Source organism: Danio rerio, chromosome 6, assembly GCF_049306965.1.
Source record: "Danio rerio strain Tuebingen ecotype United States chromosome 6, GRCz12tu, whole genome shotgun sequence".
NCBI classification, from domain to species: domain Eukaryota; kingdom Metazoa; phylum Chordata; class Actinopteri; order Cypriniformes; family Danionidae; genus Danio; species Danio rerio.
The window spans coordinates 44,931,149-45,000,760 of record NC_133181.1 but is presented as its reverse complement, the minus strand read 5'-3'; the positions used below and the strand labels follow the sequence as shown (position 1 = coordinate 45,000,760).

The 69,612-nt window shown below is 35.3% G+C and overlaps 2 protein-coding genes across 4 annotated transcripts in view; both read left to right on the top strand.

Annotated features, from left to right (window-relative positions):
* Nucleotides 1–32,600: 32,600 nt before the first annotated feature.
* ip6k2a (inositol hexakisphosphate kinase 2a) lies at nucleotides 32,601–41,708 on the top strand. 3 transcript variants are annotated; one of them, XM_073952585.1, is made up of 5 exons: nucleotides 32,601–35,075; nucleotides 35,209–35,422; nucleotides 38,045–38,217; nucleotides 40,104–40,279; nucleotides 40,367–41,708. In XM_073952585.1, exons 2-5 carry the CDS (start codon nucleotides 35,355–35,357, stop codon nucleotides 40,982–40,984), a joined length of 1,035 nt encoding a protein of 344 aa, XP_073808686.1. In that variant the 5' UTR covers nucleotides 32,601–35,075; nucleotides 35,209–35,354; the 3' UTR covers nucleotides 40,985–41,708. The 3 variants fall into 3 exon arrangements, 2 of the variants coding, with proteins under 2 accessions (XP_073808686.1, NP_958878.1); NM_201470.1 differs by having other exon boundaries at nucleotides 32,623–33,202; nucleotides 40,367–41,539; XR_012407182.1 differs by lacking the exons at nucleotides 40,104–40,279; nucleotides 40,367–41,708 and adding an exon at nucleotides 39,800–39,965 and having other exon boundaries at nucleotides 32,601–33,202; nucleotides 38,045–39,507.
* Nucleotides 41,709–62,456: 20,748 nt separating this feature from the next.
* sec61a1b (SEC61 translocon subunit alpha 1b) overlaps nucleotides 62,457–69,612 on the top strand; it is a 10,669-nt gene continuing 3,513 nt past the window's right edge. Inside the window, 8 exon segments of the mRNA NM_201577.1 lie at nucleotides 62,457–62,531; nucleotides 63,268–63,335; nucleotides 63,426–63,491; nucleotides 63,679–63,757; nucleotides 65,038–65,169; nucleotides 65,595–65,704; nucleotides 67,464–67,617; nucleotides 67,704–67,864. Coding sequence (NP_963871.1) covers nucleotides 62,525–62,531; nucleotides 63,268–63,335; nucleotides 63,426–63,491; nucleotides 63,679–63,757; nucleotides 65,038–65,169; nucleotides 65,595–65,704; nucleotides 67,464–67,617; nucleotides 67,704–67,864 — 777 coding nt within the window. The 5' untranslated portion in view covers nucleotides 62,457–62,524.

The window sequence follows — 69,612 nt, the reverse complement described above, 5'->3', positions numbered from 1 at the left end:
ATACAAGGTGTAAACAGGAACTTAGGATGAACTAGTCATTATAAATGGATAATGTACTGTACATTATATATATGGAAAATGTTACAAAGCATCATAACATGGCCTCTTTAAATAACAAAATGAATGCAATAAAAAAATCTAAACTAATTCTAAAGTTAATCAAATATAATTTAGATTTAATAATATTAAACATGAAATTTAAGCATGCAAAACATTATTAATTAATAAACATTTCTGGTTTCAGCACTGAAATACAATATATTACACATCCTCTTTAACTGACTGTAACCTTGAATTAGCAGCAGTCGACTTGTATTCAATGGTAAATCCATAACCATATAAGCATATAAGATATCACTGTTGTTGACTCTTATAACTCTGCACACACATCCAGAGACTTGTTTTCTTTTTAGATACACACTGTGCCTACGAGGGGATGAAAAGAGAGACTGAACGGCTGCTGAATGAAAAGGGAAGGGGACTTCGGGGGGATCCCACTTCAGTTGAGGTTTACTGTTTCCATGTGCCTTTCTATTTCTGCTTCCCTCTTATACGTCTCCCTCCTTTATTCACTCATGCTTAGACATGACCTCCTCTAACCTATCCCATTCTATATATGGAAGATAAACATAGCTGATATGTCTGAGTAACAATGCATGAAATCACATCTTCACCACAGCTTTCCTTCTGCAATGTTTGCAATGGCTGATATAATCCCTGTCTCTCTGCGCAATTGTAATGAGATGTCCTTCGAAAAGTTGACTATTTGAATTTACATTGACCTCAACTGTTATAAATAAAATGAATTTACAACAGTCACACATGCAGCCTGTTTTATTATAGGAGCTATAAATGCTATTAGAGAGTGAGTGTGTATATATACAGATATATATACAGCTGTCAGAATTATTAGCCCCCCTGAATTGTTAGACCCGTTGTATGTTTTTCCCCTAATTTTTGAATAAGCCTTTTCCAGAAGAAAAAAATATTATAAGAAATACTGTGTAATATTGCTTGCTGTTTAATAAATAATTTGAGAAAAATAAAAAAAAATACAAATCACAGGGGGGCAACTCATTTTGACTTTAACTGTTTATATACAGTGGGTATGGAAAGTATTCATTCCCCTTTAAAGTTTTCACTCTTTGTTACTGTATATTGCAGTCATTTGCTTGTGTTGTATTGTAGTATTGTAGTTGTATTACATTAATATAGTTGTACAGCATCTACTGTATAGATATTATTATAACAGATTAATTTAAGGTCTTTACTATTGACCTTATTCTAAAATGCGGAAGTGCGCCTGTTTTTGCGATTGAACTTCCAATTCAGTCGCCTATGGGAGAAATGACTAGGAATAATAAACGGCAGAAAACGGTCAAACTACTTGCTCTACAAACAAATGTTTGCACGACTATATAGACCAAAATGAATGAATAGAAGTAAATGAGACCGGAAGCCTTGAGCCAAAAAGATTCAAATGGCTGCGTCCGCTCGTCGGCGTAGAATAAGGTGAATAGTATGCTTTAAAAACATACTTTAAGTTACATATAAATATACTTTTATTATATTATTTTCATGTGAGTGTGCACAACGTCACTATTTTCTTTTTTTCTAATCTGTAGAGATGACAACAATATATCTATATATATATATATATATATATATATATATATATATATATATATATGTATATATATATATATATATATATATATGTATATATATATATATATATATATATATATATATATATATATATATATATATAAATATATATATATATATATATATATATATATATAAATATAAATATATATATATATATATATATATATATATATATATATATATATATATATATATATATATATATATATATATATATATATATATACATACACACACACACACACACACCGGCCACTTTAATCAGTACAACTGCTCGTTAACACAAGTTTCTATTCAGCCAATCACATGGCAGCAACTCAATGCATTAAGGCATGTAGACATGGTCAAGATGATCTGCTGCAGTTCAAACTGAGCATCAGAATGAGGAAGAAAGGTGATTAGAGTGACTTTGAACGTGGCATGGTTGTTGGAGCCAGACAGGCTGGTCTGAGTATTTCAGAAACTGCTGATCTACTGGGATTTTCACACACAACCATCTCTAGGGTTTACAGAGAATGGTCTGAAAAAGACAAAATAGCCAGTGAGTGGCAGTTCTGTGGGTGCAAATGCCTTGTTAATGCCAGAGGTCAGAGGAGAACGGCCAGACTGGTTCGAGCTGATAGAAAGGCAACAGTAACTCAAATAACTCGTTACAACCGAGGTTTGCAGAAGAGCATCTCAGAACCATGAGGCGGATGGGCTACAGCAGCAGAAGACCACACTGGGTGCCACTCCTGTCAGCTTAGAACAGGAATCTGAGGCTACAATTCGTACAGGCTCACCAAAATTGCGTTGGATGCATCCTGCCTTGTCTCAATGTTTCAGGCTGGTGTGGGGGATATTTTTTTGCCACACTTTGGGCCAATCTGTACCAATTGAGCATTGTGTCATCGCCACAGCCTGCCTGAGTATTGTTGCTGACCATGTCCATCGCTTTATGACCACAGTGTACCCATCTTGATGGCTACTTCCAGCAGGATAATGCGCCATGTCTTAAAGCACAAATCATCTCAGACTGGTTTCTTAAACGTGAAAATGAGTTCACTGTACTCAAATTGCCTTCACAGTCACCAGATCTCAACGCAATAGAGCACCTTTGGGATGCTGTGGAACGGGGGATTTGCATCATGGATGTGCAGCCGACAAATCTGCAGCAACTGCGTGATGCTATCATGTCAATATGGACCAAAATCTCTGAGGAACATTTCCAGCACCTTGTTAAATCTATGACATGAAGGATTAAGGCAGTTCTGAGGGCAAAAGTGGGTTCAACCTGGTACTAGTAAGGTGTACCTAAAAAAGTGGCCGGTGAGTGCATATCATTAGGATGCCAAAACACTGCTGCCATGCAAATGAATGGTCAAAATGCATAAACAAAGTGGCATTTTTAAACTAATTTTAAAATTCAACAAAAAAAAAAAGTTTCTTTGCAATGACATTTAACGATTTCAATAGCTGCTTGTTGCTTTTTGGTTTTATTAAGCAAGAAAATGCATTAGTACAAAATTACTTTTATGCCTCTAACATTTTGTATTCAAAAAATGAATTTGAACTTTTTCACATATAAAATTTATTAAACGCATTATCTGGAGCCCCTGTGTATATATGAGCCGCTAATGCCTGGAGTTTAGAGGCCGTCAGGGATAACGGAGAAGAACAGACAGGTGTGTTTTGAGGGCAGCGAGGGGTAGATGGCATTTGTGTTGGATGTTTGAAGTGTGGACGTGGAGGCTGGAAGTCTGTGTGGGCTGTTGGATAAACCACGGGGTTTATTCCCTTTGTGTGAGCATGACCGAAGCCCTGCTCAATTGCTCGGTATCTTTACGTGCCCTTTCATGGGGGTTCACCATGTTTATATTTAAACAGAGCACAGCTTGGCACACTAAAGGCCTGGCACTGAGCGTGGGCAGTCTTGTCTTCTGTGTGTTGCGTTATCTCTGGCTCTCTCCCATTGGCCGGCAGACTCAATAAACCAGTCCCTTGTCTGTTTTGAAATCGGAGAGCAATGCAATGTTTTCTGGTTTTGTCATCGGAACTGAAATGAAGAAATGCGGAGGGTTGATTACTCACGGCATGGGCAGCTCTTGTCTAGCACACGCTGTTCCAGCTTGCAGTCGCATGAGAATAGAAGCTTTTGCATCTCTAGATACAAAAAGGAGAGAACAGTTATTGATAACATCAGATGTCATTTTAGTATTGTGCTTTTTGCAGTTGCTAAATGTTCATGTTAAATATGTTAGATCAAAACTCAATAATATAATTTACTGACAATATTAATAAGACAAAAATAATATTGACAAAAATACGTTTTTCTGCAGATTACCGGTTCAATGCAATGCAAAGCAATGTTGTATATTATCACTGAATCAAATGTATGCACATTAACTCCATGATCTGTAAAGTCACATACAACAGAAGTTTAGAAGGCAGGAAAACAGCAAAGGAAAGAAATAAAGTGTTTAGGTATGCATTTCCAAAATTTTGATTCATTTTTTTCCTAATAAAAAAAATCTGCAAAAGTAGGTAGTGCTGTTGCCTCACAGCAAGAAGGTCGCTGGTTCGAACCTCGGCTCAGTTGGTGTTTCTGTGTGGAGTTTGTATGTTCTCCCTGCCTTCCCTGTATGTTCCCCCACTGTCCAAAGACATGCAGTATAGGTGAATTGGGTAGGCTAAATTGTCTGTAGTGTATGAGTGCATGTGTGTGAATGTTTCACAGAGATGGCTTGCGGCTGGAAGTTTAAAAACTTGCTGGATAAGTTGGTGGTTCATTCCGCTGTGGCGACCCCGGATTAATAAAGGGACTAAGCCGACAAGAAAATGAATGAATATAAGGAATTATTTATTTTACAAAAACAACTTTAGAGCTTAAAAACCAATGTTTTTGTATTTAAAATGTATATATGCACTTTAACATCTACTTGCCATTTTTGCTGTATATTATATTCGTTTCAATATGCCACAGATTGTTTTGAACATGTAACATGCCTTTTTGGCATTTAGGTTTAGAGGGCAGCACAATGGTGCAGTGGGTATTGCTGTCGACTCAGCAAGAATGTCGCTGGTTCTAGCCTCGGCTGGGTCAGTTGGCGTTTATGTGTGGAGTTCGCATTGTCCCACCATGTTTGCGTGTTTCCTCCAGGTGCTCCAGTTTCCCACAACGTCATGCACTATAGGTGAAATGGGTAAGCTAAATTGTCCGTAGTGTGTGTGTGTATGTCCTGGTCCACCAGGTTGGGGAATGAGCTTTGGGATTACAATCCACCCTATGAAAACTAGATGTTACGAAACACCAATATGCTGTGGCTAAATATAAAACTTCAATATAAATGGCCCTGGGTGTAAGTAAGTAAGTATTTAGATTTAGAACAAACAAAAAATATGTACTTGTATGATACATAGAAGTGGTGAGCGTGTTCTGCAAAACAAATTTTAAGGCAATAATAATATAATATTAGAAGATAAATTTAGTTATGTGCATGATTAATACATCTACCAATGCATCTCCCATTCGGCACTCAGGAAACCTCTGTATGTGTCTGTTGGAACATTTACTAGACAATAAACTAAAAATGTAAAAACATTCTATGAAAATTATAAATATTAATGCAATTATTATGCATTCCATTTGTTCCAATGTCACATTGTAAAGAAACACTACATGTCTGTTTTGGTTTTCAAGTACTCAAGGTTAGACTGAACACATAATGCAAGAATATATTAAGAAGATACCACAATAATTTCCAAAACTTAGCACTTTGAAACCTTTTATCAGAATTAAGAATTTTCAGCCCCTTAAAGGCAAAGTTCAAACAAAAATTTAAATTACCTCATCATTTATTATCTCTTATGTGGTTTTAATGGAGTTAACTTGTTAACAAAGATTCGGCAGTGGAACAATGGCTCGCCAATCACCTACTCCCTAAAATCTTATTTAAGGCAAATCAGTCCTCTTGCACAGTTCTTCTCATTCTCTGGAACCCCCTTCCTCTATTTCCTTGCTTTCCATTAACAATCCTATAACCCACTCTTCCCTCCTAGGTTTAATCGGGGGGTGGGGGGTAGAGTCCAATCACTCTACCAAAATATTGCTGAGACGTTACCCCCACTCTGAGTCCCTGGGTATCATCGTAGGACGCCCGATCAACCTACCAACCTGTAACTGTTTATCGTCTTACTTCCCTTCCTTTTCATCCCTCTGTTCCCTTATCATCCCTTTCATCCCTACAATAAGGTCTAGCTCAAAGTGTGGAGTAGTCCATGCTGGTGAAAACCTTAATGATTTTCATTCATCTGTTTTCATTCCTCTCACAAAATAAGATATTTTAAAGAATGCTAGTTGCTGCCACCCATCGCCTTCCATAATAGGGGAAAAAGACTATGGAACCAGCATTTCTCAAAGTATCTTCTGCGTTTTTTCAGTAAAAGGCGAGCAAATGTTGACAGAAATTTCTTTTTGGGGTAAATGATCCCTTCAAAATACTATTCACTGTCATTTTAAATAGTAGAACAAGCAGCAGAAGGTCCTTTTTTGAGTGTTGAACAGAAGTGAACCTGTACTGTAAACAGTCAAAATGCATAAAAAAAACTCTCATATAAAGATCTCCATCGTATCAGAGTCTACGTACAGAATGTGCTACAAGACACAGCCAAATCAGCCCATAGGGGATCAGCGAATCTCACCATGAGTCTCTAAGGATCACCTGTTCTGACCATCTTAACACACACACACACACACAAACACACACACACACACATACAACTGGTAAGTCAATTGAGATCTGCTCTGTTCCATCCTTTCCGCGACTCCCTGCAGAATGCAGTCTGTCTGTTATGTCACGCTGACCTCTCTGCTCCACTTTATCTCTCTCCTACAGTTTCTTTCCTCAGATATACTCTCTGTGATACCACCTTTCTCCAGCTCAGCTTTGTTACCGTCGTCCTCCGTAGCCTTGCCTGTCTCCATATATTGCCACACATACCTACTCATCATGCCTGCATGTCAGTTTTTATTATTGTGCATGTTTTGCCCTAGTTTTGTCTTATCGTTATTTATTGGGGCGATCAGAACTGTTGCATAACTCTGCAGGACAGAAGGACAGGTCATGTATTATTAGCCGCAGAATCATAAAGTAGGTTTTAATGGGGTACTGTTGCCAGATTGAGAGTAGTTTGATATGTGGAGTGAGGTACACTTTGTTGAGAGTCTTATAAGTGACAGACTTATTGTGTGAGGAGATTTGAATGAAAGATGTAAAGATTGCAGGGTGTGGTTTACCATGTTCTTAGTAGTAGGTTGCACATCATAATTCGTGGTAATTCTTAAAAATCTGTTGTCATAGATGATGAGTTGAATCATCTGGCATTATGTGTGCAATGACCTAACTAAAGGAGGTTCCTCTTTTTGCCAGATTGGCAATAAAGATGAGCTAAGCAAGAATCACTATTATAATTGCGCTGACTTAAAATTAGGGTTTGTTCTAAACCACTATGTATTACAGTTTACTGTGTAAAATGAATCACTTGTGCAAAAATAGAGCAGCTTTGTGGGTGGAAATGTGCAACTGCTTTTCTAAATAAAAACCATTTGAAAAATGTGGATGATGAACTTGTTATTGAGGGTGGGAATCTTCTCTATGGAACATGTCATATGAGGCTTTAGCCACCAGTTATTTGTATAAAGATGTTTAAATGGACATCAGTAATCAAATTATTTGCCTTAATCTGAATAAGACAATAATATGATTAAGGTGTTTTTTGAATGTTTGCTAATTGAATGTTCTTTTTTATGATCCCGTTTTTAATTTTACAGCTCATCATTCGATTAATGTCATTGCGTCACCACACTATCCACATTCCCTCCGGAGTTTCATGTAATTTTGGGTGTTTCATTTTTAATTTATTGACTTGACTGCAGTTTGAAACTTTCACTTTCATTTAGGAACATTTCATGCATGTCCCCGTGACAAATGAGATATTGGATGCGAGTATGAACTGCTGGAAGAGTGCTGTTTTAATAAAATTTGATACCGCATGCCATATGGGGAAAAAGCCCTCTGCATTTTTAATTGCAGGTGTCTGTGGTTCTTCTCTGACTCGGTAGGTGGAGAGAATTGTGTCAAACAGCCGTGTGTGTATAGACTAACCTGTCGCAAAATGCTGCAAAAATCCTACATGATGGTAATAGTTTGATTGCGGTGTTTACATATCTGTACTGCACTTCAATAATGCGATTAAAATCAGCATGCTTCACATGTTTTAATCCAATTTCTGTTTAGTTTGATTATGACTTTAGTCGGATTAAGGTTATCAAAAATCACTGTTTTCATAGTAGACTCCTAATCAGAGGATTGTCTTAATTGTATTAAACTCAAATTATCGGTGTCCATGTAAACATACTCCATGATACTTTACAATTACATTACAATTACTGTTTAGGCAATAAAATGTAACATTTAAAGGAGCCCAATCTCATGTATTTAAAGTGACAGTCAACAAAACAGCACAATTTGGATCAAAGCCAAAAATCCAGATTCAGTGAGTTATATATATAAAAAAAGATAAATCAGATGAAATTTTAGATGAAACTTCTACTAAATTAATACATTTAAATGTAAATTGAATTACTTAAATGTATGTATTTTGTACAAAAAAAGTTAAATATGAGCTATATATTGATATTATTTTGTCTCAATCTGTTGTTTCTTAAGCATGTGCACTCCTTTTGATGACTGTAACCTTCTTAAGTTGAAAAGAACAATTATTCTGAACATAACATTAAAAAAACATGGTCACACTTTATTCTAATGGTCCGTTTGTTGAATTTAAGTTACATTGCAACTAATTCTTATTAGATTATAAGTAGACTGTTAGGTTGAGGTTAGGGTAGGGGTTAGGGTTCGTGTAAGTTGACATATATACACAGATATTAAGCAGACAGTCTACTTACTCTGCTTCTCTGTATTTATACTAAATATTATCATGAACTAGTTTCTGTCTTTTTCAAATATTTTCCAAATGATGTTTAGAAGAGCTAAGAAAATTTTCACAGTGTGTCTGATAATATATATTTTTTTCTTATTTGTTTAATTTTGGCTAGAATAAAAGCGGTTTTAAGTTTTTAAAAAACATTTTAAGGTCAAAATTATTAGCCCCTTTGAGCAAAATTTTGTTCGAATGTCTACAAAACAAACCATCAATATATAATAACTTGCCTAACTATTATCCTAACCTATAATTAACCTAGTTACGCCTTTAAATGTCACTTTAAGCTGTATAGAAGTGTCTTGAAAAATATCTAGTAAAATATTATTCACTGTCATTATGGCAAAGATAAAAATAATCAGTTTTTAGTAATGAATTTTTAAAATTATTATGTTTAGAAATGTGTTGAAAAAAATTTGCTCTCCTTCAAAAACCCCTAAAACACACTGAAATCCACAAAGCATTCATTCATTCATTCATTCATTCATTCATTCATTCATTCATTCGTTAATTCATTTTCCTTCAGCTTAGTCCCTTTATTCCTCAGGAGTCACCACAGCGTAATGAACCGCCAACTTATCCAGTATATGTTTTACACAGCAGATGCTCTTCCAGCTGTAGCCCATACTGGGCAACATCCATGCACACTCATAAACTACAGCCAATTTAGTTTATTTAACTTTACTGTATTTATGTTTTTGGACTGCAAGGTTCTTAAAATATCAAGAAAGAACCAGTAAGAGTTAAAAGAGTAAATGCTAAAAACTTATACAAAATGTACTGAACAAAGTAATTGTCAATAATCAATCTTTCAGCGTTGTGTCTAATGGAAAATTAAATGCATTTCCATCATAATAAAGGATACAACAGAGACACAGAAATGGATAATGGGTTTGGATTTAGTATTAAAATTGCGGTCTGCCCTGCCTAACCAAGCCCATTATAATTTCCCGTATTTCACTTGCTAATTTCTTTGTCGACATGCATATGTAAATGACAGGAAAATGTGGGCCACTGTGTGATCAAAATCACATGCAATGCTTGCAGTGGCTTTATTGCTTTGAAGCACACATAATACTTCAAAGGTGTTGGATGGAGCCTGAATAGATTTTTGTGTTCTATGCCATGTGCAAATGTCAGTGTGTTTGTCTGCCTTTGTTTATGCACATCTCCTCGTGAACCTATTCACGGCTGGCAGAATCAGCATTCAGTATTTTTCCACTGTATCCGCCGCAGCTCACAGACACAGCATTTGGTCTCAGGTGTGCTGTGCCTGCTGGGAGCCGGCCAATCAGAACATCAACACCATTCCTCAAAACAGTTAACAGCCAATCAGAACATCAGCACCCTTCCACAAAACAATCAACAGCCAATCAGAACATGCGTACTCTCGAACAGCTACTTGGCTGCAGTACAAGAAGGCCTCATATCACCTTCTCGATATCCATCACATCAGTGATACCTCTCTAACGCATCTACACTTCAACCAGGAGAGGAGAGAGTGAATAGAATTATCAAGAGTGCCTCTGTGATGCTATTTTTATGTTCACTGTGTGCCCTAAAATAAGCACTGAAGATCAAAAAGCACATCTTTTTCTTATAATATAAATTTCACATCAAGTTATCAAGTCTCAAATGAGTCTTTGAAGTTTTGTTGTTTTAAACCTCACCTTTCAACAAGACTGCTCTACTTTTATTGGTCAGATGGCCTTATCTATTGTGATTGGTCTACCAATCATAATGCAAACTATGTTTTTGCATTTTAAAAGCACTATAGAATTCAGGATGAATTAAACTGGATTGAATCGATAATCCAACACAGGCTCATTAGGAAAATGTGCCCTGTGTACATATTTGAGAACTGTACATATGGCTGGATTTTATGTTTAAAACAAATGCTATGGTACCGCTGATTACTTACCTTCATATGGATGGACTTATCAGTTTGCTAGGTAGCTCATCGTGAAAGGCACCAGACTTGGAGATGAAGAGGACCAGGGTTCGAGTTTGGCAAAGGACAGTTCCAGAAACCTTCTAAACAAAACCCAAAAAACCAACGTGAGCTTGGGTTCGAAGCACAAGGCTGTAATGGCTTTTCTATTTTAATTTGCTTTTGAAAATAATATCGGTTGGGTTTAGGGACGCTTTGTGTGGCTCAGTGGATATCGAGCTTATATATTACAGTTTCTCTAATGGAAAGGACGTTGTACAGTAGCTGTCTTTTAGCATCCATAAAGGCTAATTTATAATTTTGCCTGACACAACCGTTGTGGACCTTCATTGACTGCGTGTGCACCTCACGAAATGGAAGAGGCTTTTATACTTGACGCATTCACTGTTGAGATATATATATATATATATATATATATATATATATATATATATATATATATATATTTTTTTTTTTTTTTTTTTTTTTTTTTGGCAATAATAAAAGCAAAAAAAGTAAACTTACTAAAACAATACTGACTTTTTATAGATTTAGCCTACTCCACAATTGACACATTACTGTCTGGCTTATATGCTAAAAAGCCAATAATGGTCCAACATTCCTGACAATTATCACCGAAAAAGTGATAGAAAAACAGGGCATCAGTATATTGTTCAGTATTTGAACAATAGGTTCAAATATAATTTTTTTCAGTTATCAAAGAATTAATTAAATTCAAAATTGCAATATATACATCAGTGTAAAACTTATGTATGGTGGAAAAACATATTCTGTAATTGTGTATTAAAACCACCTTTTGCCATGACCTCTCTTTTTGATTTTAACAAACTTATCCCTCAAGTTTTTCTAAACTTTTACAAAAACTTTCCTCCTTTCCCACTGTTTTTGCAATTTCTAGTGAATAATTATTGTCCATCTGGTTATCTCTATAATCACCCATAGACGGATCATAAAGATGTCTGTACAGGCATACATGTTTCAGACAAAATCTTTTTAAAGTGATTCATATTCAACTCAAATGAAACGCTGCACTGCACGAACTGTTCGCTCAAGTTTTAAAAAAATTAGTGTGCTCCACCAGCCAAAAGCATTTTGTGCGCAACCAAAGTGGAGCTCCACAAACACTGCAATGATGTCACATTCGCTGCGTGCACTCAAGCGGAGTAGCAAAAGCGTCGAGCATAAACCAGGCTTACACGGGACAGAGAGTTTCTGACAGGATAAAACAGCTGCATTTCTTAAGGTGCGATAATTAGTGTTTAGTAATAATATTTACCAAAATTATATTGTTTGTTTTTGTTTTGGTTTATTTATAACTCATTTGATTTATGTAAGATTTTGGAAGCATTGAAAGTTTAATATACGTTAAATGTACAATAAATTTTTTTTAAAAATGATTCATTGGATTCTTTTTTTATGTTAAGTGTTTGTAAACAAATTATTTGGGATTAATTTAAATGATATAAATTGAACGTTACTAAATAAAATTTTGTTTATTTAAATTTTTAGACATCATTTGTTTCATTGTATATACTGTATATCTTCATTATATCATGGGTTTGATGGTTTGATGTTGTCCTATTTTGCCTAAATACTGTTCCTTTTTACTGAATCATGTAATATAATAATTGTGATTTATTATTAGATATGATTGTGTAAAATTAACATAATCACCCTTATTTAATATAAAAATAATATTTAATTGCAATATGGCTAACTTATTTTTCTGAGCATTGCCTTAACTGCATTTATACCCTTAGAAGGATGAGATTTCTTCTTTTTTGCCATCTTTAAAACATTAACATTCATATAAATTCATATAAAAATGTTTTATTGCCTTTATTTTCAGTTTTACAGTTTGCACCTCCCATGAAAATAACATGCAAAAAAAAAAAAAGTCAAACTTCAGGCTCAGCAGCTTTTCTTGCAACATTTTAATTTTAGATAAGTGCGGTTAGTTGATACCGGTGTTTTTACAACGTCATTTGACCTGAATGTTTGCTGGGGCCAATACATTTTTGTGTGTATTTTTTCCAAGAAAGAAGGCCCTTGCTGACAGGTTATACTAAGGGTAGTGTGTTTGTTAAGGTAGGGTTTCAAAGTGGCTTCCCCAACAAATTTCACTACTCAAATAACAGCAGAAACAAGGGATTGGGTGCAGAGGTGGATGGAGAGAGAACATGCGAGATTTGTAGAAGGTACGACACACCAAAGCACAAAGTGTTTTTTCTCAATTTTCTTGTACTAGACATTAGAAATCCCATGACACACAAATACACTCACACACCAAGCCCATGAGGATGTTGAAGCAAAACACAGAGATGCCACCTCAGGGTGTTTTCACAGTAAATTAACTGTACATGCTATTACTTTATGGCACACTGGGTACATTGCATCATGTCACGCCCAAAACACAGCAACAGCACAAACAAAGTACACAGATGTGTGTGAGCTTTTTCCTAGAAACAGGTGTATGTGTGTGTGTGTTGAGTCATATTAACATATATTAAATGTATTATGACAATGCAGATTTTTTGTTTGTTTTTTTTCAAGCATGAATAATAAGCGCAGGCTTTTTAATATGATCAGATTACCATGTAAAAATTTAAAAGCTGATCTCAGGTTACAGGCTGTCTTCTGTTAAACTCATGCAAAGATATCTCTTTCTAACCGCAAGTGAGACTATACTTTAATTTACTCTGGACTCACTCTGGTTTCACACTTTCACCTTTTCCCCTCCTTGTGCAGGGCGTCACGTCTGCAATGGCGGTCATGACTTATAGCAGTAGGCAAATTGTGCCTGCTAATAAACCTATTAAATATAAATGATCACATTTGGCTCGGCTATGGTTTTTTCCATACTGCATTGCCCTTGGCTTTGTAATTGTAGGGATTTGTAACATGGTATTTTCTACAAAGCTGATAATGAAACAGTATGTATTGTGTAAAGCACTATACAAATGTAACTGATGTGATGTTTACACGTGTGAAAGAGTCATTTTGGTGGAGTTGTAAAAAAAGGCATATGATGTAACCAAAAACAATGAACAAATAAGGATGGATTAAAAACAAAAGAAGGGACTTTGTGATGTTTGCTAATTTTTTCAAACAGGGAACACTCTTAGACAATGGGCTATATGCACGGCTAGGGTTTTTTAGCCAATTATGAACCCCAGGTGAAAGCTTTATTTGACTATTTTCAATTTTATACGGTTCCTTTTATAGCATCTATGTTATAATGTAATTCAAACATAATCAGTTAAATAGATGTGAACATCCATTTGTTTGGTAATCTTAAAAAGAGACGAAAGTTTAACACAGGCACCGTCATTACCAGCAGGCTAGCGCAGAAACTCCATTGAAAAGACTGGTGTAAAACTAATTCCATACTTTAAAGACATTATCCCAGCCAGGCAGTGATTGCTGTTTTTTATAGAATTCAAATCTTAAACAGCAATTTTGTATCGAATTCACCAAAAGCCCCTGGGTCTGGCTGACTGAAGTTTGTGTGCATATACTATCACGTGATTGGAAATGGGGCCCGATCACACAGTTTTAGACTCAATAGAAATCGGACGTTACCTCTCAATCAGGACTCGAATGTATATATATACAGTCAGAATCATTAGCCCCCCTGAATTATTCGATCCCTTGTTTATTTTTTTCTGTTTAACAGTGAGAAGATTTTTGGACACATTTCTAAACATAATAGTTTTAATAATTCATTTCTAATAACTGATTTATTTTATCTTTACCATGATGACAGTAAATAATATTTAACTAGATATTTGTCAAGACTCTAGTATTCAGCTTAAGGGGACATTTAAAGGCTTAAATACGTTAATTAAGTTAACTAGGCAGATTAGGATAGGCAAGTTATTGTATAATGATGGTTTGTTCTGCAGACAATTGTAAAAAAAATATAGCTTAAAGGGGCTAATAATTAAAAAAAAATAATAAATTATATATATATATATATATATATATATATATATATATATATATATATATATATATATATATATATATATATATATATTCTCATTATTTTTCAACACATCTATACTAATGGGGTGGCACAGAGTTAGACCTTTTTCTTGACTTCACACAGTAAAAGCAACGCATGCTGTATGACATCACTTTGTTGCAGAGATGCTTTTGGTTAAACAACTGCAAAGTAGAACACGGAAGCAGCTTAAAGTGCAAGTATGTCATCTGGAGGTATTATAAAGTTGATGACGACAACATTGGCAAAACAAACTGTGAGATATGTAAACCTGGGATTGCCTGCTATGTATTTTAAGTGGAGGTGCTGTTTTTTATTTTTTTATTTTTTTATATTAGATGTTTTTTTTATATATTAAATGTTGCAATAAAGTCCAAAAGTGAAGAATTGATGTTATTTATTGCTTGATTGTTCACAGAAGTGCTCTGTTTGTTAACAAAGTCTTTGAATGTTAAAATAATGTTAATTAAATAAAAAATAAGGAACATCCTGGATCTGTTTCTTCGCTTTTCTTTATTCTTTTTTATGTATTATAGAAGTATCGGATTGGGTTTCTATATTGGTAAATCAAATGACTTGGACTTGAAGACAAAAAAAAACTTGATCGGGACATCCCAAGCATATACCCCATTGAAACAACATTCTGGTAACTGTTCTTCCAATAACATTGATAGAATGTCAAACATAAGAGAAAACATTTGCTGAAATAATTATTTATACAACAAAGCCTTATCCATAGACTTTAAGTTGTATGTTTATTTAGATAATACTATTGTTAACTACAGTTGAAGGCAAAATTATTATAAAATATTTATAAATATTTATTTCTATATTATGCATTATTATATGAAATATAATAATAGAGAAAGTCTTATTCATTTTAGGAGAAAAAAACGTTTTTAGCTTATTAAAATCATTAATAAGGTCAATATTATCAGCCCCCTTAAGATATTTTTTTACAGTTGGCTACAGAACAAAGTGCTGTTGTTCAGTGACTTTATTAATTGGAAAAGTTATTGATTGTTATAATAAAAAATATAAAATATTAATATAAAAATATTAAAACAAAAATAACAGGAGGGCTAATCATTTTACCTCCAACTGTATATATTTTACTTACATATCGATAAATGGTAGATTCGTACTGAAATAATTTATTCCAAATATTCATTCTTTCATTTTCAGCTTAGTCCCTTTATTAATAAGGGGTTGCCACAGTGAAATGAACCACCATTGTATTTTTTCCGCATGTTTTTGGACTGTGGAGGAAAATGCTAACCACTGACAGTGCTAACCACTGAGCCACCGTGTCCCCATTATGCTAAATATTTTTACAATAATACTTTTATAAATATTTTCTGAACACCTTTCTGAATTTAACAACAATTTTAACATTAAACTAATGTGTATGTAAAATGCTTCAGAAAAGTCTTTGATGCAGAAATAATAATCTTTGGCTAAATGTGTCTGTGAATGCACACAGGCAGTTTCTTCTCATGATCAGATCTTTCAGTTAAAGATTCGTAAACACCACAATTATGGCATATATGGCCTGTGTGTGAGTTGGCAGTCAATATAGTGATAATAGGTTTACTCATATAATCCCTCACGTGAAGGTCTTCTCCATATAACCATCACCATCCAACTCTAAAGTGTCTGCTTGTCTCTCTGTATCTCTCACCTTCAGTGCTAAATTCTAGTTGGGGAAACAACACCAGGTGCCGGTTTATAATCTGGATCTCCTTATTGACATTCTCTAGATTGTGTTACTGAGGCCACAATCCACATGGAGTACTGTGAGTTAAGGTCATTCTGGTAACTTAAGTTGAGACATGCAGCAGGCATTTTTAAAAAGATTTTCTAAGTTTTCACTATTCCTATTTTAAGGCTTTGAACTCATTTTAAAGATAAATTTGAAATATTTTGATGAATGAAGACGGTCAACAGATTACTAAATGCAGTAGAACTAAGCAGACGTCCCACTGCTAGTGACTCATTTAGAATGAAACGATTCACTACAATGAATCAGAATTTACACTTTGACTATATGTTTGAAATGAAACAATTAACAACAAAGAGTTAGACTTTCTTCTGTAAACAATATTAGATTACAATAAAAAAATTCAGATTTTTCAACTCTACATATAAATTCACAACTGCATTTGATTCATTTAGAATGAAGCAGTTCAGGAGAATGAAACAAACTTCCAATCACTACATATGACTTAAATATGAACTGACTCATGAATTAGTCCGAACATCAGAACTAAAACATTTACAACATTTAGTTTAGAGTTAATTGATTAATTAAAGAAATACATTTACAGAGATTAGAGTAAACAGGTTCTATCAAGTTAATCTGAATTTTCATTTTACTTATTTAGAAAAAAACAATTCACTAGAATAAATCTGAATTTCCATCATGTTTAGTTTAGATTGAACTGATTTACTAGAATGGAATAGAATGTCAAACACTACACATTTAGAATTAATCAATTCATTATAAAGAAGCAGATTTTCCAGAGCTTATTTAGAATAAACTGATTCACAAGAATGAATAAAGCATTCCTCCCTACAGATGACTAATTTAGAATTAACAGGTTCTCTAGAGGTGGCACGGTGGCCTAGTGGTTAGCACTGTTGCCTAACAGCAAGAAGGTTGCTGGTTTGAGTCCTGGCTGGGCCAGTTTGCATTTCTGTGTGAAGTTTGAATCTTCTCCCACTGCTTGTGTGGGTTTCCTCTGGGTGCTCCAATTTCCCCCACAGACCAAAAAGACATGCACTATAGGTGAGTTGAATAAACTAAATTGTATGTATTGTATGAGTGTGTGTGTGTGTGTGAATAAGTGTGTATGGGTGTTTCCCAATTCGGGTTGCGGCTGGAAGGGCATCCGCTGCATAAAACATATGCTGGAATAGTCTGCGGCCCATTCTGCTGTGGCTACCTCTGAAATAGAGACTAAGTTGAAGGAAAATGAATGAATGAATGAATGAGGCTGTCTAGAATATTGTTCTTCAGAATGAACCAATTAAATATAATGAATATTCAATGCCATGTTTGACTAGTTTTGAATGAGCCAGTTCACTAAAACAGGGTTGGGCAAACTCGATCCTGCAAGGCCAATGTCCTGTTCCAACCCTAATCAAACACACCTGCCTGTAGCTTTCTAGTGATTTTAAAGACACTGATTAGTTTGTTCAGGTGTGTTTGATTAGGGTTGGAGCAAAACTCTGCAATGACACCAGCCTTCGAGAATCAAGTTCGCCTATCCCTGCACTAGAATGAAGCAGACATACTTTTCTGCACAACTAGTAAATGAACTGATTCACTTAAATGAGTTTGAATTTCCAACATTACTTATGACTTATGACTTTACCAATAATTCAGAATTTGATAGGTTAAAATTAATTAATTTACTATAGCACAAATGACCATTTCCAACTTGAAATATGGCTACTGGACCAATTACAATGAACCAATTTACACTTTCCTCTGCCTAACTACAGAATGACCCAAATACTACAATGAAAAGAACTGTCTGTTCTTGTCTTTGAGCTGAATAAAACGTTCTTAAAAGGTTAAGCAAACTTATAAGCAGCAAACATATCCTCACGTTTATGTATTTATTCATAAATTGGTGTTATTTTTCTGACATAGACAGGTATTTATTTCTCAGATGTGATGCAGTAACATTATGCTATTGTATAACACAAAATATTTCCAAACTCGGTCAAATGTGACAGTAGCAGGTTACCATGGATACCAGAAAATGATTCCCAGTGTGTAAGGAATCCTCTTTCCTGGTCTTTACACCGCATTAGAAATGTGCTCTGAGTATTGATAATGCACATTTTCGAGAGCTTGATGGCTGCACGGATGCTTCTTATGAGTATAAGTGTATGAGTTTGCTCTCTTTAGCAAATAAACTAAGAAGAGATCAAATTTACAAGGTCTTTCTGTGTGGCATCCACTGCATTACATAACACCGTTTTAAAGGGTCTGCTCCTCATATTCTAAATTCCTCAAACTCTCTAGGCTAAAATCAACAGCACTGACCCAGTTAACAAGCATGGTCTTAAAGTTGAACTAATACATCCTTGTTTATACAATAAAACATAAGTAGAATCATTACCTCTTTTTGACAATGATGAGCCCTTTCACTAAAACAATCCAGACATGAATATAAACTGAACCAAATCACTACGATGAATCAGAATTTGTAACTGTATGAGACTAGTTATAAATGTACTCAATCACTAGAATGAATCAGAATTTGTAACTGTATGAGACTAGTTATAAATGTACTCAATCACTAGAATGAATCAGAATGTTCAATTATACTAAATACCAGTTTAAAATGTACTGAATCCCTAATGAAACAGAATTTGCAACTCTATATGAGACTAATCTTAAATGTACGGAATCACTAGAATGAAACAGAATGTTCAAATCTACTTAATACCAGTTTAAAATGTACTAAATCCCTAGAATGAATCAGAATTTGCAACTCTATATGAGACTAGTTTTAAATGTACGGAATCACTAGAATAAATCAGAATGTTCATATCTACTTAATACAAGTTTAAAATGTATCTGAATCACTGGAATGAATCAGAATTTTCAACTTTACTTAAGACATCTTAAACTCACTTCCAGGAGGGCCGCAGCTCTGCACAGTTTTGCTCCAACACTATTCAAACACAGCTGCTCCAACTAATCAAGGTGTTCAAGACTACTAGAGACGATTAAGCAGGTGTGAGTTGGAGGAGGTTGGAGCTAAAATCTGCAGAGCTGCGGCCCTCCAGTAATTGAGTTTGAGACCTCTGACATAAAACTAGTTTAAAATATACCGAATCATTAGAATGAATAATAATTTTCACTAATACTAGTCTAAAATGTACCAAATTATTAGAATGGATCTTAATATCCAACTCAATAAGACTAGTTTAGAATGTACCGAATCACTAGAATGAATCATAATTTTCAACTCTGCTTAAGACTAGTTTAAAATGTACCGAATCAAAATGAATAATAATTCAACTTTATTTGATACTAGTTTAAAATACAACAAATCATTAGAATATATAACAATGTTAAACTTAAAATGTACTGAATCACTAGAATAAATCAGAAATTCCAACTCCGCATGAGACTAGTTTAAAATGTATTGAATGACTAGAATGAATCTGAATTTCCAGCTCTAAAAATACCCAGGCTTAAAAGATGTCTAATAGGCATTCAAAATTAGATCAGTGATCAAATAGACAGATCAGACAGACTTAGTAATTATTAATTCCAGTCTATTTGATGACTGTATTGTGGACTACTGTTAGATAAATTATATTTTCACTGACTGCCCAAATTAAGCCTTGTTTTTGCCAAGACGTCTTTATTTGAATGTCTATTAAACATTTTAAACACACTGACAAATGCTCACTTTGTAGCTAAAGTGATAATAAACAGATTAATTTGAATGAATCAGACTTGGGCGACGCAGTGGCGCAGTAGGTAGTGCTGTCGCCTCACAGCAAGAAGGTCGCTGGTTCCAGCCTCAGGTGAGTCAGTTGGCAATTCTGTGTGGAGTTTGTTCTCCATGTGTTCGCGCAGGTTTCCTCTAGGTGCTCCGGTTTCCCCCAGTCCAAAGACATTCGGTACAGGTGAATTGGGTAAGCTAAATTGTCCGTAGTGTATAAGTGTGAATGAGTGTGTATGGATGCTTCCCAAAGATAGGTTACAGCTGGAAGGGCATCTGCTGCGTAAAACATATGCTGGATAAATTGGTGGTTCATTCCTCTGTGGCGACCCCAGATTATTAAAGAGACTAAGCCAAAAGGAAAATGAATGAATGAGTTGGAGGTGGTTGGAGTTGTGGCCCTCCAGGAATTAAGTTTGAGACCTCTGACATAAAACTAGCTTAAAGTGTACCGAATTATTAAAAATCAATCATCCTTTAAACTAATACTAGTTTAAAACATACCAAATCATTTGAATGCATCTTAATTTCTGACTCTACATAAGACTAGTTTAAAATGTACAGAATCACTCAAATGATTCATAATTTACAACTTTAAAGAGTTAAAATTTACAGAATCATTAGAATGAATCAGAATCTTCAACTCTATTATATAAGACTAGTTTAAAATGTACTGAATAACTAGAGTGAATCAGAATTTCCAGTGCTGCAAAGATGGTCACCCAACAAGTAACTTTGTGCTTAAAATATGTCTAATAGGCATAAAAAAATAGATCAGTCATCAAATAGACAAGTCAGACAGACTTCACATCTGTAGTTATTAAATTCTGTCTATTTGATGACTGTTTTGTTGAACTATTGTTAGACATATTACATTTTCACTGACAGCCCAAATTTTGCCTTGTTTTAGCCAAGATGTCTATATTTGGATGTCTATTAGACATCTTTTAAACACACAAAAAAGGCTTGCTGGGTAGTTAAACAGATTTAAGAATAAACAGATTCATTTAAATGAGTCAGACTTTCTGACCTCTATACATAACTAATTCAGAATCAACCAATTCATTCATTCCTCTTCGGCTTAGCCTCTATTTCAGAGGTCGCCACAGCAAAATGAATTGCCCAGAATCAATCAATTCAATAAAATACATTTATCAATATATAAAATGATCAAATACCAATTTTTAATAGTTTAAAAGGAAGCGACTTACTGGAATAAAGCAGATTTTACAAAACTAAAACAAACTGGATGAAGCAAAACTTCAATTTTGCATTTATGACATTTTAAAATGGACCAATCCACTAGAATAAATTAGACGTCTTCTATAAACATGACTAGAAATGAGCAACCAGATTTGCACATGAATAGTTAATAAATTCACTATAAAGCACACATTCCAATTCAACAATGGTTTCAAATAATCTTATTCAATATAACAAATTTGTCTTTCAAAAAGCTTTAAGACAATTTAAAATGAACCATCATTGGAAATAATTCTTTTAGGACATAGGCTGAACTAATGCATCCCTTAGACCTAAACTTATAACCCTTACAGAAAGCTTTCCATACATTTTGGTCACCACAATGTGGACAAAACACACATTAAGCACACATTAGGCATGACAGTATGTTATCTCAGCAGGATATGCTGTTCTCTAAGGCAGGGTGGAGAACAATCAGGAAGTTGCAAAGGCTTTGTCTTAGAGAGGATATGTGTGTTTAGGCCAGCAACCCTTCATAAAGACATCAGGACTCACTCTCGCTGTATCCGGCATGCGGCTCGTGTGTGTCATGATCTCACCGGCTCAGAAAGGCCTCCATAGAGACAGATGTAAGGGATATTCTGGGTTAGATGTGTTGACATTGAAGACGGATTATCTCTGTCATGTACATGTGTTTATTGCACGTGATGGATTGCTTTCACAGTGTGGATGTATGAAGTCAAAACTGCAGACAAATTTGACATGCAAGCAATCGTTTAAATGCACTGCGCGTTATGAGCTCTTAACGCATGTTTATTAAAATTAGAAGGACGCAGAGTATTTTAAAATTAAATTACTGGAGCTATATTTATATGCTGCTGTATACTTTTAGAGCACGTTATGGGTGATTTGTTTGTAAAGATTATTTAGTATTTCATCTAAATGTCCAACTGAATAGTTTTATGGTAATGTTTCTAAAATGTGGCTCCATTAGTTACAGGAAATGAAAGATGAAGTAAACTACATTTTGATAAAATATATATGCACATTGTAAATCACAATATTTATGGGATGTTTAATAGTATTAAGGCTGTAAATATGTCCACATTACATTAGAGTCAAGTTTGTTTGTTGTTATTCTGAGCAAAAATGTAATGTAATGACTTTAGTAAAATTGTTGATTATTTAGAAATGGGACCCACTAAAATCTCATTCAGTGTAAAAATAGTTCATATACTGTAACTGTTTCTGATATTCTGAGGGTCAAATTAGCTGTTTGCCCTTAAACCACATTATTTGGTGTGCCCGCTCAGTGTCAGTCTTTAAATCGGAGACACGCTGACATTGTGGCTTTTGCATCTCATCTCGCTATAGGCACAGAATAGTTGTCTTGGACCTCCCGACAATTATAATTAGTTTTTTCTCTATTTATATTTATTATTATTGTTATTATTATTATTATTGTTATTATTATTATTATTATTATTATTATTATTATTGTTGTTGTTGTTGTTATTATTATTATTTTCAGATGTTTGATTGTTTAATTTGGGGGTTGTTTTGATGGGGCTAGATTGGATGGTATATGGTGTGTGGGTTGTGGTAAAATATAAAATGCTATTTGCAAAAATAAAAATTCCATGACAAAAAAAAAAAAAAAAAAAAAAAAAAAAAAAAAAAAATATATATATATATATATATATATATATATATATATATATATATATATATATATATATATATATATATATATCTTCTCAGGGATATTTAGATTAAGAATCATTTGATGTGTGTTATTTTATTGTGGTACTCTCCTAACATTCCTTCAATCAGTATGTGGTTAAATCAGGTCTTACCCTTAAAAAACTGATATATTACTTATATCAGAAATCTGAAGATTTCTGGCATATCGGGAATCCTCTATGGGAGTTTTTGGAGAAAATATATTGAAATACTTTTTTTTGTGTTAATTTTGGCCTTCACAAAACACTTTTTTTAAAGAATTACTAGCCAATGGACATATGAATAGTAAGTGACATTATTATATATGAAGGCATTAGACACCTTTATCACTTTTTTTGTCATTGCAAATCTTTAAATAAATGTTAATAAAATAAATAAATAAATAAATAAATACATTTAAAAAAAAGAATCACTTGATGACACTAAAAGACTATATTCAGGAATCCCAGTGCACCCAAAATGCTACATAATTGTTGTCCTAAATTTGTATACTTGCCCACTCTTTCAAAACATTTTATCAGAATAAATCAGAATTTCCAGCAAATATGGCTATCCACCAAGCAATTTTGTGTTTAAAAAGATGTCTAATAAGCATACAAAATAAGATCGTCAAATAAACAGATCAGACAGACTTCACATGTGTATTTATTAATTCCTGTCTATTTGATGACTGTATTATTGGATTATTGTAAGACATATTAGATTTACACTGACAGCCCAAATATTGCCTTGTTTTAGCCAAGATGTCTATATTTAGATGTCTCTTAAACATCTTTTAAACACTCAAATATGCTCACTTTGGAGTTAAAGAGATAATAAACAGATGCATTTAAATGTGTTCCAAAACTCTTTATAACTAATTCAGAATCAACCATTCATTAATTCTCCTTCGGCTTATTCTCTATTTCAGAGGTCGCCACAGTGCAATGAACCACCCAGAATCAACCCATTTTAAAAAAATACAAATTTACTAACCGATTTATAAAAGAATTTCTGGCATATCTGGAATCCTCTAGGAGAGTTTTGTTTTGGAGAACGTACATTAAAATACTATTTGTTTGTTAATTTTACCCTTCATAAAAGGCTTGAATTACTAGCCGATGGAGAACTGTTTAATAGATGACATATGATGGCATTAGACACCTATACCACTGTTTTATCATTGCAAATCTTTAAATAAATGTTTTTTTAAAAAATTACAAATTAAATAAATAAAAAAGAATTTAAAAAAAGAATCATTTGATGACATTAAAAGACTATATTCATGAATCCCAGGGCACCCAAAATGCTACCTTATGTAGTTATACATTTTTATACTTTTCCACTATCTTTCAAAACATTTTAAAGAGAATTTAATGATACAAAACTGTCTGGTCACTTATTATTAATTTAATAAGTTTAAAATAATTTAATAGGCTAAATAGTTATAATATCAGACCTTTATGGTATAAAGCAAATATTAACATTTAACTCAAACCCATACTTAAAAAATCCAGTAAATGTAGTAAAAGAAATAATAATAAATAAATAAATAAAAAGAATCTTGAATATGTCTTGGATATGTGGAAAAACAGTGCTATTATTAGGCACCGTATGAGAATAGGCACTGCGCAGTGCAGGTATTATTCAATGACCTGTACGGATTTGCTCTGAGCTGTCTGGTAAATAGACTTACCTTGAGCTCAACTATTTTCCACCCAGTGCAGGACGTGGCTGTTTAGGGATCTTTGGCTACAAGCCTGTATTGTTGTCAGTTTTGGCTGGTCAGTTCGATTCGTACTTAGAGTATGATCTCATGGTGTTTATGTATAGGTCAAAATACTCACGGAAAAAGGCCATCTCATATTTCTTAGGTGACTTTTATAGTGTTTATTTGCTAAAAGTTTTTCTATTGCTTTCCCATCCAGCTAACTTTGCCAGCTGTCCTCTATATTGGTGTTCAGGTATGTCAGTCATCGCATTCTCATTTACCCCATACTAATCCATCCTTACTGCTCGTGCCACTGTCATCACGTGGGCAAAAATTGGGAGATACAGCCCCCAACCCCCCCTCAAGGTCATTCTGATCTCTCTTCATTTCTCTCTCACTCATACACACACACACACACATTGGGATTATTGGGAAGTCACATTCTGTCATCGCTACCTAATTGCTATTGATTTAAAACAGGCAAAATTCATCATGCCTGCTCAACAACAGATACACCCCTGTAGTATCTGATAATTCAATGCAAAAATGCCATGATTTACTTAGAATATCACTGTAAATATTTAAATCAAGTAGTTTGAGTGGAACTGTCCTTCAATTCACAATAAACCAACAGTTATTTATTCATTTTCCTTTTAGCTTAGTCCCTTTATTCATCAGGGGTCGCCACAGCGGGCTCATCCAGCACATGTTTTACACAGCGGATGCCATTTCAGCTGCAACCAAGTACTGGAAAACATCCATACACACTCATTCATTCACAAACACTAAGGCCAATTTACCTGTAGCGCATGTCTTTGGACTGAGGGGGAAACCAGAGCATCTAAATAAAACCCATCGAACACGGGGAGAACAAGCAAACTCCACATAGAAACTGCAGCCGGAACTTTTTAACAGTGTATTGCACTAAAGTCCAACTGCATGGAGCTAGTAATAATTATTTATTCCAAAAAATATATTACTTTAATCATGGACTAATTGGTGGACTAATGGCTACTGCAAATTGTCAAACCAACATTATATGATATTTTATTCTTATATTCTTTTATATTTTTAAGGCATTTTATATTGCAATAGGCTAAGAGCATAAAAATATACAGAGTTAACTTAAATATGGTATTAGTATTTATAATTCCTTTTTTTTCCTTCATATTTTGACATTGTTAATTAACATTTGCTGTATTTTGTGGTTCACATGGTGTTTTAATGGTTGTGAATTGCATTCTGGGAGTTTTATCTCTGCTCTATTGACTTTTGATCTTGAAAATTCAACAATGCAGATTAACAAGGTGACTTTTCTTGGATATATTTCCTAAATGGTTCTAAAATTATCTTAAACTGGTTAGATCAGGGGTGTTCAAACTCGGTCCTGAAGGGCCAGTGTCCTGGAGAGTTTATTTCCAACTTTCTTCAACACACCAGCCAGAAAACTTCTAGTATACCTAATAGCTTGATTAGCTGGTTCAGGTGTGTTTAATTAGGGTTGGAGCTAAACTCTCCAGGACATCGGCCCTCCAGGACTGAGTTTGGACACCTGTGGGTTAGATGAACCTCTAGACCAGGGATGTCAAACTCAATTTCTGGAGGGCCGCAGCTCTGCACAGTTTAGTTCCAACCCTTATTAAACACACCTAATCAATCTAATTGAGTCCTTCAGGTTTGTTTGAAACCTACAGGTAAAGCTGCGGTCACACTGGGCTTTTCCTCCCATAGACTTCCATTCATACGCACGCGAATGCGTCAGATGGGAAACGAAAGGTCATGCATCAAGTTTCGCAGGTTGCTGTGGTGCAAAGTTCAAGCTTGGTGAGCTCTAACCTGCAAAATCGCATCACTTGACTGTGTGAGACCAATTGAGGATCAAAACATGACATCTCTGGACAGAAATTTAAAACATGGAGCAATCGCTTGCTTTTTTAAATGTCTAATAAGCTTGTTTAATCCTGCCTTTTTTCGCAGTACCGCACGACAGAATATCGCATGCTCAAACTCTAATGTGACCGTAGCTTAAATGTTTTGGAGCAGGGTTAAAACTAAACTGTGCTGGGCTGTGGACCACTAAGAATCAAGTTTAACATCCCTGCTCTAGGCAATCTAATTTTTTCCAACTTTAGGAAGAAGAGGACATCTTGGATCCACTGTGTTGGGGTTGGAAGTTTCTTATCCTGCCACCTAAGCAATATTAGTCGTTTGGCCAGGAGTGCAATTAAAGCTATGCAATCAGATTGTATCTTTGTAAGATTCTATGACAGGGGAAAATCCCTAAAATGGCAATCAGTGGGCAAGGGGAGATAGATATTCAAAAATAGATACTAGATCAAGATCCCATAAGGCAAAAGAATAAATAAAGTGTCAAAAATATGAACCATCAAATACGGAACTTTTTTTCTTTTCTTTTTTTTTTTTTTTACAAATATGCTTTACAGTGTACAATACAAAAGATAATATTTATGTCAGAAGTAGATTTTAAGAGTCAACAATCATCGTTATTTTTTTATGGGATTAGTCTCTTACAAGTGAGTGAAGTTAATTGAAAGAAAATCTCCTCTATATTATTTTTGTTAAAAGATACAAGCTGCGTCCCAAATGGCATACTTATGCACTATTCTACGCCATTTTGTAGTATGAATAGTGTAAGTAGTGTTCACACTGAAAACTCTTAAAATAATAAGTGCACTTTAATTACCCGGATGATGCACTCATTCAGCCGCTAAAATGAAGTGTGTAATGATGGACACTTCACGCACTCAACGACCGCAGGTTTGCTTACGTAGCGGAAGGGGCGGAGCTATCGGACGCACATGTTGGATAACTTTATTTATTTTGGATGGTGAAAGCAAAATTCTCCTACGAGAGTGATTATAGTGCCTCCTGATGGTGAATGCAGCAACACTCACGGCAGGTATTATTTGATAATTCGGTTGTTTATTTCACTGATTTGGCAACCGTCAAACGTCATCAGGGAAACGGTTTCAATTTCCGCTTAGTAAAAAAAAACATTAGTGTGCCATTTGGGACAACACTACATACATATACTACCCTGTTGAGTGTGTAAGTGCATAAGTACATAGTGCATGAGTGCATAGTGTATAGTGTGCCATTTGGGACGCAGCTATAGTTCAGCAAAAAAATAATAATAAAATCTGCCATCATTTAATCACCCTCCATTTGTTTCAAACATATTGTTGTTTTTTCCTGTTCCAATGCCTGCATCCCTGTTATTCCATTAGGAAATATTAGTGCTAATATATTAAGGCTCAGTTTTGATGTGCTTCACTCCAATCAAACATTAATCTTTGGCTAAACCCCAAATTAGTCATCAGTGTTCAGGATGCTTGCAAGTACACATTGTCCTGGATTGGTGATGCCAGCTTCAATCCCAGTGTTTTTAACTCATGATAGCCACGCTGAGAGATTAGGATGACCCTAATCACATTACTGTCTCACATTCTCACCGGTCCCCATTCATGAAGCCTAGACTTGGCCTTGGCTTTGACCTCAGTACTTATTGGGTTACAGATCAGACCGTGCTCCTGCAGACTTCTTTTGGGCTGGATCACAATGTACCAAGTCTGCGAGTGAATTAAGAAGAGTACAGTTATGCCTTAGCATTGGCAAAGGTCCTCTTGATAGAAATCTGACAAAAGCACCTAAGCTTATATATTGCCATCTTGTAGTGCAAATGGTAGACATAAGGCACTAGCAGTGACAAGGTTTTGGGTTCAATCCATAGTGTTAAAAAACTCCCTAAATTAGCAGTTTTCCAAATTTTGTGATTCAGGTTTTTAGGTTTTTTGCTTTTGAATTGCATTATGGAATCTTGATCTTTCTTTTTAACCTTGAAAAGATCAAAAAAGTGACTTTTTATAACATTTTAAATAGTTAAGTGATATATTGTCTAGGTTGGTGTATATTACAGTACAAAAACCTTGTAATAAACTGCATGTATATTTTCAGTTATTTTACAGACTTATTTCTGTACAATTTTTTTCATTCTATAATTTCAAACTACTACAATGTCAATAAAAGTAATTTTGTCAAATTGTAGAGTTTAATTTTTAACATTAAATGTTGACAGAGCATAGATAAAAGTGCCATAATGCAATTCACAACTGTAAATAAACACTTTTGAGAATCACAAAATATGCAAACTGTTAATTAACTTAAAAATAAATAAAATGACATAACTGTTAAAAAAAGGTTTACCTTCACTGCAATGTAAGTTGCTTTGAAATAAATGGTCTGCCAAATGCGTAAACGTAAATATCAGCAGAATCGAGTGTGCTGGATGCTTCATATCTAAAAATCAACATAGAGCAATTGGCGAAACTTTCTGTTCCATCTCAGATCATTTCAAGTTTGGTGTTTCACTTCGTCAGCAGTTCAGACTGTCTTCTATGCTTACTTTAACAGAGAATGTGTTGTTAAAGACATACTGATCTGTACAGATCTTAATAGCAGTAAATCTGTTTAGTTCAGTGATGAATTACTTGCAATTTAGCAGATGCTGTTATATGCTGTGTAAAAATATCAAGGACGGTCCTGCACATGAAGCCATTTGAGGCTACGTAGCCTATTTAAAGGCACAATGGTTCTCTCAGGGACTCTCAGGTTCACAGGTCTCAGAGAGGTGTCAGGCTTTTGTGTCACTGGTCAAAACCTTTGACCACTGGAATACCACCCCTCAATTTGCATTTGTTCCATTAATGAATAAATGAATCGTGTGCTCTTTTGACACTGCTGTGCCTGCACTCTGGTAATGATGTTTTAATATTTCAAGCTTTGTATCACAGAAATTGCAGCTAATGCAAAATATATAACATAGATAGATAACAGAGAATAACAACTCAAATGTCTGCCTTTTTTTTCTTATTTCAAGATATTGTGACCGATTACAAAATACATGTAACACTCAGTTCTAATATATATATATATATATATATATAAATATTATTATAAAAAATGAACACGTAAATGTGTTGTTAGATTATTTAAATATTCACATTAAATCTTAAGAAAATTTGGAAATGATTACATAACATGAACAAAATGTAATATGCATTTTGCAGGTTTTAAACGTATCGGTTACATAACAATGTTAGTAACTTGCATGATTAATTGTCTTATAATCTATCATTTTTAAGACAGAAAAATGGACTGAAAATCATTTTGAACAACTTTAAAATTGAAAAGCTGTGTTATGAAAATAGAAAGCTAAACTGCAAATATTTTAAAGTAGGGGTAATTAAAATTAAATAAAACCATAATTACAAGTTATTTTTATGGAGCTTTTGTCTTTTCAGCTTGACAGCCTATAGGCTATTTCTATTTAATGCAAATGCAAAATGTACATGCAAAATATTTCATTAAAAGGAAAACCTATTCCCTCCACCTACTCCCAATGTTATTTTTAGAAAATGGTCAAGCTAATGGATTGTCTATAAGTAATATTCAATGAGAAATAATCAGCTTCAGAAAGGGGGGGGGGGGGTCCTTAACTTTTAGTGGTAATTCATGTTTTTCATTCTTCTCTCATGCTTTTTCCATGCCCCATTTTTCCACTCGTGAGTTCCAGCAGGCAGGATTAAAGAGAGATTAAAGTCAAAACCTCTGCCTGTGGTCCATTGCTACTGCAAATCTCCTACTGTTGATGATATCCATCCCTCATCAAACCACATATATTTCTTTTGTGAGGAAAACATATGGTCAGGTGGCCCATTTACTAATCACCAGCTTTTTATTTTTTGCACTGATATCATTTCATGATTATGGTCTAAAAATAAAATGAAAACACTTCCATCATAATTATATGAAAAATAAACATATGTCCACAGACACCCTATTAGATTATTTTTCTGAATAACTGGCACAAAGATCCACAAAGGTAATCCCCTGTTCTTGAAGTCCATTGTATCATGCGTCACCTGTTTTTCATCTCATCTGAGTGCACTATATTTGTCTAGCAAAGATAAAACTAGCAAAGATAAAATCAGACTATTCCTACAATAGCAATTCACGTGCATGTTCTTTACTTTTAAAGTGCAAGCCACAGTTGGCTTCTAGACTGTAGGAGACTAAATGTGTTATGTTGCCTATAAATATTAAGCTTTTATTTACTCCACAGATAAATGTCTTAAAAAAGAATATGCATCATCATACAAATTTGACTTGCCATGTCACCACCACTGAACAAATCAAATACTATCGGTATACCCAACTTTGTTTAAAAATAAATTATTTAACTCTTAAAAATAAAGTGTCCAAATAGAGTTTTTCTAGTTATTGCAAAGAATAATAATTTTAAGGTCACCAAAGCCTTTTCAATCATTCATTCTTACATTGTATCATTTTCTTGTCGGCTTAGTCTCTTTTTTAATCCAAGGTCGTCAAAGCGAAATGAACCGCCAACTTATCCAGCACGTTTTTATGCAGCGGATGCCCTTCCAGCCACAACCCATCTCTGGGAAACATCCACACACACTCATTCACAACAGTTCTTAAAAAAACATGTTTTATTAGCATGAGGAACACTTTAATTTAGTTTGGTGTAATGTAAAGTTTAGGTTCTTCTTTAATTATGTTAAACATTGCCACAAAATGCAATACTTTCACATACGCATTTGTACACAGCACCTTATAACCTGTATTTCCATAACAAATCTCCATACAATTCATCATCCACAGTTATTTTGTCTAATTGCATCTCTGTCTAATGTTTGTCATATTTTCTCATTTAATTTTGTGCTGTCACTTGTCACTTTATGTACACTGGAAACTTCTGTATAAACAAATTCCTTGTGTATCTAAAGCACACTTGGCAATAAAGCAGATTCTGATTCTGAAAATGCAAACTATATGATTGCACAGCTTATTGTTTAAAGTGGGATATGTATCTAACACCTAAATGTTTTTCCCCTTGTTTATTTTGCATTTGATTTGCATTAACAATCTGTCTTCTTAACCTTCAAAAGTTCAAAAAGTGTTTTTATTACATTTTAAAACTTTAAACTGATATATTGTCTGAGTTGGTGTTGTATATTACAGTACAAAAATCTTGTAATAAACCGCTTGTACATTTTCTTTTATATTGGCTTATTTATATCCTATTTCTTATGTTGTATAATTATATAATTATATAAATATTTCGTATACGTTATGTTATTTCAAACTGCTAAAATGTCAAGAAAAGTTACTTTGTTAAACTGTAAAGTTGAATTTTTCAAACTCAAGAGTCGACAGAGCAGTGATCAAGGTCCCATAATGCAATTCACAACCATAAATAAATGGAAAACACTTGTGAACGACAAAATACTCAAACTGTTAACTAGCAGATATTTTTTATGCCACAAACACCTTGGTTGAAATATCTCTAATCTGAGGCTACAAAAGCCATACAACATTTAGTTATGAACATTTTGTTTGTAAGGTGAAAAACACTGAAAAATTGTCTGTATTGGTTTTGATGGCTCCATGGAAATTTTCCACGCCATGTCAGTGTTTTCTGCTAGTTAGGTCATTTTCATTTCAGCCTTTTCGTTTCCTTCCCCCATTTTCTGCATGTTCATGTCATGACCCTTGTCTTGCGAGTGCCTAAAATGTGCACTTTAAAAACACTTAACCATCCATGTCACACACGTAGAAAAACAGCTGAGTTGTCCAGCTTCACCCCTCCTCCTCCCCAGACTGTTTTCCATCCACTTCCTCCCCTCCCCCACCCTTCCTCACTCTTTTTGTTCGCATTCTGGCCTGTATGGTGGTTGCCACCCAACACCATTTCCAGCGCTCTGATTGGCCGATTTGACATTAGAGGAGGGGCCATCGATGCGGCGCTGACATTTTCTCAGTTCGGCGAGAGATTACGGTGTCAGTAGAAGAGCCTGTGCGAAAGAACCAGAAGCTCAGGCATTTAAACGGCTCATTCTCGAATTAATCCCTGACATTTCGCCCTTAAAATAAACCTAGAGCACTTCAAGATACGAATTTTGTAATTCGTGTCATAAAAAAAGACCTGAATCGAAACAAAGAGCTGTTATTTTTTTCTGTCGTGTCGTGGTCTTCCTTCTTCCTCTTTCTTTTGTTTATGTCCTGCAGTGTTCTAACGCACGGCGGAGGTAACGCGAGCAAACGATAGCTTTAAACGGGATAAGATAATAAGACCGAAGGAAATATAGAGAGGCCAGCTCGTCCTTCTCATCCGTTTACGCATCTGTGGTGTCCAACTGGACCAGGAGTGAGAGTCTAATGCCCCCGGAGGATGAGCCCAGCCATCGAAGGGATGCAGACAGAGCCGCAGGGGTTTTTGGGCAAAGGGGTGCTCCTTGAGCCCTTTGTGCACCAGGTGGGGGGACACTCGTGTGTGCTCCGCTTCGGGGAGCAGACGATATGCAAGCCCCTCATCCCCCGGGAGCACCAGTTTTATAAGAGCCTCCCCGCGGCTATGCGGAAGTTCACCCCGCAATACAGAGGTAAGTAGAATACTGTGGCGTATATAAATGTATATTCTTGCCTATTAGAGCTGTTCCCTTCTCTTTCACGACTGTCATTCGCGTGCAATGTGATATGTCTCGGTGTGTATGATGTTCAAACCATCACGTTGAATGAGAGCCAGCAGTGCTGCCGTGTTGTTCCTTTTAAATGCTGATTTCTCGTGGGGGCGCTGTTAGTGTGCAAATGTTAAAGAGACAACACAAACAAAAATGAAGATTTGATATTATTTTCTTCCTGTCATTTAGTCCCCAAACCCAAATGACTTTCTTTGTTTTGTGGAACAGAAAAATAGATGTGCTCTTAATGAAACTGAACAATTTGTGTTCTAAAGAAGTAAGAAAGTCATATTTGAATTTATTTAAATATGTTGGTGTACTTATCTGCTTGTGAAGGTCCCCAAAAGGTAAGTTACAGCAGCTGCTGGCAAGGCTACATATTGTGTCAGGGTTTCGTTTGAAGATGAAAAATCTGGAAATAAGCTTGAAAATAAGCGACAATGGCAAATGTTTTTGATTGAACTTGCTTTCGAGACATCATGGACTGTCACTGGCACGTTTGGGATTTCAAGATTTGCTGTCATTCATGGGGATCCATCTTGAAAGACAAGTTCGACTGGCTCTGATTTTCGCTTGTCCACCTGTTTTCCCCCGGTTTTTTAAAAAACCCCACTATATACACTGCCATGGATGCACACTGCAGTGTTCAAACCCTTTTGTTGCCATGCTATCCAGTGCATAAGTGTGCAGGACTTCTGTATTTTATTGGGTGAGCTTGGGGGATGGGTATGATGTCAAAACAGAAGCTTGGGCATAATCTCTGTGGTTGTTTATGGTGTCTTGAAATGTATTTCTCTTTTCAGTTCTGTAAATTACTATTAGAGATGTATCATATTGAGTGAATTGGCCACTTGTCAGAACTATTTTGAACTGGAGATTTAAGTGAGACTGGCCATCTTTTTTTTTGCATTAAGCAGTTCTCTTCCCTTTCATACAGCACATTTTCTTTACTAAAATGTTTTTAAAATGTCTTATTCTCTGTATTTTGAATTTTCAGTCATGCAAAAAAGATCTATAATTTGTGAATGAAACTTCTATGTAGTTCTGCCAAATCGGTTGTATTTCTTGCATATTCTTTGATTAAAATACTTTGATAAGGGCAGACTTATAGGTTTATAATTCTAAAATACTTCGATCTTTATTGTAATTATTGCTATTCCCTTTCATATGAATCTGAATATGCAAGTTTTAGTATTTTTATTGAGAATATGTGTTTTGTATACACCTTTTAAGACATTTTAGGCTATTTGGGGCAGGAGGTTCATGGTGCATTCTTGTAATTGTCTACATTTTTCTGCAGGGAGTTAAAAAGTTCCCCATGTTTTGGTGCATTGTTTTATCTGATGCTTCTGGCATTTCCATTTTTAAATTGGAGTGATGAAGTGATATGATTTTAAATTTGACAATAAATGGTGTTGGTTTAATGATATCTTTAGCCTCTTGTCTTTGTTTTTGGCTGGATTTGATTCTTGTGTGTTGTTGACTGACTGAAGGAAAACATTTCATGTGATTTGCTGTGACAGATTGAGAACTGATGAAGTCACAGCTCCTGTACATTGGCTGCTCTTGTTGTTGTTGTTTCCTAGAATTTCCTCTCTCTTCCCAACCATCAGCTCCCTTTGCTGTCCCTCTCTCTCTCTCTCTCTCTTTCTCTCTCTGTCTTCCAAGTATTTCTGTCTTGTTTGTTTGTTATGGATTGTGTGATTCCTATCAGGTTAGGAGCAGCCCGTGCTGTCGGCTCAGTAGCTTTTGTTAAAGACTGGCGAGCTTTTAAGCGCAAAAAAAAGAGAAGTGGGTAAGAGATGTTAAAGATTTCCAAGACAGTTTACTTTAAGCTCGAAACTCAGACTGCTTCCTGTTTGCTCATGTGAAGTTACTTTGATTTCACCTCTGATCTAATTTTTTTGGTCTCTCTTCTGTCTCTGCAGGTGTGGTGTCAGTGAGTTTCGAGGAGGATGAAGAAGGGAATCTGTGTCTTATAGCATACCCTCTGCACAATGAGCTTGGGGACTTGGAGAACGTGGACCCCTCGGCTGATCTGGAACCCAATAACAAAATAACATGGGTCTCCAAGATGCTGCTGGACAATGACAGCTACAGCAAAGAGAGGTCCAGACATGCTCGAAAGGATAAGGACAAGAGGTAAGAGAGATATTATATTGAGCAGTTGGCCTGTTGTTATGTATAATAGATCTTTTTATTCCTAGCATTTTAGATTTGTAAATGTTTTGTGATGTTGGTCTGTTAAATGCTGCCATCCAAACCCTGTCGCACAACAAGCAAGCAGAATAATGGGCTGTTCGCATATTGTGTCTTTTGCACATGCAAGTTTGTTATTTCCAATGGAGGCATGCAAATATGGAGAACTAGGCGCTCCTAGTTAAAAACATCTCAACTTTTCAGAATGCCGCAAGCACAACATGAGTTATGTGACTAGAACTAACCATTCAGGTTCATACCTTGAATGGAATAAACACATTTCAGTAAAAACGGTAGAGTAATTACCTCAGACAAACACTGAGCACTTAAACACTGCAGTTCTTTCCATATTCGCCATACATAAAACTTGTATCAGAGCTGCAGCAATAGTTTGTCATCCTCTGGAAAAATGGTAGATGGTTGCCTAGCAATGACAGATGCCAAGTGAGTGCAAAGTGCATTAAAAATTGTCAAGGAATCAATTTGCCTGGCGTTTTAGACGCAATATGCGAACATCCTCCAAGACCCCCAAAAGGGTTAGTCTTAGTCCATTTCTAAACAAATTCTGGTGTGGTTTAACAGAAATATGAGTTCAGCATGGGACATATACATCTAAAAAACCGAAAACCATACACAATTTCACATGTGACAGACAAGGGACAGAATGCTCTGAAGAGTTACCGATTCCTCATCACAAAGCATCTTTTAGGGTGTTCGCAGGATCTTAAAAAGTATTAAAATTTAATAAATCAATTATGAAAAAATTAAGGCCCTTATAAGTTCTTAAAAAGTCTTAATTGCTTAAATTTTAAGCATTGTCTAAAGTGTTTGACTCCAAAAAGCATAAATATATTTATTTTCCTCTTAATATTAACAACGGCACTCTTGATCCATGCCATTGGTTCGGGCCGGGCACGTCCAGCCAAGCTCCTCCGTCCAGGTGATGCCACATAATTTGCAACAAACGCTAGAAGGTGATGTGACGCTCATTACATGTAGCAAAATTGTAGAATGAAACAGACGGCAAGATGGGAAAATGTAAGTTTGCGTATTCCTGGTTGGAGAAAGACTAATTTAAACAATAATTTATTAATTAAATAATTTATTAATTCAAGCTTTGTTTCTTCCGAGCTTATCTGAGTTCTGTTGCATTGTTGTGCTCAAGTGATTTATTTAACCACAACTGTTTATTAAGTTAAAGGTTTGATGCTGATTAGAACTTGAAGTGGTGATGAGGTCTTAAAATATTCTAAGAAGATCTTTAAAAAGTCTAAATAAGGTATTGAGATTACCTTTAGGATTCCTGCATATACCCTGTTATTACACAGCAAAGTGGCACAGAAAGCAAACGTGAAGCGGCATAAATTTGTATTTGCTCTATGTGTTTAATGCTGCTTAGCACCATTACACTAAATTCCAGTCAGACACAGATCCGATTTAGGGTCTTTTTTAAATCGGTTGTGTAAAATGTATTTCTAAAGTCAGAAAGAATGTTGCACAAAATTTTTTTAAGCCAATTTGTGTTGGTGTATGTGATGAAATGGTTTCATTCCCACCATCAATTTTAAACTCTTCATAGGTTTAGTATGTTTTGTCACAAAGTACACGTTATTTTTTCATTTCTTTTGGTTACAACTTCAAAATTAAGATGACTGCTAAGTAAATCAGAAATAAATGTCTTTTTTTTTTCTGGACAGAACCAAACTCCAAGTCTGAACGCACCCTTAAATAAACAATATTTTTAATCAATTATTAAACAATATCAACTTACTAATACCTTTTTGTTATGAATTCAGCTATGAGCCCCTAAAATAAAACTTTGTCTGCCAAAGCTTTGGAAAAAGTACTTGTCATTTAGCAGATGCTGCAGGGAACAATGGATTACTAATAAATCATGTACTGTTCCCTCTGAATTGAACCATCAGCTATTCACTTAGCTTTATCGCCAAGGCCACACTGCCCCACATCTCTCGGATAATACTGGGCTGTGTTCTCCTGTTATAATAGCGCTGCTCAGTACTTGTCTGACTCAATGAGAATGTGACCGATGGTAGTGTTCTTGTCGTCATGAGGAGCTGCTGAGCGCACTCACACCCAGAACACCCAGCTGGGTAGAGCAGATGCACTCTCAGCTCCTGGCAGCCGGACTGGTGCAAATGTGTGTTTTGAGCCAATGTTATGTAAGCAGCGTAGCTTTGTGACTTACGGGTGACCTCAGGAACTGACTGGGGAAGGGGTAAAAGGGCAGAAAAGAAGCATTTGTTCTTTGTGAAGAGTTTAGGATTTTAGGAATCGTGTGTAATGGGCTACTGTACAACAAGGAATGCATTCACCAACCAATATTTGCAGTGTATGAACACATTCAAGCATATTTCTGTTGATTTCAGATGACTAAAACATTTTGAAGTCTTTTAGCTTGTTGCATTAACCTTGTTTGGGTGGTTGCAGTGCTAGGGTGTTAGTTCAGATCCCCTAAAAGCCTGCTGAGTTCATCAAGTAGTCTGATCCAGCTAGTAGCCCTAATCTGTCTGTCTGGCTGACCCACCTCTGTCTTCACCCTGCCAGTGTGAAACGCGAGGAGGAGCTGGAATGGCTCAAGCAGGCCGAGGTTTTCTACTACAGCCTGGAGAGGAGCAATGCTGCCGGCCCTCAGCTAAAGCACAACCCCTGGAGCCTTAAGTGCCACCAACAGCACCTGCAGAGGATGAAGGAGAACGCAAAGCACCGCAATCAATACAGTATCCTTCAATCCTGCATGTTGCCTGACATGGATAATGTTACAAATGAAAGAGAATTGTCAAATAATCAGAGAAGGATATTTTTAGTACAAAATATTTAAGCATTAATTAACATTATTAATAAAAACCATCATAGTTACATGATAATAATAACAGTAATAAGTAATAATAAATATGCTAATTAAGATTTTTGAAAGATCATGTGATACTGCAAACTGCCTGCTGAAATTGAGCTTTACCATCACAGAAATAAAAAACATTTTGATCTATATTATTCAAAATAATACGGTTATCACAGCATTACTGTAATTGCTATCAAGTAAATCATTTTGTGTATTGTATTTTTTAATATTTGGTTGTAGTTGTAGTATAAAAAGTTATTTATAAAGTGTGTGTGTGTGTGTGTGTGTGTGTTAAAAAAATACATAATGCAATACATGCTAGTAATTAATTATCATTGACAAAAGTGCCTTAATCAGTTGCATTTTACATAAATGCCTGTTGTGCCTAACAGTTACTTAAAGTCATTGTGTGTGTCTGTGTGTAAATAAATGACTAATTATTTTAGATATTCAAAGTGCAGCACGACTACCTCAGCACATAACAAAACTTCTTTCATATGTAAATTTACAATGACAACAAAAATTGTAACTGCACTCTAGCGCTGTGCGATTTGGGGAAGATAATATTTCATGTTTTTATTTCATTGTTTTGACAGATATTTCGATTCCGATTTGATTTGTGATTTAATTTTGTAGTAAAGATTAAGATTGAATAATCTGTAAGTCTTTGCAACAATTCTGCGACAGCTCTTAAAAATGACCTGTTTTTGTTCGGTGTCTGTGACTTTGAAACCAAAATATTCCCATATTACCAATGCTGTTTTTCTTTGGCATTAATTTGTCTATTAATGGTTTTGAAGCAGTAGACACCATAATCCCGCTTGTCCGCGCTTTCCTGTTTATTTTTCTTTTGTTATTTTTATTGTGGGCGTTCTGCATAGTTTGCTTGCACAATTCTGATTGTGCTCACTCAATTGGCTAGTAAGACTGTCACACACAGACGGCAGTTACACATTTGCTCTGGGCGAGGGAAATTAATAAATGCGTACATATTTCATATTGCAGCATCTTGTGATTAACTAATCGCAGCTTTTCAAATTGCGATTCGATTTCAATGAATCGCATAGCCCTAGTGCACTCAAACTAGGCTATCTGAACTGTGCCTGGGGGGCGTTTCCCAAATCTTTGACAAGTGTGAGTGCTCCAAATAGGACCCAGGCGTGGTTCAGTTGGACGACCCTGGCCTGGTTGGAGAAGGTAAGCCAAAGCGCAGTTAAGGCTTTGGCACGGTATGCTTGTAGTGTGAGTGCAAATTTTTTTGAGCCTGAAACTGAAGAGGCAACATCACTATTAAGGAACTATTTCATGTCGATTTATTAATCATTCTTCATTCTTTAATGAATGCAAACGGTCATAGTTTATTAAAGACGCAAAACCCAGACCACCTAAAACAATACAAAACAATATAACTAGCTGGAGAAATTTGCATAAAGTGATCTGATTGGCTGACGTGTCCATAGGCGCTTGTAAAGTTGAGAAATTCTCAACTTTTGCAGCGAGCAACGCTGCTGAAGCAGTGCCGGCTTACCCACAATTCAGTTTGGCAAGGCTTGACGTCACTCATTCAAAGTGAATGAAAAGTGTTGTTGCTGACCTGAATGTGGCGTAAGTTCATTCCAAATTAAGGTATATTCATCATGATACAAAAACTAAGATTTTACTATTAAATACTATTAATTATTCATATTAATATTAAATATTTTAATATATAAGTTATAATATTGAGAAGTCTGTATATCCCTTAACCCACAACCCTTTTATCAGAATTCATCCTGCTGGAAAACCTGACATGGAGCTACGCAGTTCCTTGTGTGCTTGATCTGAAGATGGGCACGAGGCAGCATGGCGATGACGCCTCTGAAGAGAAGAAGGCCATGCAGATCCGCAAGTGTCAGCAGAGCACATCTGCCAGCATTGGAGTCCGCCTCTGTGGCATGCAGGTTAGCGCGGCTCTCGAACACTAATCCACAAGGCAAATATTAGAAAGTCATTGTATTATTCACTCACTCCTCTTTGCTTTCCTCCAGGTCTATCATCCTGCCACAGGTCAGCTAATGTTCATGAACAAGTACCACGGCCGTAAGCTGACCCTGTCTGGCTTCAAAGAGGCCATCTTTCAGTTTTTCCACGACGGGAGACGCCTACGACGTGAACTCTTATCTCCAGTTCTGCGAAGGCTGCGAGACATGCAGGCTGCGCTGGAGGCCTGCGAAAGCTACCGTTTTTACTCTAGCTCACTCTTGATAATCTACGACGGAGACCCGCCACGAACACGCCATTCTGCTGAGGATGGGCTTTCGGAAGAGGAGGAGGAAGAAGATGATGACGATGATGAAGAGGAAGAGGAGGAGGAGGAAGAAGAGGGAGCTGCATTTGGTTTTCCTCATGGTGCAGGTGCAGCCAGTAGCAGCAGTGGCGCTTGCGGTGGTGGAAGCAGCACCAGTAGCTCTTCGGTGGTGCGACGGATGGCCAGGTCAGACAGCGGGCCGGCCGTAGACGTACGCATGATTGACTTTGCCCACACCACATGTAGGCACTACGGGGAGGACAGTGTAGTCCACGAGGGCCAGGATAGCGGTTACATCTTCGGACTGGAAAACCTCATCACCATAATTTCCCAACTTGAGGACCACAGCACAGACTAAACCACCGCTTCGTTCAAACCAGCATGGCATTCAAATGGGGAAATGCTTTGTTCTCTTTCTCTTCCTTGTTTATTCAATCCATTATGACGTCCGGCTCAGTAAAATCTCAGAGCTCCACCTGTTCAGTTGTGTTTGGTGTCTGTTTTTGTGTGCGTAGCGGATTAAAAAAGGGTCGAGAGACTAACATTGAGATCGACAACTTCCTCAGTGTTTAATAGCTTCACTCACTTCCCTTATGTACTGTTACAACATTGACGCCATTGCCCTTTTTGTTCTATTTATTGAAGGTTAATGGTTATTTACTGATTACAAAAAGGACCTGATTTTGTTCCAGTGCTCACTCTGTGAGAAGGTTCCGGAACTTATTAGCTTCCGAGCGCTCCTTGTTGGATGAAGGAACGGTAGGTTGTGAAATGGAAGACTGTTAAGTGTTACTCTACAGCACTGTCCCCTTGCACCTTTACCCATCGTGAAGAGACAACTATATTCAGATTGTTAGTTGACATAAAGAGACTATAGTAAAGCTTTATTTATTTGTCATATTTCCTAAATAAACTAAAAAGAAAAAACATTGAAAAGGCGAATGGAGATTCAAAACTACATTCCATGTTATTAATGTTACAATAATGATATTAATGAATATTATTATTTGACATGTTCAGATACCTCTATCTGTTGTACACGGTATGTTGGAGGAATAATAAAACATGTTTGTGTTAAAAGCTGCACTTGTACTTTGGTTTTTGTTTTGCATGATGTGTTGAAGAATTAGGATTTTTAGTTGCTTTAAATAAGTAGAAGAGCCTCATCCTTCTTTCCTATAGTAATATGTGGACTGCATTGGCTAGAGTGGAAATAACATCGCTCTTCATTAGCATGAGTTTTCAGCTTGCTAATGTCCTGCTCTCTGTGAAACATTTAACACAAGGTGCCTTAACCAAGTGGCCTGACCTCTTCCTCTTTACAGACCGTTTGAGAATTCAGATGTCTCAATTACAAATAGACCTATATCGCTGTCACACAATGACGCACGTTTGCATTGCATAGCAGGCACGTGCACACATAGGGCTCAACCTGTGCAGTGCACATGCCCTTTTTAGTCTTGGATGTAAAGTGCCCTTCCAAAATGATCAAAAGTGCCCCCGCGACACACCCTCCGTCCCGCTTTACAGTACGCGCGCGACAACACAGCTGATCAGAACGCGTGCGACGACAACAACAACAACAACCAATCCCCCCCATTAATGCATTAATCAAACACACTAGAGCTGATTTTTAAAAGCAATGGTTCCAAAAGAGTTGTATGTAACCAAAGAAAAACTATTGAGTTTTTTTGAAGAAAGAAGAACCTTTTTTTGTGTAAAAAAACTATTAATGATCCAAAGAGACTATAGACAACATTTTGTGAAATGAAAAGTTTTATGGGAGTTTAAGGCCCTTCATGGAACCATCAACACTCTCACTTTTCCAACTTCAAATTCCAGCACTTTCAAGGTGCATTTGTATGCTTTCCAGTACCTAATGACCACGGTTAATTACATTTATATATGTTGTATGTACTTTTACACATTTCAATCCATTGTGTTATTTTAAAAAACACAACATGACAATTCAATTTAAATTGTTGAGTACTTTAGAGCATAGATTTATTGGGATAGTTCACCCAAAAATGATAAAATACATTTAAAAAAAGTCCAATTATTGGATGATTATGTTTTAAAGTTTGGTATCTTTGCTACCTAAAGCTGATATCTCAAGAAATGAGCTTACAGTCATTTTGTTTGGGTGTAGAACCAAACTTTCATGACCAGTCGTTCATGATATTTTATGTGCATTGCTATTTTTTTTTTACAGTCATTGGATTGGCGTTTCAGTGCAACGATGCATTCTGGGTGAATTTCTCCTAAATACGTATGAAGCTAATAGCGCCAAAACAATCTGAATTTGAATTGTGTTAATTTAAATTCTTAAAAACCTAAAACTGTATTTTTATATACCCAATATATGCAGTCTTTAAATTCAGAACCAAAAAAAATCGGAAGTTTAAAAATATGTATAAAAATCTGCCTTCAAAAATTAAGTTGTCTTAAATTTCAGATGTTCAATAATCAAGTTAAGAAATATAAATTCAAAACATTTTCTAATAGGACATAATCAGTATTATTAACTTACAATTGTTAACAATTTAATTTAACACAATTCAGATTCAGATTGTTTTGGCTAATTATTAGCTCCCTAATTCCTTCATTCATTTTCTTTTTGGTTTGGTCCCTTTATTAATCCGGGGTCGCCGCAGCGAAATGAACCGCCAACTTATCCAGCACGTTTTTAAGCAGCGGATGTCCTTCCTGCCGCAACCCATCTCTGGGAAACATCCACACACACACTCATACACTACGGACAATTTAGCCTACCCAATTCACCTGTACCGCATGTCTTTGGACTGTGAAGGAAACCGCAGCAACCACACAGAACCGCAGCAATCCACACAGAAATGCCATCTGAGCTGAGGCGACCTTCTTACTGTGAGATGACAGCACTACCTACAGAGCCACTGCGTCTTCTAGCTATTAAATTATATATTTTTTGTATAAAATATTTGTGAAAATCATAAAAGATGATTTTTTTATATGATACAAACAATTTTTTAACATCAAATCAGCATACTACAAATGATGTGGTCATTTTATATAAAATAACAACTCACTCTCACTGGCTTTCATTTATTTACCATCTCATATTAATATGCTATACAGTCTGTGCATTGTGAATGATGAGCAGCTGGTCCTAAACATACCCACTCCACTGAGGGCTTCAGATGCCAAATACTGGGCTTTATAGGCTTTGAGGACAATGAGGGTTTAATCATTTGCTCTGTTTGCTTGTTTCATCTGCATTATCGCATGTCTCAGTGGTCTGCGTTGTCGCAGTGAATATGTGATGTAACAGCATGGATGAGGGCCAGTGTGTCTTTATCCATGTTGTGTGGCAGTGTAAATGCTTATGATTTAGCGTTATGCGTTTTTCTGTCAGCACAGTTTACCTTCACCCAATACTGAATTCACCATGGCAACACAACGGTACCATATTTTTAGTTCTCGTCTCTGGCACTGGGGATCATGCATTGGCCTACATACGCTAATTACACCACCTTTAAATGTCAGGCAAATATCAAATGAATTCATCCCAGATCCGAAACATATGGAGGATATGTTCATCTTACATAATTGCTGGTTTGAAGTATGCAGCTGCTCATTTAGAAAGTAAACATTTGCATGCTCATTATCGGTACTCGGCTGTGCTCCGTTTAGTTCAATTCATTCTATTCTACCTTTGTTCTCTCTGTGTTCCTAAGAATAGACCATTGTGAGGGCAAAGCAATGCTCAATTTCTTTAGTCTTTTTCTGCAAGTTGAGTCATACCTTTTGAGGTCACAATTACACTCACGCACACGTTTGTAAATATTTGATTGTCAGTCATTATCTGGATGCATTCAACTTTCCTTACCATTGTAAGACACTTTTAGTAATGTCAGATAGTAGTAATGTCAGTAATCTAAGACAAGTTCTTATTAAAATAATATTAATAATGATGATAATAATGGTTATAGTAAAAATAATAATCATGAGGATGATAATAATGATAATAATACTAATAATAAAAATAATAAAATTATTATTATTATTATTATTATTATTATTGTTGTTGTTATTATTATTATTATTATTATTATTATTATTATTATTATTATTATTATTATTATTATAAAATGAACAATAGAAAAGGAAACCTTACTGAAATTCAAACAATTATCTGTATTTTCATATATACAATTTTGTAAATCATTAAAATAAAAATTAGACAATCTAAATAAATACAAACGTATTAATTCGGGCAACAAGACATTTATAAATTTAAAAAGTATACATATTTACACATACAGTGTATAAGTACACCCTTCACCAATCTCTCATTTAAATTTATATTTTATATGGGATGCTTTACCATAATATATTTGTGCATATATATTAGTAAATACTGAGGCCAAATCTGAAGATAATCCAACAAAACTCCTTACGATAATGGTCCAAAAATATTCAAATAAAATATAGGGAAAAATATTAAATAAAATTTTTAAAAAGAGCAAAAATTAAGAGAAACAAAAAATACATAAAATTTTGTAGTTTATAAATGTTTTTTTTTTTTTTGCAATATTTCTTTCTATTTCTCAAGATGTTTGGTGACTAAAATATTATTTTTATAAATATATAAGTTCAAAAAATCTGTTCTATTTAAATGCACCAGAATATATTTATTTAATATTCTCTGAGGAAGGGATAAAAATAATCCATTTATTATGCAGTGGGGTAAATAAGTATTCAACACTTAATCATTATTCTCAGAAAACATATTTCTAAAGGTGCTGTTGACTTGAAATGTTCCCTGAATATTGGTAACAACCAAAGAAATCAATATATGCAAAGAAGACAAATCTAATTCGTTTACTAATTAAGTTATGTGTAATAAAATTGAATGATACAGAAAAACGTATTAAACACATAAAGAAAGGGAAGTGCAGAAAGGCAGTGAAAGCCCAGACAGCAACTGAAATCTCTCAGAAGTTATTCAGCAACCCTCTGCCCTTCATCAGTGGAAATTTCAGCAAGACAATGATCCAAAACACAGCCAAGGAGACTCTCAAAGGCTTTCAAAGAAAAAAATCAAGCTGTAGAATGGCCCAGCCAATCACCTGACTTGAATCCAATAGAGAAAACAAAATAAAGCTCAGATTTGATAAAAGAGACCCACAGAACCATCAAGATTCTTACACTCTGTTGAAGTCTGCGAAAAAATCTTTAAAATTGAAAAGTTGTCTTGAAGCTGCCATGACCAAAAACTGATTTAACTTTTAGAAACTGATTTAAGTGTCCAATACAGTGTGATATACTTTATGTAATCGGCCAATTTCAATGAATCGTGTGTCATAACTGTGATTTCAGTCACTTTATTGACATTCCGCTTGCCGAAAATCCATTTTCATCCAATTCCAGCCATCATTCTTCATTCAAACAGATTAGAAAAAAATCCATGCTCCAATATAACAAGCCAACAGCACATCACAGGTATAGCAGCTACCAGTAAAAATGCCTTTCTGTCTGAAGAATCCAGAGAGACAAAAACACACCCTGACAAGGCAAAGCCATAGGTCATCAATGTCCCTTAATGTTGCTCACAGTTAGAGAGAGTTAGAGAAAACCAGGGCAAGAAAGATTTACAATCTTACATAAGCAGCCCAATGACGTAAATGCCGCTCCTGTATAGCATGGGGCTGTAGGCTGTTGTATTGACTTCATTCACTGGCTGAGCTGTCAACATGTATTTAATCCGCCACACCAATTACACTAACGAGATCAACTAAATCTGCCCACCAACGTATCCTTCATCAGCTGTGTTGACTTGGCTTATTTTTTCCATACCGTATAGCTTTAAATGCTCAGGTGTTTCTGTTTGGGCAAGTAAACACTCATTGAATTGTTGATGTGCTGTTGCTTTGCTGGTTAAAAAGACGTGAGGAGTGCATGAAGGAAGAAGAACTAAAGAGTGATGAATGCATTTGATTTCCAATCCCAGTCTTAGTTGTGTATTGTGTCTGTGAGGTGGAGGTTCTGTCAGGGCAGCTCAGCTCAGTTGAAGCACCCAGCAGGCCAAGAGAAAAGGCAGGGTTGACTAAGTGTTGTTTTTACGTAACTTGTGCTCTTTGTTGTCCAGCTACATTTTTTAGGCTGAAGCTGAGAGGCCCTTTTCAGATAGGATACAAAAAAATTCTGATTCATTTTTGAGTCATTTATATTTGAATTTATTTCCATTAGGGCTGCAACATAAATCGTTTTAGCATCGATATCCCAATGTGATCATTTGCAATAGTCACATCGCGAGCATATGCATGTTGATTCTGGATTATAATTCATCATTTGCATGTGTTGTTGATGCCTGTGATTGTATAATGACCTTAAACGCATTCAGGCATAATAAATTGTACCATATGTAACTTTAACAATGGTTAATGTTATTGAATTATTTTTATTTTATCATTCAGTTACTGTGAATATTGTTAGACTCAGGAAACAATAAAACACTCGTCCAATTGTATCTTTTTCTTGATTGTATTTGTAGATTGTTGTGCATGAAAATACTCAAAGCGCACGCAAATACAGAAATGCACTGTGAACAGCACAGGCCACAACGAAAACATGCGGGGAACCCCAAAATGTTTATAGATTTTTTATTAGATTTTATTGACATAAACTCCCACTGTAGAATCATCTTAATCGATCTAACATTATAAATTATTTCCAAATAAAGATATTCAGGTTATGTGGTCAAACTGTATTCATATATATCGCAAAATAAAAAATAAATAATCGCAATGCTAGATTTTTCCAATCGTGCAGCCTTTTTTTTCTACTTCTAACATGAAAAACACAAAGCATGTAAACTTTCGAGATGTAAATTTTACAAATTTAACATTGTTTTTATGTAACTTGTGCTCTTTGTTGTCCAGCTAAAACTTTGAGGATGAAGCTGGGAAGCCCTTTTCAGCCAAGTTACAAAAAGTGAATCATGTTGAGTACATTTGGATCTATTTATTTTTGAATTTGTTTTTATTTTCTACTAAAAACACAAAGCATGTAAACTTTTGAGATGTAAATTTTTAATTTTAAAAAGTAAACCCAGAACCGTGAGATGGAAATTTAGAGTTTTGAAAAGTAAACTCAAAATAGGGCATATGCAGAAGGAATTTTAAGAATTTTTTCAGTAAACCAGTTCAAGCAATTCCAGTAAACTGTAGGGGTTTACAAAATTACAGTGTTTAAAGTCTGTTTTCTTCAAAAATCAGTGATCTTCACTGCCTGATATATGATATAAAGTGGGTCTCATTAAATTCTATTGTTTCGTGCAAAAAAACATTTATTTTACCACAATATTTTTAAGTTTCCGTGACCTTGATGGCGCTTGCATTAAAAAGACTTTTTATCTCATTTTTACACTTGAACAACTAAACGAATGCTGAAGTCTATTAAACAGATTATATTGAATTACATTACAACATCGATGCTGTGAAAAAATATGTAATTGAAAATGCCCAGCAGGCACATGACATCAACATAAAGTCAGATTGATTTTTTCAATTTCATTTTGTTTGAAAATAAAAATCGGTTTGAAGTTAGAACCCAACATCAGGCTGACGTCAATGTCCAATGTTGAACAGACGTTGTATTTTGTTTACTTTCCAACACAACCTAAAATCAACCAAATATCAATGTTTAATGATGTTACAACTTGACATTGTGTGAACATTACCAACATAACATCTGTCATGACATTTAAGATGTTGGCTCAATGTCAGATTTTGGTCACTTCCCAACAACACAACCTAAAAACAGCAAAATATCAACGCCATTTCACATCGTTATTGGACGTCAAAATAACATTGTCCAATAAATGCTGGCAACTTAAATCTAACCTAATATTGTATGACGTTGTGTGTCTGCTGGGTAGTCACATTAACTGTTCACCGAAAGTTTATAGGTAGGGGGGAAAACTAGCTCTGCATATACTCCATTGTGAGATGGAAATTTAGAATTTTGAGAATTCTCATTCAAATTTAGGATTTTGAGACGTAAACTTTTTGTGATTTGTGAGTTTTAAATTCATAACTTTGAAGTTATAAGATCTGTGATGTGTGAATTTAGAATTTTGAGTATGTTTAAAAGTTTACTTAGTAAACTGAGAATGAGAATTAAGTTTTGAATTCTGAGACGTCAAGCCAGATTTGAAAGATCATAAAAAAGATCATAAATAACATTAATTCTCTCCTCTATTACTTTCAAGTGATAGTTTAAATCTTAATGTTTGTAATTCCTTTCCTCGCAATTCTTTAAAATAATCAGAAGAGTGAGATTGAAGATGACAGCTTTTAATTTTTTAAGTTGACATCCACAATAGTAAGAGTTCACATTACTGAAAAAAGGAATTATTTTTTTCTCCTCTCATTTTCTTCTCTTTTCCTTGTTCTACACTGTAAAAAATATGTTGCTTGCTTGCATTTTTTTAAGTTGAACCAATTTAACTTTACAAATGATTTTAACTTGCATTAATTAAGCTGAGTTCAAACATCAAGTTAAAATAACTTAAAAATAAGTTGAATCCTGAATAACTTTCTAAATTAAGTTAAAGTAACTTAAATCATAAGTTGTCATGCATGACTTATAATTATGTAATGTTTTACAGGGTACGCACAAATTAACAGAATATGACTTTTAAGTGGGACAAGCAATGACAAATTTTTTTTTTTCTTTTTCCTGTTTCGATGAACTATCGCTTTAAGATCCTGGTCAAATATCCTTCAGTAGCCTAGATGTAACAAGAAGAATGATGTAACAATGTCTTAAGCATTTCTAAAGTGCTCTGGTGTCCTGCTCAAGTTATTTAGAGAGATGCTATGAGACAAGACGACTGTGTATAATATTCAGGAGGAAATATTTCGAGTGGTGTTCCACATACTTGTAGCAATAATATTTTAAAGAGGAATTAAAAGCACTTGAACTAATTTTAAATTTGCACTGAATGACCCAAATAATTCCAATACATTTCCCTTTTTGGTTTAGGAATCTGTTGATTCTGAGCGCTCTTTCCTCTGCTGTCCTGTTGTGTGTGTTCATATGTCATATCCCATTCTGACTCATCAGACGCGTCTCTAACTCACTTACAGTATTTATAGATGCGTCTAAATAAGAAATGAACTGAAACAAATATTAGCAAAATGACTTCAACATTTGCATTCATTTACTTTTTTTTTTGCAGACAGTAGAGAGTAAATAAGTGTTTAATGATTGTGTGTGTGACTCTGCACATATGTGAAATTAACCATGTTCTCTGTCTACACAAATTTGCAATGCCTCATCAAAGGCTTAGTGATCATATCGCTGACGTGGCAAAGAAAGGATGGTGTCACTTAAGCAAATATGTCTAGATGTTAGCAAATACCTTGTGCTCTAGGCCAGAGAGTTTACACAAAGCTTAAATGCTTTTATTTCATTTAACACCAGATTAAAAGGGAACAGAGAAGTGATTCTTCAGATAAATTTATAATAAATAAATAAATAAATAAACTATATATATATATATATATATATATATATATATATATATATATATATATATATATATATATATATATATATATATATATATATATATATATATATATTTGAAGAATCAGAATTATTAGCCCCCCTGTTTATTTTCTTCCCAATTTGTTTAAAGGAAAAACAAAGAGTTCTTTGCTCTGTTTTAAGAAATATATATATATATATATATATATATATATATATATATATATATATATATATATATATATATATATATATATATATATATATATATATATATATATATATAAATCTTTAAAATAAAGTTTGTGAACTGTGAACATATATATTTAGATACATCCATTTAACTTAATAAATCCAATTACTTTAGGCTGGAGACTACGTTTAAAAGGTTAAATTATAATAATAATGACATACCTCAGAAATTGAAATAATTGACCTTTTGTTAATAGCTTCAGCTCACCAAGATTGACAATTCTAATATCAATTCTAATTCAAAGTGTTTAGACATTTTATGTATTCTTTGTGTTTTTTTAAATAAAATAATCTTCAAATAAAATATTAATTCGAAAACAAAGAAGAAATTTTCTGAATCAATATTTTTCTTTTTAAACTGGAACACTTATAAAGACATGTTTACACCTCAGTTCAAATGACAGAATATATTAAGTTGTCGCTGTGGGGCTGTTTACGTCAAGTCTGGTATCCACAAACAGGTATTTCAGCCCAGAAAGAACATTCCACCTTTTATTAGAACATTCCACATTTTCTTACAATTATCATGTTTTGCTTTAGAAACTGCATTTTAATGTCACCCCATAAGTTATCAATAGGATTGAGATCAGGAGATTGAGCTGGACACTCCATTACCTCAATCTTTTTGCCTCAATCCAGAAACTTTTAGAATCAATATTTTTCTCTTTAAACCGGAACACTTCTAAAAACATGTTTACACTTCGTTTCAAATTATAGAACTAACATTTAGTTTCATAGTCATTGTTATTCAACAGCTCTGGAGCTGTTTGAGTCAAGTCTGGCATCCAGAAACAGGTATTTCAGCCCAGAAAGAACATTTCACATTTTCTTAGAACATTCTACATTTTCTTAAAATGTTCATGTTTTGCTTCAGAAACTGCATTTTAGTGTCACCCAAGTTCTCAAAAGAGTTGAAGTCAGGGGGGCGCATAATCTTTTGGTAAAACTGATCCATGATAAATAGGCCTAACGCCACACAGTATATAAACATCTCTATACAGTACCATGATTTTTTGTGCCATGATTAATGTGTCTTCACATTGTACTGAGCCTTAAATTCAGTACCTGATTGTTTACTTTCACTAATATTACCACTAAATCCAAAAAGAACAATTGTACTCTCATTAGTCTAAATTTGTCTTTGGGCCAGTCAATGTGTTAGCTGATTTTAACAGTTGATCTTTTATTAAATGTCTAAAATGACATTAAGTACAGTCAGATCATCTTTCATCTGTCTGGAATTGATGATTGGCTGCACATTTGGCATTCAGAATATTCTTCAATCAGTTTTATGATGTTTTGTCACGCATCTTTCAGGTTTTTGTTGCCACTTTAAAGCATTTGAGAAGAGAATCCTCTAATTTGCTGCTCTTCTTTATACATTTTCCCTTCTCCAATCAACCTCTTAAATTACATTGTGCTTTTTAACAAAATTTGTAACAACTAATTTTATTCATTAAAAATAATAATAAAATAAATAAATATGTGTTTGTGTGACGAATTGCTGATCTTTGATAAAGTATCATTAAGTACGTCAATTTTACTCACGAATGAACGAATGGGGTATATGCACACACATTTTTAATTTCAGCTAGCCAGCCAGCCTCAGGGCTTCCAGTAAACAGTCTTCCATTATAAAATAGCCTCATTTAAGGCCTGATTCCTTAAAAATCAGTCATCTTCACTGCCTGATAGATATACAATATAAAGTGGGTCTCAGACTGGACAAGAAGCATTTTCCCTGCCCTGTCTTTAAAATATGACTGTTTATTTTACTTGATGGCAGAGTGGATAGCGATGTCGCCTCACAGCAAAAAAGTCACAGGTTCCAGCCTTGCCTGGGTCAGTTGGCATTTCTATGTGGAGTTCGCAATGTTCTCCTCGTGTTGGCGGGTGCTCCGGTTTCTCCGCAAGACATGATATGATCTATAGGTGAATTAGGTTATCAAAATTGTCTCTAGTGTTTGTGTGTGAATGGGAGTGTACGGGTGTTTCCGAGTGATGGGTTGCAGTTGGAGGGGCATCCGCTGTGTAAAACATGTGCTGGATAAGTTGGCATTTCATTTCGCTGTGGCGACCTCAGATTAATAAAGGGACTAAACCAAAAAGAAAAGGAATGAATGAATGAGTTTATTTTACCAAAGTATTTTCAATCGTGTTTCTGCGCTCACCTGCTAATCCTTTCTAATGTCTTTCATCTCATTTAACGCTTGAACAACTAAATAAATGATTAAGTCTATTTAACTGAATGCATTGTGATTACATTACAACATCGATGCTGTGAAAGGAACCACATTGAAAATAGTCACATTAAGCTTTCACTGAGAGTTTATCATTGGCTGAAAAACACTAGCTGTGCAGCTACGCACTGCTATTATTTTGAACACACCTTTTTTTGTGCATTAGTCAATTGCTCAGGACAAGCAGAACACATGACTCAACAGTTGGGTCTGTTGTTTTTCTGTTGGTTTCTGTTGTCACTACATCCATGAGTAACTCATTTGCGATGCACAAATATCACTATTGCTGTAACAGTGGTTCAAGAGATCACATTGCTACAGTGCTTTTAAGAATTTTTTACTTTAAGATTGGTATAAATAAACCTGAATTCATTCTCGTTTATTCATTTTCTTCAGTTTAGTCCCTTTATTCATCAGGGGTCACCACAGCGGAATGAACCACCAAATTATCCAGCATATGTTTTACACAGCGGAAGCCATTCCAGCTGCAACCCAGTACTGGAAACATCCATACACACATTCACACACATACACTACGGCTAATTTAGCTTAATTCACCTACAGCACGTCTTTGGTCTTGTGGGGGAAACAGGAGCACACAGAGGAAGCACATGCGAACATGGGGAGAACAAAAGAACATGCAAACTCCACACAGAAATGCCAATTAACCCAGGGACTTGAACCAGCAACCTTCTTGCTGTGAGGTGAATGTGCTACCCACTGAGCTATTGTCGCCCTGAATTCATTAGTTCAGAATTCATTAGCAGTTTTTGAAAATTCATTCATTCATTTTCTTGCCAGCTTAGTCCCTTTATTAAGCCGGGGTCGCCACAGCAGAATGAACCGCCAACTAATCCAGCAAGTTTTTTCACAGCGGATGCCCTTCCAGCCACAACCCATCTCTGGGAAACATCCACACACACACTCATACACTACGAACAATTTAGCCTCCTCAATTCACCTGTACCGCATGCCTTTGGACTGTGGGGGAAACCGAAGGAAACCAATGCGAACGCAGGGAGAACATGCAAACTCCAAACAGAAACGTCAACTGAGCCGAGGTTCGAACCAGTTACCTTCTTTTTGTGAGGCGACAGCACTACCTACTGTGTTGCCACCCCTGCCTTATGTAAGAATTTTTTTTAAATATGTGTTTAAGCAATTGATTCCTCACAATTTCCCAAATTATAAACCAAACCTAGGTGAGTCAGATGAATAAACGGCACATAATCCAGAAAATAAATCACAGCGCTCTCAACACAGCTAGCAACTTAAGGATTTAGTTCCTGTGTAATGTCAACAGCCTCTGAAAATAGCAGCTCGAACTGGCCATATCTCACAGAGAAATGCAAACACCACAAAAATAAATGAAGCGGAAAGCCTTGGTGTATGAGAAAATAAACATTGGAAATATTAATTTCCTCCGCTTATGTTTCATGCCACTTTCTTCTCAATCCAGATTCCAGCTCTAACTCTTACTCATTTATAAATTTACATAATACATGCTCACGCACACACAAAACACAGTGCTAAATGGCATTTCTGTCCTTATACGACATGGCGCCAAGATGTAGAAGAAAATGAACCAGTCGGGGTGGGAAAAGGATGTGTGATTTGTGTGGTATTTGCTTGGCCTCACCTCTGCGTTATCTCACAGTTCACTGGCCATTATGTAACCAGTCTGAACAAGTACATCTTTATTAAAAAGTAGACAACCAACCACAAGAAATCACACCACAGGATCAGCTGCTGTGTGCATAAACGTGTAAAAGCACTGAGTGAAAATCTACACGGTTTCACTGCTCCATCAATTGTACATTCCCGGTTGGTGTGAATGTTATGGCTCAGTGGTTATTTGTGTCAGACTGGCCTCCAGCAGATGCAGACGCCAGACTATATAGGATAATCTGCTGTCACGGTCATGATTTCAACAGATGTGTTCTGGTTGTTTACAAAAATGAAAAATTCAATTAAATAATTGATTGTGTATGGAAGAAATGCTTAGAAAATGATGCACACCTAAGGTTGAGTATGACTGGTTATACTGTGGTTATTTCACACCTATCAGATGTTGTATTTTAAGACAGATTTTTGCCCTTAAAGGGGTGGTCCATTATGATATCATATTTTAAATGTAATTTAGCTGTGTGAACATAAACAGCATCTCTGAATGTAATACGCTAAAAGATAATAGCAAAGGGAGACATTGGCTTTTACAGAGTTAGCTTAGCACAGCCTACAGTGAACAAAGTTTGGGGACTACAAAAAATGCATCCAGGTTAGTGGGATCACATACGCTTTGGGTTAAGCGCTTTCCCCATTGAAGGGAAGGGGTGTGGGCACAGTTGCAGTAATGTTATAGCAGAAAAAGCTAAAATGGCATATAAATGCTGATATTTTCATAGAGCTTCCACAGTTCTGTTGCTGTATTTGGGCTTCCAAAGGATACGACATGAAGAGAGAAATGCTTCCAATTTATATTAATTATGTTCCAGAGAATTAAAGAATATATATATATATATATAGCGCTAGCATTTGACAAAGGATAGCTTTCAGAATCTCTCCCTGGGGTGCATTTCCCAAACAACGACGTAACTGAACATAACTTAACTATCATAGTACGATGCGGCTGAACTATCTTAGTATGATACGATGCATCAGTTGTGAAAAGAACAATGAAGTAACGAGTGTTTCCCAAAACCCGTAGTTTTTCTGTCGCAGATCCATCGTTTGAACCACGTTAGTTGTAACGTAAAACGCCCATAATGATGCTCTAAACGGGGTGGAGTAACAACTTTTTGAGAGAAGAACCCCATAATTTCTTTGTGCAATTTATAACAAACACGCATTTAAAATAAGATCCAGTATTAGTTTTGCTAAAAACAAGCACTCGTTTTCCATATTAACTGAAATATATGTAAATGGTACATATAGGGCCTATGTTACATTTACAAATATTATTGTGACTATTCCATCTTCTATTCTAAAACATAAAATCACTTACAAAAGCTAACACTATTCTAATATCATATATAAATCATATAAATAAATAAATAAATAATGAGGCTATTTATTGTAACCACGGGGAGTAACACCAACAACTGAGGTAAGATCCAAAATGCAGGTTTATTCACAGTCAGGCAAGCGGTGGTCAACACAGTTGCAAACTTTTGTATGTATTTTTGGTGTTTTGCATTTTATAAACACAACCAAGCCTAAAATACACACTGGACCACCCCTTTAAGACAGATTTTTGCCCTTAAAGGTTCACTAAACCCTTGAGTACTTTTTAGAGATTTTAACAGATTTGTGTATGTTGAGAATCAGTTAGGACAACGTTAGCACCTGGTAGCTTTAATTGTGGGGAAAACTGGATAATTTGTAACTTTTGTCAGCTATTTTCAGCTTCCGGGTATAAAATGATTTTTGGGATGGGATCAAAATCGGCGACGTAGCGCAAAACTGCAAGTGCAAAGATGACGTGTCGGTTTCTCAGTATTATAGCGGAGTTTTCTTACCCTATGAGAAGAGCCAGCTGCTTAATTATTCATGACTGCACGTGCTTTCTAAAGGCAAGGCAGACCTGCCAGTGCCAAGCTGTGAGACACGGACCCACGGCACACAGTATTTAGCTGTTCATGAAGGGTTGTATGTGTTTGTTTCCATGATCCACAGGGTTTTTTGCATGTTTTTCCCCGCGATGCTGTCAGGGCCGATGCAGCAAAGCTATTTGTGTGCCGCAAGCATTTTTGTCGGGAGAGCAGTACAAGAATTAGAAAATGACGGACGTTGTCTTTTATTAGGAGTTCCTTCACATTTAGGCACATCGCCGTGCTGCTGTGTTTGCCTAAATCCTCTAGATTACCAACAGGGCTAATGGTTAAAAATAGACAGGGAAAGAGACCTGCAGCACTGAGTCTGCATTCAGACCTATGATTCAGACCCAGGGTTTGATTGAAAAAATCCTCATTGTGTTTATATGAACACAATTATCTTCATAATGAGATTAATTGTGGTTATCTGTATATGAAATTATGAATAAAAAATGTAGCAGGGCATTAAATTACTGTTTATTTATTTGCATTTTAACTTTGTAAACTATAAAATCATGCGTCTCCTCACGGTTTGTGTATCATTTTGTGAGCGAACTGACAACAGTGGTTTGCTCCCCTCCTTCTCCCCTGCTGGCCACACCCACTCCTGCCCTTTGACCGCGGAGCTGTACGCTCATTATGATGCATCTTTTTTTTTTTTTAAATTCTGAGGTACACTTGAACTGAAAGTGGGGGGGTCATGACCCTTTAAAGGTTAATTATAGGTACAGGTCACTAAAGAAAATGTAAACTTTTGCCATGATTTACTCACTCACCACATTTTTAAAAAAGAAGATATTTTGATGAATACTGAAAAGCAGCAGTCATTGACGTCCATAGTATTTTTGTTCCTATTAATGTCTGCTGGTTTCCAACATTCTTCAGGATATCTTGTTTTGTGTTCAAAAAACCACTTGAGTGTGAGTAAATGGTGAGGATATTTTTCATTTTGAGGTGAACTGGCCCTTTAAGCAATATTTGAAAATCGCTTCTGACCACAGTGTCTCAAAACAATTGCAGCCAATCAGCAGTAAGGTGTGTCTGGTAAAGATAGCGAAGATATGAAAAAAGGGGTTTGGGTGTGTGTGGTGCTTTCTGATATCAGCATCTTTTGGCTAAAATGCACTTTTAAACTGCTTCTAGAGCTCATTATGAAGTATCACATCCCAAGCCTCCACTAATAATTACAAAATGTCTACAGAATTCAGCCACTGATAGCAGACAAACACAAAAATTGAAGGAACAATTTTACTCTCATTAGTCTCATCTGTTTTATTTTTATTATTATTATTAATTCCTTCATTCATTTTCTTTTCAGCTTAGTCCCTTTATTAATCCCGGGTCGCCACTGCGAAATGAACCGCCAACTTATCCACCACGTTTTTACGCAGCGGATGCCCTTCTAGCCGCAACCCATCTCTGGGAAACATCCACTCATTTACACTCATACACTAAGGACAATTTAGCCTACCCAATTCACCTGTACCGCATGTCTTTGGACTGTGGGCGAAACCAGGAGCACCGACTCCACACAGAAACGCCAATTGACCCAGCCGAGGCTGGAACTATCGACCTTCTTGCTGTGAGGCGACAGCACTACTACTACTACTATTATTATTATTATTATTATTATTATTATTATTATTATTATTATTATTATCATTATTATTATTATTATTATTATTATTATTATTATTATTATTATTATACTGTGATCGAGCGTTCTGTCTACTATTATATGAGCTATAAAAAGGAAGATGACCTGGGCTTACAACTATTTTTTAAATCATTTTTATTTTATGAAACATTTCAATATTTTTTTTAGTCTATTATAATCATTATAATTATATTATTATTGATAATAATAGATCACAGGAAAAAAAGCGACTCTCTCCCCTTCTAATGTCACTTTTAAGGACCTCAATTTCGAGGGTTTCAAACTATTTATGCCTTATTTGAGGATTTTACTGAACAGATCCATTACGAAATTACAACCAATATCCTATGTTAAGTAATAAATAGTCTTAAATGCAAGTATTGCATACCTGCCAACACCTGGGAGTCTCCTGTATTTCAGACCCATCTCCCGCCCTCCTCCCGTATCGTTCTGTCTCCCAGAAAACTCCCGGAATTCCCGGAAGTAACCGCCATGTTTTAAATACACAGACATTACATTGTAATACTATATGCATAATATAATAAGCCATGGATGACCCGAGCTCAAACAAACTTTGTCGTTGTCTTGATGTACAGCCACAAAGCCAAGAAAAACAAAATATGCCGTGTCCTGTTGTTGTTGTACGAGGCCGTCCAAAAGTGCGAGCGGTTTTCTCTTTCTCCAGGGATCTTGCGATCGCGTCTATATTTGAAATAATGAACATCTTGAGCTGATGATAATAATGTGTGTGTTGATATTGAAGTGTCTTCGACATCTGATCCTTTCAGAAAAGTAAAGGAAAAACACAGGAGTGAAACGCGAAAAAACAAAGGAGAAGCCCGACAAAACAAAGAAGCAAATTGTTACAGCAACTTAAAACATGAACAAACTGCCACGTTTATCATCACCTTTTGGACTATTATGAACTATGAATGACAGAATTACTCTCTGAAAGAGGTGCTGCTGAAGATTAAAGACACAGATGAGAGGTTTGCTCTGACTGTGAGCTATATGTTGTGTGCTGCTTTTGAACCCAAATAAGGACTAAATGTATGCTGTGTGTAGTTTATCTGTAATTGGTAACACATCGGAGACTGTAATGGTCTGTATGTGTTAATATATATTGCATTTAATTACTTATTTTATATAATTACAGACGTTACAGTAGGCTATTTCGCAGTGTCATTGATCTGCAGTTATAATCAAATTATGCTCATAGAAAAGTTATTAATAAACATTTATACACAAATATGATAAGCACTTTTCACAAAACAGATGCTTTATACACATAGATATTTGTGTATAAATATCTCAATTCACAAATCACAAACATGATTTGTGAACGACCTGTGCAGCTTTTACTGTAGACATTTATTCAAGCGAGAATGACGTCAACTGAAACTCTCTGTCATACACCATGGCCACCAAAAGGGTACCCTTTGGTAGTACCAACCCGAACCGTACCGTACTGCACCATTCAGTGATAACAGGCCATTAAAACTGCAATATCAGGACGTGCATACACATTTAAGATACAAATATGGGGCCTTGTACCTTTTTATGTAACATGTACTTTTTTGAAAATGTACCACCCCATTGACAGCTCTTGTAAATATGATTGTAAAGCCTATTGTTTGTTTTGCATTGTTTTGAATAAACCAATAAATAATCCGTCACCTTGGAATTATAAGGTTCTAACTGCATTCTGAATGACTTTGAGATATTGAGCTTCAAAGTTTTTGCATTCCAAATGTCAAGGATGTTAAGTGCTAATATTGTGAAGTCCAGTAGGGGGAGTTACTAAGTTACTAGAATGAGTTGTAATTTACAGAAGAAAATTAAAGTCAGTTGAAGAAACACAAAACATGTGTGAGTCTCTTTGGCTCCGTTTCAGAGAGGAGGTTAAGTGAAAACAGTGTTAACCCTGAAATGAAAGAAACTCTGGGTTTTCCATTTCAAAAATTGCAGGTTTGTCAAACTAGAGAAAGCAGGGTAAGTCAACCCTGTTTCTGAAAGAGAGGTAACTTTTACTGAGTTACCATGGTAACTTACTCTGAGAACCTAACCTGGTCAGGAGCCAGTTTTATTCTCTAAACTCAGAGTTTCTGTCTGTTTTCTCAACTTTTTTAAAGATGAAGCGGTATTTCACGCCTTAGCCTTAGTCATTGCCTACATTTCAGTCACACAAAGAACAAAGTTACGAGAATGGCTGGTCCTTTTTTTTGGATAATTACAATTAGGATAAATTTAATAGTTTTAAGCAGTTTTATCTTCGATTAAAAATTTATCTTCGAAAAAAATGTATGTGTGTATATATATATATATATATATATATATATATATATATATATATATATATATATATATATATATATATATATAGCTTAAATTAACTGTTCTTAAACAGGGACATACTGTAACTAGATTAATGGGATTATTACTCGTTGTAAAATCTATTTTTAGTACTGCTTACATTCTAAATGTCATATCAACCTCTACTACTTGACCAATAATAAAGGCAGACACACACAAGTGCATATTTACATCTATTATAAACTAAATCTTAAAAACTTTATCTTAAACTGATCAATGTGAGTAAAAGTGGAAACCTTATATTAAACATTTCCACAGAACATTAAGCTAAGGTTATCTGTATTCTTGTTTTGTCAAATTTGTTGTAGAAATTATGCAGTAGCCTATTTTATGTAATTTAATGCAATTACATCTGAAATAACTTTAAAATGACAGCCAATTCCCCACTTTTTAAAGTGAAAAGTCTACAACTGACACACATTACATTGCTTATTTTTTATTATACCTAAATACTTTAAATAATTTCAATGTAAAACTTACGCATTAACTTGAGTAGCTGTTTTCTCACGTTAACTGTCTCTGTTTCGCCGATGCAGTGGTGTTACTTTTTAAAAAATATATATATGGTCATATTTGCTATAACTGCATGAGCACATCAAGTTCAGCTGGAGAAGGAAATGCTGATCTCTTTTTTTCAGATGTTGCTAAATCTGAGCTCCATTGATAATGCCTTTTTATAGTCACAGTGTGTGCGCTTAACTTTCAGTTGGTCTACTCAGACTTGATTGACCTAACTCTGTTCTAAAACGGAAAACTGTTTTTAATATCTCTGTAAGTCAACTCGGACTTCAAGTTTAAACTCAGAGTTGGTTGACCGCCTTACAGAAACAGGCCCATTATCTTCACATGACAGCAAACTGTATGTGTGTAACAATTGTTTTGTATATAAAGTTCTAAAATTTAAACAACTTGTAAAAAAAACATCCCATAATGTGAATAAGTTGTCATGTAATAAGAATAAGTCAATAACTCAATTTTGATAAAAATGTCAGATGACGAAATTTAAAAACTATACATGACTAAAAATAGGCTACTTTGGTGAAACAGTACAGTGATGATTGGCTATAGTGTAAAATACTATGGCAATACTGTGGCAATGGTATAATACTATGAACTAAAAGTGAAATTTTAATTGAAATTGAATATCAAATCTTAAAATTGTTTTAAACTTAACAGTAGGCCTACTGAGGTAGAGGGCACCGTGACGATAAAACTATGATATAAACTATATCATAGTACAAAAAATGCACAAATAACTTTGCCATGATTTACAAACCCCATCTTTGGACAACAGTGCTTCTTTAACTTTTTGCTACACTTTTTTTCAATGAATTTTCTTACCTCTGAATCATTCTACAGTCAAGTCCTTGTAGCCACGAGCTATATTTTATGAATCGAGATCCTGATATCCGATTCAGAGGTGCCGCCTGGTGGTGATTTTTGTAAAGTAAACTTAAAATCTGAAATTCAGTTTAAAATTAGACCGGTAACTAAACATTTTTATATGGAAATATTGTATTGTAAGCCGAAATAAACTATATTGAACACATAACAAAACAATACACATTACCTTCTGCTTTATCCTTGTTATGAATATTGTTGGCTAAAGTTGACTTACATCAATCTCTCAAGTCACTCAGACGGGTTACAATAAAACGGCTAAATAAAGCACATATTGAACCCCAAATCTATTTCTGCATCACTGCAATCATTAAACATATATTTATTATATAAAATGTGGCAATAAATAAAAAATATATATATACTTAACGCTAACACCTTTAAGACAAAAACTGTCCACCGCCAGAGGGCGCGTTGAGGCTCAGGAAGCCGCACCCTCTCTCAAAGAACTAACACCGCTTCTATGCTCTTTGCCTTCCTTAAATAAACAAGATGTTTGTACCATAAAATGTGCTGTATTTTTCAATAAATACATTGTCAAAGCTTTGTTCCCAGTGTAAAATACAAAAATCCATCCCAGCATTCTAAAAAAAATCTATATTTAATCATTCTTAAATAATCATAAAGTACTCTGATTAGTTCTTTTTAGCCAACGGTGACAAAAGTAACAACCATCACGAGACACGTTCTGGGCCACGATTCCCGCCCACTACATTCGCCGCTAGTTCAATGGCACGGACACTGACGTGTATTTGTGCTCTTGGCGATGACGTGTCCTGAACACGCTACTATAGCTGATACCCGGTGCTCGCTAACCGCTAGTCTACGACCATCATCAGAGGGACACCATGGCCAGTGAGTCTTCATCATTTCTAACCCAACTTCAAGTCAAGAAGTTCAATGATTTCTTTAACTAACGTATAAAGTAAACTGCTGCTTTGGTAATAACCGGTAGCTTTTTGCTTCATTATTTCCTCATGCGTTAGCAACTGTATTTTGCTGTCGGAATCCATGTTTTTTTGTTTTACGGGGTCATTTAAACACAAAGTATAATGTTTGTTTTATTTTATTGTTTAAAAATGTGGCTTTAATGGTTACATTGCGTTTTAATGTGACCTGCGAACACTAGGTTAGTAACGTAAATTGACGTTAGCCTTGTCACAAATGCACTTTCAGTTTTTGTTTCAACATGGATGTTATAAGCAGTTTAAACTCTTATTATATTGCATGCAAAATACATTTATATCATGCATATTTACGAAATATGGAATTAACTTGGTCTTAAAGTTCATCCTAGTGTGAATCAACGTACTTTTAAAACATTATTCAGAATTGTGACGTGATTTGTTGTTGTTGTTTTTATCCACATATTTCATGCAAAGATGATGGTATGATGATAAGCCGACGTTTTTTTGAGGTGAATGATGACGTTGCAGGAGACACAGATTCAACTAACTTGTCTGAACTCCAGAAACTTAAAAGCCACGTCGACTAAATCCATCAGAAGCTTCTGGGATAGTGGCACTGTTTTGATTTCACATGTTTGGCATTAATACTGTAATCTAAAAGTGCTGTTTTGTTTTCCCCTCAGTTAAATTCTTGGAAGTAATAAAACCATTCTGTGCGGTTTTACCCGAGATCCAGAAGCCTGAGAGGAGGGTATGTGGTTTGGTTATATAAACATTTATTCATTTGTTCTACCTTGTGGCATTTTGATGATTTATAACTTTTTAAAATTCTTCATCACAGATTCAGTTCAAAGAAAAGGTGTTATGGACTGCGATCACTCTTTTCATCTTTCTGGTTTGCTGCCAGGTACATTTGATCTCATCTGAACTCCTAAGCTCCAAGTGTTGTAAACTGTTGATGATCAACAAGTCATTCATGCACATTTTATAAACCTCTGATATCAAACTTGACAATTTTTTGGGTCTGCTTTTACTGGTTTCTGAAGACTGTAAACTTGTTTATGTGACTTTATTTTATGATCTCCATCATTCAGATTCCTCTTTTTGGAATCATGTCTTCGGACTCAGCAGATCCCTTTTATTGGATGAGAGTGATCATGGCATCCAACAGAGGTGTGTACTACTGAATGAGCAGTGTCAGACAGTGATTGAATCAGCTGTTACATGTTTGACACGTGATTTAATCAAGCTTCAATAGCTGTTTCTTTTTCATACATTTGCTCAGCAGTAATAAATGTAGTGAACTTTAGGGTAGATTAATCAATTTAGGATAATCAGACCACCTAAATGTAATTACTGCCAAGCTGCTTTTACCATAAAACATATTTTGTTGGAATGTGGAAGTTTGAATGTCATTAGACAACAGAAGTACATTGATGGACATTTTTAAAAAGGTACCAGGAAGAATCTTATTATTCATCAAAAATTAAACTGAGAAATCATTTAACTCTGAACATATTTTGTGTGAATTTTGTTTATTTATGTTTACATATTTGTCTGAGTAATTGTCGTATTTTAAAACAAATTTGTTATGTCATGTAATATTTTTATGTATATCTATTTTGTCATTATAAAGCCATAAGTTGCTGATGTGTCAATAAATAAATAAATAAGGATAATCAGCATTCGCCAATAACTGTTAAGGGTATTAACGAATAACCTACAAGTATCAGACTATTGTTAGGTTTATTTGAAGATAGAGCGACATTTGGTAGTAGATGTGCTATTTTGGTGTCTGTCAAATTAAATTTATAATAAAATATTGGTAAAACTTATTTGCGCTGTCATTCAGCATTACATACATTTATTTAAAATATGCTCGTTTTATGTTTAAAATGCACAAAGTAATAATTGATCATACAAAATGTTTATTGTATTTTTAACTATTAAAAACTTCCTGTCAAATTAATAAAACCTGGCGAGATTAAGGATAGCGGCAACGTATAAAAAATAAACATTCCTATTAATTACTATTTTGGTCCATAAACTCTTAATACTGTATGTTATCAAATTATTCTTGTTCTAAAGATTCCTGACAGCATAAATGATGCTACTCTGATTTACATTTTATTTTTATTTTTTTGTCTATCATGATTAAAAGTAGGAGAGTTGTAAATATTCATTCATTCATTCATTGTTTCTTTTCGGCTCAGTCCCTTTATTAATCAGGGGTCACCACAGCGGAATGAACCGCTAACGTACCCAGCATATGTTTTACGCAGCAGATGCCCTTCCAGCTGCAACCCAGCACTGGGAAACACACATACTCTTGCATTCCCACTCATGCATTACAGCCAATTCAGCTTATTCAGTGGTCTTTGAAAATTCCTTATTGACCTATAATAAAATATAAAAATAAAAATCTAATTCTGCTTTAAAAATGTGTATTTCAGGTACTTTGATGGAGTTGGGTATCTCTCCCATTGTGACGTCTGGCCTGATCATGCAGCTGTTGGCTGGAGCTAAGATCATTGAGGTTGGAGACACCCCTAAAGACAGAGCGCTCTTTAATGGGGCTCAGAAACGTAAGACCCATATATTATTAAATAGAAAGGGATCTTATTCTTACTTGAAGAAATGGCTTCTATTCTCTCTCTGTAGAATTGTTTACTCTAAATTGGTCATTTGTGGAATTCTGATTGTATCGTTACCAATATTTTATGCAAATCTATTTACTTGATTTAACACTTTGACGATACTGTCAGGCATCCTTTGTTGAAAACTAAACCAAACCAAGCTTGAAAATATTCTAATAACGCATTCTCTTACCATGAATTTTCTGGCATATTTTATACTAATACCTAAAATGAAGTGCCTTCACGATCACTGGTACTAACTGAAAGACTTTACGCATCTCTCACTGCAATATTACTTATGGGAAACCATCTTAATGTCATCATTTCTCTTATTTTGAATGTCATCTAGTCAAACTGTAAAATTTTTCCACCAGTGTTTGGCATGATCATCACCATTGGTCAGGCTATCGTTTATGTGATGACTGGTATGTATGGAGATCCTTCAGAGATGGGTGCTGGAATCTGCCTTCTCATTATCATCCAGGTAATTCGTGTTTCTAGCCACTTGATGTAGCCATTTTCGTAGTGATTAAACTGACCGATACCACATAGGAAATGTTACCGTGTTCAGACATTTTACATTTAGTTCCGAGTTAATCTGGTGTAATCAAGTTCCTTTATTCCAAGTCAATTTTGTGACAGTGTTGCGAATGAATAATGCACATTTTCTGTTTTGCTCATTAATATTGTGTGGTGTGCATTTAATTTAGTGATCTAGACATTATCGAAACAAGCTGTAAATTCCAAATGTATTCAAGAAACTCATCAGCTTTGCATATTTTACAAGATGGCCTATTGCATTGTACTACAGCAACAAAAAACTGATTTGTTCATTCAGAAAATTCTGAACTATTCTTCTGTGAAATTGTTTCCTAAAACAGACATGCCTCATTGTATGTGTCCACTTACAAATTTAAGGGGCTTTCCACAATTTCCTCAAACTCCTTCCTGTCTCCAAATTTGCATGCAATATGTGTAAATCTACCAATATTAATCACAGTTATGTGTGTTATGACCTATTGCAAGTCGCGTAATATCGGTTAGTGGAAAATTGTTTATCAACATTTAGAAATTTGCACAAATCTGTAATGGAAATCATACTACACTGTAAAACCCAAAAAATAATGGTAACTCAAACCATTTGAGGAAATTGCTGACAACAAACCATTTAAGTTTAAAAACTAATCTTAACGAGTACTGTGAACTTAATCCATTTGAGTAAATTAAGCAATTTGAGCACAGTAAAACCCAATAATTTAAGAGAACTCAAACCAACTGAGTACTGTAAAACCCAATAAGTTAAGTTTGAGGAAACCGATTGCAACAAACCATGAGTTTGACCTAATATATATGAGAACTGTGAACTTTTAAACATTTAAATCAAAGTAATGAGGTATTTACCCCTTTGATGCACTACATGGGTCTAAAGTGGCCCATCTTAGCTTATTTTTTCAATATCTATTTTATAGCTTGTGCATCAAAGGGTTAATTAATCCATTACCTTTAACACCGAGTTTAAAACTCGTTTCAAATGAGTAGAATTAACTTTGTCAATTTTGAGTTAACTACACTTTTCTTTTAATGACGATGACCGTTGGGTTTTACAGTGTGCTAATTCTGACAGCAACAGCAAAACATTGGATTGCATTTACCATGTTACGAAACTTGTTTTTGCCCAAATCTAATGTTATCATCATAGGTTGTTTATTTGCCTTCAGTTTCAAAAGACTTTGCTCTGAATAACACAGCAATGTTTATATGAATTGTTGAAATAATCTTGTCTGTTAATTTCTATTTGGACTTACTATCTATGTAAATGACCATTATTATTAAAAAAATAATAGAGCCACATTTTTAATCTTATTTTGTAAAAAGCTTTATTTAAAAGGGATGGTTTCATCCCCCCACCATTTGATCTAATTATGTAGAAGTTTCTTTCTTCTGTTCAACACAAAAGATGATCATTTAAAGAATGCAGGGAACCAAACAGTTGATGAAACCTTCTCATTTTCATAGTATTTTCTTTTTTCTGCAATGGTTCAAAGTCAATGGCTATGATTTGACCACCAGCATTCTTCAGAATATCACCTTTTGTGTTCAGAGAAGAAAAACTTCTAAAGGTTTCGAACAAACAACTTAAGGCCGAGTAAATGCACAAAATGTTCATTCTTGGGTGAGTTGTTACTTTATGGTCTGCATGCTTTATGTAAGTTGTGTTTAATTTGGACATTTGTTTTTGGCAGTTGTTTGTAGCCGGTCTGATCGTGTTGCTGCTGGATGAGTTACTCCAAAAGGGCTATGGATTGGGCTCTGGTATCTCTCTCTTCATCGCCACCAACATCTGTGAGACAATCGTATGGAAGGCATTCAGCCCAACAACAGTCAACACAGGAAGAGGTCTGTGTTCAGGATACAGCATCTTGTTCTGAACCATTCTTTAATGCCATAACGTAATGTTGACTGAATTTTGTTTGTGCATTCAGGCACGGAGTTTGAAGGAGCCATCATTGCTCTCTTTCACCTATTGGCCACTCGTACTGATAAAGTGCGAGCTCTAAGAGAAGCCTTTTACAGACAGAACCTGCCCAACCTCATGAACCTCATCGCTACAATCTTCGTCTTTGCTGTGGTCATATACTTCCAGGTATAGATTCACCAACAACATGACAGTTCATCTAAATTGAGTCAGTATTTCACTCTTTCTTGGTGCTTGGTCACAAAGCCTCTCAATTGAATAAATTGATTTTATGAGTGAAGTGCAGCACTGTACTTTTTAGGGATGTAACGGTATTGTAAATACCGTCATACCGCAATATTATTTTTTTTCGATATTACCGAAGTCGCATGACTCGGTAAAACTATAGGTCTTCTGAGAAAATTTGCTCAGGCGAATGAAGCGAACGGGAGGTAACGAAAACTACAATTGCCATCAGCCCATGCTTGACCATCATCCCTTGCGGTCTGTTGTTGCTACAGATCCAGTAATGCGGAAATGGAGTGTGCTGCTAGAAGCGGGGATGAAAAGAGCTGGAAAACTCTAAAGCAGGTCGCACACCAGAAGCGCCGCTCGGCGCCGCGACACGGCGCGTACATGACAGATTAAAGTATCGCACACCAGACGCGCACATTCGAATGATATTTAACATGAAACTAATCAGATGGCGCTCTGTGGCTCGGCTGAAAAATGAACTGCATCCTGAGCCGTCGCCGGGCGCCGCCGACAGCCGCCGACTTGCGGCGCCGGTGTGTGTATCCTGATAGAAACCTATGATTAGAATTCTAAAATACATGGCGCTGCGCGGCGCGCCGCCGAGCGTCGCTTCTGGTGTGCGACCTGCTTTACACGCACAGTTCAGTCCTGCATTATCTCCGTGTAAGTTCAGACTTCGCAAGTTTGATCAAGGCTGCAGTCTCTTCTTCTCAGTTTGATATGGAAAAGCAGATTATACCGAGGACACGGGTAAATCTTCAAAGGGAACAGTGTACTTTATAACTTCATTCACATCACCCTGGCTTCGTTGTTTCACTTTCTCAACAATAAAATGTAAACATGATTTAAGGAACTGCCTATTTTCATTTTAATATTAGCAACTTAGACAGCAGAGATGTTGAGGCGCCGTGCTGCATGAGCGTCATCTTCACTGTGTGGATATTTATAACAAAACGGAGCCGATAACAACTGCCTCCTTTCAATTTCAGTGAAAATACGAAACACAGCCTCTCTTTTGCTGAGTATCAGTTTTAAGAATCGATAATGGCCATTTTAAAAGTATAACATACAATAAGTTTTTACATTATAGGAAATAAAGGCGATCAGTCAATATACAGAATGTACGTGGTTACATTAATCATTAACTTATCTCTGCGCTCAGCCAAAACACGTTACCTGAGAACAAGTAATAGATTCCAATGACCAAAGTCAGGGAATATGTCGTTAGATAAAGACAACAAGATAAATGAAATATCCCGTTTAATAAATATAGTGAGATTAGATCCAGCGGGAGATGCTTGATGAGAGGTCCGACTAGCAGAGCTCTCATCTGGGTAGATGGGCTGAGTGTGATTAAATGTTGAATGTGATGAGTTTTCAACAATACTAAATTGAAACTTTATTTTTTTACATGGTTTAATAATTTTTTGTTATTAAAATTGAAGTTCCTGTTTCAAAGCTTACAGATAGATGGCTAATTTGTATGTCATTGACACTTTTGGCACTTTTTTGGAGTATTTTCATAAGTTTTGTTTTTTCCTGTAAATGATTCAATAAATACCGTACCGTGACATTCATACCGAGGTATTACCGTACCGTGAAATTCTGATACTGTTACATCCCTAGTACTTTTCAATATGTGCAGCTCATTATTATTATTATTATTATTATTATTATTAATA

What these genes read in the sequence shown, in the direction of transcription:
- ip6k2a (NM_201470.1), top strand. Translation starts at nt 32,992, where the DNA reads ATGAGCCCAGCCATCGAAGGGATGCAGACAGAGCCGCAGGGGTTTTTG. An exon ending in GTTCACCCCGCAATACAGAG is followed by an intron (nt 33,203 to 35,208) that starts GTAAGTAGAATA and finishes CTGTCTCTGCAG; the next exon opens with GTGTGGTGTCAGTGAGTTTC. An exon ending in CGAAAGGATAAGGACAAGAG is followed by an intron (nt 35,423 to 38,044) that starts GTAAGAGAGATA and finishes TCACCCTGCCAG; the next exon opens with TGTGAAACGCGAGGAGGAGC.